The following is a 71,919-nucleotide window of genomic DNA, read 5'->3' on the forward strand; positions in this document are numbered from 1 at the left end:
CAGGTATAGGAATTTGAAGACCTTTTTTTTAGCTGCTACATTTTTGTAGCTTTTCTACCCTGTACAGAATAAACTTTTCAGCATTAAAGCACTAAAGACCTGGGAAACTTTAGACAACTGGAAAACAAACAAAAAAACCCCCAACCCAAAATGCAAACCCAAATCATCTAAAGCAGTAGAGCAATGCTGATTCACTTGGAATCCTGGGTAATACAACCCATCAAATCCAAGATCTTTTTTGGGGACCCAAACTAGGACCCAGTAGGGAAAAAAAGAAAAGTAAAAGAAAAACAAGGGAAAGAAGTAAGTTTTAATGCAGTGATAAAACATAGGCCTTTGTTAAATTCCCAGAAGTTCTCTGGGCTAGCTGTATTTTGAGGTACTATAGGTTCCTTGAGGATGGAAGAGGTGTAATCTCCAAGCCAGTGGGGCATTATGAAGTTTAATGCTGACTGTTCCATTGGTGTAAATGTACAAAGTGGGAACATGGAAGACTGGAACAAGAAGAAAACAAGCAAAACTGTTTAACATTCATACAATTTCTATAAGCTTTTGCTTGCCTAGGACTAGAGAGCAGCAGAGAGCAACTCTGTTCAGCCTGTTTTTGAACAGCAACTGGAGATGAGCTAGGATAGTCACAGCATTAAAGCATCCAGCTGACACTTGAACAACATGTCTAAAATGAGCATATCCAGAAGCACCTAGTGGCTGAGGAAAAAAATTCCCCACTTTTGCATTACAAGTCCTATTTTTAGATCACTGGTATTTTAAAATAAGGTTTTCAAGAAGAGTGTTTTTTAAAAAAACAGACAGAATTTACAGAACAAGACCAAAATGTGAAGTGCTGGATGACTGTGGGTGAAGGAAAAGACTTTGGCACAGGTTTCTCAGCAAGACAGCCTAGCCCAGAGTCCTGGCCAGGCTCCAGCTTTGGAAGCTGTCCTCAGACTCCTCCGAGATGACTATCGGCTCCTCTTCCTGCTCAAAGCTGTTGAGCAATAAAGCTCTGAGTTGTCAAACTGATACCGTTCTTTCAAGCAGAAGTGCTGTGATTCAGTCATCAGCGAAATAACCCTCCCCTGCTACAACTCCCAGAGCAGCTCTGGAATTAAGAACATAATTATAAATGCAATGGTTTTGTTTTGTTAGGCTTTTTGGTGAATACTGGTTTGTTATTGTGTTTACTTTTGTGATCTTTCATCAGTAATGACTGACCACGTAATGCCGGAAATCTTTCACTACAAACAGGAATAAGGTTGCTCACTTCACAGCTACATTTTAGGAGCATGAGAATATTTTGAAAAATGGCTTTATTCCTTCATTGTGTCATCTCAGTAAAGCAAAAGAAGAGAGGATGTCTGAGCTCAACAGAAGCACTTAAAATCATGATATTGGCAAAGCCAAACTTGAATAATCCCTCCTTGTCCCATGGAAGCACTGCTCCCATAATGCTAATATTTCTTCAGCATGCCCAAAAGTGAACCAGAATGGTCTTTGAGTACTGATATTAACTAACTCTATCTTGCCTATCAGCAAGATAGAGTATGTTTTTTGTTTGTTTTGGGATGTGTTTTTTTGGGGGTTTTGTTTTGTTTTTTTATTTAAAATCTTGGTTGGTTTGGTGTTGTTGGTGTATTTTTATTTGGTTGGTTTTTCGTTTGTGTGAGGTTTTGGTTTGTTTTTTTTTTTTTGTGTGTTTATTTTTCGGGAAGATCAAAACTTCACATATAAAATGTTTTGTTTTCCACACCAAATTCAAACTTCTGTTTACCAGCACTTGTATCTTAGCACGGACTTCTTCTGGCTGTCCTACAGATGATTCCATTTCCCCTACATAATAATTCTTGATTTGCTAAAGCATTTCCAAGCATTATTCCTTTCCATGTTCTCCAAGTGATGCTCTCAGGAATGTTCAAGCAGTGTGTTTGTGAATCAAAACTAGTGTTTTATGGAGAAAAAAAACAGGAAAGGTCAACTTTGCCTCTAACTTTCTTAAAACTACCATATTCATACAGCCAAGATGACTGTAACAGGACATGTGGCCCTATTCTCTTTTTCTCCTCACCACTGCCATGCTACAAGAATGAAAGCCACACTATCACATCTGCAGCAATATCAAAGTGCCCAAGGACACAGTTCCCCTGGTCCAGCAGTGCTGGAGGGAACCTGTGCTTTCAGAAAGATCTTTGAGGCACACAAGCTACCATGATAATTTCATTTTCTGCAAATAAATTATAGAAGGGAGAATGGAAACTGAACTAAGCATGCCTCAAAGCTGTGCCAAGGGATGTTTAGAATTAGTATCAGGAAAAGTTTCTTCCCCTGGAGGGCTGTCAAGCAGTGGAACGGGCTGCCCAGGGAAGTGGTGGAGGCACCATCCCTGGGGGTATAGAGGAGGCACTTAGAGACATGGTTTAGTGCTGGGCTTGGCAGGGTTGGGTTAGTGGTTAGACTCAGTCTTAAAACTCTTTCCCAACTTGAATGTTTCTAGGTATCTGTTATTGAATTAAACATCTATCTCTTAAGGATCCAAGCATCCTTCAGAAATGAGACAGAGAAAAACAATTAATCATCCAAACATCTAGAACAGATAAAAAACTAGCTTTTTATACAAAGGGTTTTCTGACTGAGGCCAAGTTGTTCTATGTAAAGAAAAGCAGATCAAAACTACCCAGTCTTTCTGATCTAAAGCACATTTCTGGTTGCATTACAAAAATTTCTTCTTTGGGATACACCCATTGGGAAGTTCCAGCTTTTTGGTCATGTTGGCTGTCAAAAATGCATGGAGCTTTGTTGGTGGGAAGGGCAATATTCTGTTTCCAGGCTCAGACTCTCATTATAGCTTAGATCAAACCCTGTAATAAAACACTTTAACAACCATCAGTTCTATCATATGCAAATACTTAAACTTCTACTGAATCCCCCAGCCTAATCGACCATCTACAGCCTTACTTACCCCAAGAACATTGCCAGAAGCACATTTGTTCCTCATCATTTCATATTCTAGGCATGGACACAATGTAAAGTTCAGTTGTATTCATCTCATAGCAGGAAAAGAAGTGCCTTAACATAACAAGCTCAGAAGAAACAAATTTGTTGATATTATATGAAAACTGGGTTTTATAATAGCAGATCCTCATGGGGTTTTTTTGATAACCCCTATGAAAGCTTGGAAGGAGTGTGGATTACTACTACATGCTTGTTTAAGAAACCCAAGGTATAACCCCCCAGACCAAGCTGCCTATGGTCCTTCCCTTTTCCCCCCTCCAATAAAAGCATGGATTCCTCCAGAGGGAAAGGGCACTGCTGGTTGTCCAGAGGTTACACCAGGCTAGCAGGGGCTGCTGCAGCTATGCTACTGCAAAATGCATGTCATTTCTCATTTTTGCCAGAGAAGAGAGCCCATGAACAGTGACAAGGCTGCCATTAAGAGTGTGATGTCTCTGCATTACAGACCAGCTCTCTAGTCTTCCATGAAAAGGAAGATATGGAAAAAAACCCCACCAAGCGAGATCTATTGCATGAAAACAAAATGCAAAATGGCACGTACGGAAAAATAAAACAAGAATGGCAGTATCTTTCATTTATAACACCACCTTTATACTTTATTTTAGCCTTATACTTTTTGGTTAAACAAGAAAGCTTACATGGACTCCAGGTGGAGCTGGGATGAGTGCATATTGATAGTAAGGGTTTTCTGTAGAGCCATGTCACTAACTAATGACAGATCACTGAGATCTTTTTTTAGCTAAGTGACTAGATAAGGAGGCAGCAGATAGTCTTCTAACCCTGATCTGTATCCACGGTGTGAGTACACACAGCAGCCTACAAATACCTACAAATCTGACAATTCTTAGCAGTGACTTGAGGCTGCTTCCCAGTCTCACACCCTTGGCAATTAGAACTCTTTTCCTCTAAAGAGCCACTTCCCTGCCTGCAGGAGACCAGGACACCAGCCCTCCCCACCAGGTTCTCACCCCAGCACCTCAAGGTGAACAGCAGAACAAATCTCATCCATAGCACTTTCCCCACCAGCAGTCAATCCTCCTTGCTCCTCACCCCTCCTTTCCATACTGCTCTCACTTTTTGACTTTCAAGCTTTTTGTATCCCACAGTCCCCCAGAATGACCAGCCACTTACAATCTGCTGCTCCCATTTCTCCTTGTTTTATGACTGCTCTTGCATGATCAGATGTAATGTTCATTAGCCTGCAGCTGGTGGAGGTAACCAGACCTCCTTCTTTGTCCTTTTGGCTTCCCCTCTGCAGGTGCTTGTATCCCAGCTCAGGAATCATCTAAGAAAGTGGCCAGCATCCAGGACAAACTCTTAAATAGATTAACTGGAATATTTTGATGGGGGCAGGGAAGGGCGAACTGCCCCCCCCCCCCAAAAAAAAATTATGGAAAAAGTACACCAGCAGCCTGTAGGAGCAAAAGACAGACATTTGCTTTCTGAACTCATTTGCTGTTGGGTAAATTATGAAATAAAATGAAATAAAATTATATTTCCAATTGCTGCCTCCAAGGGAGCAGAAGGGAATCAGAGAGGAAAGCAGAGCTCTGGAGAATCAGCAGATGTAGCTGCAGTTCTCAGTTCTGCTGGAGAAATCCTCTGTCAGAAGCGGTGTCTCAGGCAGGCTGTGGGCTCAGCATTACGTACCCACGCTTTGGTGGATTCACTCTGCTCAAAACCACTCTGCCATTTTCAGGTGAAAGTTGATGTAGTTGGAGGTTTATAATCAACCATGATCTACTTTATCCTTTCTACTTACATTCTTTTTATCATATACATCACCAAGAGACACAGAAAAACCAGAAAGAACGGTGCTAAGAACGGGAAATACAGACTTTTAATCTTGTAAATAGGTGCTAAGCCTTGCTAGGGACTGCAGCGTTCCCAGCGCAGATAAGCATCGCTCCCTCGTGTGGTTAAAACTCACTATTGCTAATTTAGCGGCACTGCAGATCTTTGCATGAAAATTCAGAGAAGAAAGGATTATTTGCCGGGATTTGCATCTCAATGCACAGTCACATACGCGTTCATGCATGCAAAAGTATGAGTACAATAATACACCTTGCACAGAGTTCACTCTGAACAGACAATTTCACCTTGTATCTGTGTTGAAAGGCTAAAAAAATCATCTCCCTCAAAAGGCTGATAAAAACAGCAAAGAAAACTGGGATCTGATATGGAGAAATCTACAGCTCCTCACAAAAGAGGCTGTAAGGAATATAGTTTTTCATATGCAAACACTGATTGAATTGTTGCCCTCTAGATAACCAATAGTTAAACCCACAGATTAGCTTGAAAATTGAAGATGTGACACTACTGGATCCCTACACAGGATTAACACACACCCTTGAATATCTTCTCAGACTGTGCAGAGTCCTAGATATGACTTTCTGTGAGCATTCAGAGAGTCCACAGACCTCATCAATTTACCTGTTAATTCAGACCTGAATGGCATTTATGAGTTCAACACACAGTGTAATGACAGAGTCCTTTATTGCATGTAAGTAGACAAGAGATGTGTTATTAATGCTGTTCAACAGAGCTGTACCAAGGCACCCTAATGCCTCAGAGCCCCCTCCCTTGCCCTGGTTTCCAGCTTCAGAGCACAACAGAGAATGCCTCTCATTTTGTCTCAATGCAGTGGACCCTTCTTATGCAGCTTAGCACAATATGCTTGCATAAACAGGTCCCTATAGAAAAAACCCCAAAAAGTCCAGTACTACTTCTAGCCAAGCTGCAATTTAATCAAGAGAACAATGAATAATTTTCTGTGCTTTCATTGCTAACAAATCACAATTTGTTTAAAAAGCCAAGTATATTAGAAGGTTTATATAAAATATAATTTTGCAATAAATTCCTCCCCAAAAACGCTGGGGAGTGAAAATGGGAATAAGAGACTGATATTGTGGAAATTTGTGTTCTCTTAACTCAATAGCAAGGTATTTGAATAAGAAAGCATTGTACAGTATGAGCAAATATGCTTATTTAGGAGTAACAGCCAACTCAGGTATTTCCAGCTGATACCAGGAAATGTTCAAATTTATCTAAAATACACAGCTACTGTTATGTGTTGCAAAGAATGGCTGGAGATCAAGAATTAAAATACCTTGAACACAGGACAACAATGTCATTTAATCCCAGTCAAAAAAAGGAAATGTTCTCTCTGAGACTTTTCCACCCCACCTTCTCATTCAAAATGTTTGTTGCATTCAAGGTGCAAATGTCCCTGAAAGACAAAAATAAAGAGAGCATAAAGATGATATTTTAGGAACAAACTGAATCTACATATGTCCGTGCTTTCCAGGAACTTGCAGCTGCTATTTTTCCCTCTGTAGTGACTGTGGCTGGTCTCTGCCTTAAAAGAAAACTAGACCCATCCCTGCAGGAGTTTCCCTTCAAGCAGCCTCCCCACCCTCCCCCATCCTTAAGGAACCATAATTCAAGCTTAAATACTTTGGAAAGAAATTCATTTTCCTACAGCATAGAAAGACTGATGCACAAACATTAGAGCAATCTAATTTTAGATCATTCAGACAATACGCTGGATCCTTGCGCGCATTTATTTAAGGCTATTTATAGTGCTCCAGACGCTGCTGGAAGTATAGTCATCCATTGTGCAGCTATTCTGCAGTGCTCCAGTTTGGGAGGGAGGAAGGGAGGGAGGGGTGGAGGATGCAATCAAGAGTCTGATTGTTCTGGGGAACACAGGTATAGAGGTGTTGGATGAAATGTTCATTTGCAGGCTGAACGGAGATCAGAAGTTCTGGCTGCTTAGCAGCACTGCTGCTGCCAAGAACTGTAGGGGCACTGGAGAACTTGCAAGTCCCAAACTGCACCAAATTACAGGCCCAGAGACAAGTGCTGCTCATAGCTGCAGGCATAGAAAAGGGAATGCGTGCCAGAGCGGGGGGAAAAAGCCTCAAAAAAGGTTTTAGTCCTCTGGGGACATATTTGGAGTAGAATAAATGGCTATACTGTACCTCAGAGCCTGAGTGTTGGAGTCAGCATCTCCCTCAAAGGCATGTGACTTCCAGAACAAAGTTCTTTTTGCAAGTTCATCTGAACACTGGCACTCCACAGTCTCTAGGTCTTGGTTATAAGAACACCTCTCAAGCACTTCTCAAACACCTCCTCGACTTCTTCAGTTCTTCTTTTTAGCTCATCTTTAAAAAAACAAAAAACACAATCAAGAAAACCAACGTATCTTCTAGGTTCCGATGAATTTTAACAACACATTAAGGCAACATTTCCAACGCCCATATCCAGTGGTTGAAGTGTAATTCATGCTCGATGGTGTCACAAAAGCCTTTGGACCATCAGCTCCTTGGATCAGAACATACTTCTTCTCCAGTTTGCCTTGTCTGATACACAGATCATCTTTTATCATATCTAGATGCAAGTCCTGGGGCCTCTAGCTATTCTAGAGCAGATGTGCTATTTTAACTCACAGTATCATCCAGATATCCAGGTCAAAAGACTCCCACGTGAAAATATGGACAATTCAAAGCACTACAGCACAACATCTTGTTTTCATCATGGTGTGTCTTGAGTAGCAAAATCTGCTATTGAAATTATTGGTGATTTTTGACAACCTTCCCTATGGATCTGGCAGTACAGAACCCAAGGTCTTACTGTTTTCCTATAGAGCAGCCACTGCAAGGCACAGCAAATAAAGTACATCTGTAGGTCACAGATCCTCAAGTCAGTGTCCTAGTATCTATGTGAGCTAAATACGATCCACTATTTAAAAAGAAGCAGGTAGTAAGTTTAAAATCACTATTCCAAGGCTCATAAAAAGACTGGGATCTTTGCTCTCAGATCTAAATCTGCTTTTGGAAATATTAGCCAGCTTCTCTTGGTGTGATCAGACTGTACTGCTTGGCACTCCGAAAGATAGTTCCTCACTCAAAGAAAACAACTTTGCAGTTTATGAAATTGCCATGGACAACAATAAGTGATTAGTGAAATGGGAAAAGGACAAAATAAACCAGTATGATAAGGTAGCTCTGTCTTGAAGATTTTTGTTTCTAAAAATTATGTTGTGTAGATTAGTTACGACCCTTTAAGAACTAGCTGATCACCAAAGAAATCCAAGCTACTCCCAGCAATGAAGGTGGGCCAGCAGTGCTCTTGCCAAAACGGGTTAATTGGTTATGCTGCCTTCTTTAAAGACCTCATGTCAAAACATCCAGTGCTTGCTACTGAAATATTGCAGAACTAAGGTATTAAAGCCAGCTTCACTCGCAAATAAATGGTACTGTCAAAGAGAATTTTCCCAAATCATATGAAAAATGTTTTGATAGAATCAACCAGAGCAGTAACAGAGAACAACCACTTCACAGGCTCTACACTACAAGCAAAGCCAACAGACCACAAAAGTGAGCATGTCCAAGGAAGACCAGGCTGCATTCGAAATAAAGTCTTTCACTTCTGTGTTGGCAAGTCACTGTTTATTTTCCTTGTGAGGAGCTATTGTTTCCCTAATCAATTGATATCCCAGCATTCTGGGAATAGAGTTATGCAGCTCAATTGACATGTAAACACCTGCAGCTAAGATTGGGTGCCATCCAGAGGCACCTGGACAAGTTTGAGAAGTGGGCCCACAGGAGTTTAGCAAGAGGTTTAACAAGATGAAGTGCAAAGTGCTGCACATGGGTGGGGGCAACAGCTGGTCTCAATACAGATCAAGAGCAGTCCTGCTGAGAAGAACTCGTAGGTGCTGGTGGATGAGAGGCTGGACATGACCCCGCAATGTGCACTTGAAGCCCAGAAAACCAAAAATGTCCTGGGCTGCATCCAAAGCAGCATGGCCAGCAGGTTGAGAGAGGGGATCCTGCCCCTCTGCTCTGCTCTGGTGAGATCCCACCTGCAGTGCCACGTCCAGCTCTGAGGGCCTCAGCACAGACAGGCTATCAACCTGTTGCAGTGAGTCCAGAGGAGGCCACCAAGATGATTAGAGGGAATCCCTAAGGGGGAAAGGCTGAGAGAATTGGGCTTGTTCAGCCTGGAAAACAGGCAGCTTAGGGGTGACCTAACTGGGGCTTTCCAGTACCTGAAAGGAGCCTATAAGAAAGCTGGAGAGGGATTTTTAACAAGAACATGTGGTGACAGGACAAGTAGAGATGGATTCAAACTGAAAGACAGTAGGTTTAAATTAGATATTAGAAACAATTTCTTTACTGTGAGGGTGGTGAGGCACCAGAACAAGTTACCCAGATAAGTTGTGGATGCCCCATCTCTGGAGGTGTTCAAGGGTAGGCTAGATGGGGCTCTGAGCAACCTGGTCTAGTAGAAGGTGTCTCTGCCCATGGCATGAGGGTCTGATCTTTAGGTCCCTTCCAGCCCAAACCAAACTAGGATGTGAAATATGTATCAGAAAAAAGTGGTTCAAGATAGAAAAAAATTAAATCTAGAGATGTATGAACTGTTAGGATATACTTTCCAATAAACTTAACATATAAGTTCAAAAATTAAGCATTTAGGTGAACTAGAGAAGGTACATAAAAGCACAGATAATCACATGTCCAGAACAATTTCTGCACAAGAAAATACTAAACAGAGAGGGAACCCTTAGGCTTTAAAAAGAGTGGTCTATAAAATCAAGCTTAATATGAGAGTGATGAAGAGGGAACAATTATTCACTATTTGAGACTCACACAAGGAAATCATCAGGTTTAAAGCACAAGCCGCAGGAAATATTTTTTCCAAACAAGGCATAGTTAAATTGTGTAACTTATTGAGTATTGTGGATGCCAAGTATTTAAATGGGTTCAAGAGGGATTACACAAATGCATGTAGAATACTTCTATTGGCGACTATAAAAAATTAAAAGAAAAAAAAAACCCTACAGTTTTGATGTACCAGATGCTTCAGAAGCCTGTGAAGTGATAACTGCCAGAAACTGGGGGGATGAAACATGAGGACATTTCTCACAGTTTTGCATCCCTTCCCTAAAGGGCTGTGAGTGCCAGACACTGGAGCACGTGGTCTTCTGGGTTTGTCCAGCATAGCAGCTCTTTGCAGAGAAGCCTTACAGCTGTGGAGACAAGAAGTCTGCCGGGCTTCCCTGTAAGAGGAACCTCCAGGGTTAATCCAGAGTTTCTCTGGCCTTCATATAGCTCATTCTCATGACTTCACTGACTTGTGGAGCATAGAAAGGGAAGTAGGAAGAGTGAGAGAGCAGAAGGAGAGTGTCAAGAGAACTATGGCACCATTTGTGTTGCCTCTAGAAACTATACCATTTCCTCTACCTTCTAAAAAATTTTCCTCCAGAAAGCTTCTGAGAGTTTTCTTGACAAAGCAGACAGTTTACAATGTCTGAATGTTTTTTTTTTTTGGCATGCAATGAACAAAATTTAAATACCAGTGCCAAGAATTAGAATGATTTACATCATTCTCTCCAGGGTGGGGCATACTCTATTCTCTACTCAGAGGCTCCTAATGTTCCCCATGCTGCTAAGCTCGGTTTGTCACTATAAATTAGAAGGTTTCCATTTAAAATCTCTGAAGCTTTTGAAGCAGAGCAGGCTTGGTGGTGGGGAACAGGGGGTTTGTATTCAAAGCCTGAGGGAATCAGCTGCTTCCAGCACAATCTCAGCTCCTGGCTCCTGCTGCATTCCTGCAGGTCTCAGTGCAGCCATTCATCTCCAAAGTGATAGCCAGGGTAAGAGGAGAATGCTTGATATTGTACCTTCTCAGTGTGAGCATTGCAAGTCTTTGGACCTGTTTTCAACTGCATTTCCAGAGATGTGGAGCCATACAAACTGAGGTTTCACACACTGTGGGGCTCTGCCAAGCCAATGATTGGGCCAGTCAGACGCTCAACCCATCGCCATCAGTTTAATGAATTACAAAACAAAGCACATTCAGAGATCATAACATGATTCAGATAGTTTGCCATTTCTTAACAGGGCTACCCAAATCCAGATGTTCAGGAAAATTTTACCCAGATTCCACCAAAGTCCCAGGAAATCCCTGAAGGAGAGCCATAGTTCTTAGTATTTTTCCAAAGATAGATTTCCCTGTGCTGCTTTCCAGCAGCAAAAGCAATCCTATCAGGACCCAAAACAGCTAGAGCTAATGCAGGATTTTTTTTTCTTTTTTTTCTGGGCAGAGAAAGGTAAAATTACCCCAAAGACAACTACAAAAATTAATGGACTACACTGTTTTCCAGTGTCACACCAAAACACTTTTTTCCTCTATATAAGAGGGAATGTGTTAAAGAACAAAAAACTTCCTTATTACCATAAAAAAAATTCTGTAGGATGCAACTTTTAACTTGTATTTTCTGAGAAGTTGTTTTAACTATTGCAGGCTAAGTTTTCATACAGCTCCCATAGCATCTAAAGGGAGATGTCCAAAAGTAAAGCTCCCACTGAACAAGCATCTCCCATTGGCAGATAAAAGCTGAAATTTCAGTGCAGGAAACAATTTCATAAGACTTTCTAACAAATAACTTCATTTTGAAAGCACTAAAATTTGATGGAAATAGAGAGAGCAGGTTTTCTGTATTTTCTCCCACCCCAAGTATTCAGCAAAGAAAGCAGCATCTGCCACAGCATTGTGTACTTGCCTACAAAACTGATCTCAGCAGAGGCAATCTGAGACTTACTTTGCACTCTCAATGCTGCTTTTCGTCTAAGGTGTTGCTCTTTTGGGCTAATATGAAAGTTTAAAGCTTTAATACTGGATGCCTACGTTCCATTCTCTCAACCAGAAGTGAGGAAGTAGATTCTTGCCAAATTAGGACACCTTCCAAGCCCTGCACAATATAACCCAGGTTTTATTACTATGTCAAAACTACAAGGAGATTGGTCATTGGTCAAAACAATGCTCTGTTTTCTGAGTTACAGCACAAATGCTTCTTAAAAGACAACAAGTAAATTTCGCTGAAAGAGCAGTAAAAAAGTGGGCTTTTGGAGATATTCTTGCTGGCTACCAGTCACCTCCAGTCAAACGCAGCTGTCGCAGACTTTGGTGGCCTCTAGTGGCTGTTTTGTCCACATCCCAAACTCATCACATGATTTGACTCCTAAGATTCCATCTGCTCCACCTCCCATCTGTATTTGCTGGATCACTCCAAACCTGGCATCAGAGCGAGACGATGATATTGAGAGGTGCAGTAGGGGAAAGATAGAGTAGCAGTTGTTACACTCATCTTAGATGCCATGTACCCAGCTAGACCTGTCCTCAACACTTACAGTAGGTTTCCTGTCACCTGACAGGTATAAACAGTGGCAAGTAGCTCTGCTTCTTTTAATTATGTGTTTTCTATTGATTTTCTGACACAATTTCTTTTTAAGCCACAGTTTAAGCTATGATGTCTAACAACAAAGTCAAGAACAAGACGTGTCTTCATGAAAGACTAATCTTCACTTAACAGTCTTTCAATTAGTTTGAGGATTTAAAAGTTACAAATTCAGGTTTTTAAGGATGAAATATTTAGGTAGTTCAACAGTTCTTCAAAAGCAACAATCTGATGTGTCTCGAACTGAAGTGAATACAGAGATCATGGGATCTGTAGACATCCCCTCTACAATGTACCAAATCAAACCTAATGGAAAGGAACATTCAGAGTCAAAGTTTTCTAAAAGCAGTCTAGCTTTCCCTAAGTTGGGTACAGTTCTCAGATCCCACCACATTGCCAAATCACCAACAGAGCAGTGTGGAGGCTCCGATTCAGATTGGATGAAATTTTGCTCTTCTGCATCAGGGAAGCTGAAGTCTACAAAGGTTTTAAAAGTTGTTCAGCTGAAAGGAGTGGACAGACCAGAATAGCAAGTTCCCAGGCAGCACCAGACACTGCCCAGCACAGCTCTTGGTGTTCTCCAAGTTCATGTTACTCTCTCAAGCTGGAAAGTTCTACTCAAAGGACACAAAATGCTGCACAAACATTACAGCAAACAAGCCCCTCCTTCCCAAGAGGGAGGGCCAGTGCAGTTTCTCAAGCTGACAAAAGGTTTGAAAGTCAGTCCTGAACTTGTGATAATTTTGTGCAAGTCCCAGCTCCAGCCCAAGTTACAAGCCATTCCTCTTTAGCCTAAGCAGATTTCCTGTCTCTGGTGCTCCCTGGTTCAAGTGAATATTCCCAAACAAAACACCATATTTGCCTTTGAGCAGTATCTCCCTGATGCTTCTGCACTGTAAGCAAGGCCAGGAGCAATTGACATGCTTCCATTTTTGTAACAGACTATTCAAGCACAGTTTTAATTCGATACTCTTTATTATGATATCCAGGAAAACAATAACAAGGTGATTGCTTATTACAGCTTCCAGGGACTGGGGCTCCAGACCTCCTTGTCCTGGGTACACACACGCGCACGCACACACACGCACGAAAGACAACCCTTGCCACAAGAACTTACAATCTACATAAACAAAACAAAGATAATGATTAATCGAGAAACAAAGAGGAGGAATCACCTGCGTGAGAACATGAGTTAAGTTTTGGCTTGGTTTCTAGTCCGGAGTTCAAGAGTTGAAATTCCTACCCTGTTACAGTATTCTTATTACCATGGGCTGAATACTTATCTGTTGATTACAGTGCAAGATACAGTCTTCAACATTTAAAAACAAATATAAGGAGACACAAAGCTCTAGACCATAATTTTTCATGTGGTATACAGCAAAACTGCAGTCTAGAGATTCAGAGATCTTAAGTGCCCGGTTTCCTAAATGAGAAAGGCAGTGAGAGTAAACTGCAATAAGCAAAGCAAAACCATCCAGGAATATCAACTTCTGTTAAACCAGACTGACTAACATATTCTTTTTTCAATTCAGTATATCAAATTGCCTAATGCTCTTGTGTGTGGCATGAAGAAGTAACAACTGTGTCGTGCTGAATGATAATGCCTGACCTTTAATGTTAACCACAATAAACACAGACGAAGAATGAATACTGAAACACTACTGAATTATAAAGCTACACTTTAGCTGCTCTGATTCTGCAAAAAGTTTCAAACACAAAAAGAAGAAAAAGGAGTTGTCATTTCTGGCACTCACATCATAGACTTGCCATCCTTGAGCTGGATAAAACTAAAGTATCTGCAGAAACCTAAAATAAAAGTGACAGGACACATAGAAAGAGATCAAGAGCAAGTGCATTGGATTCAAAACTAGGCCGTACGCTTTTTTTTTTAACCAGAAATAAAAGTTGTTGCCTTTTGAATTGGCAACATCAAAAGAGCTTCTCTAAAAAGCAGAAAGCAGTCAGCCTACTGCTGCTGCAGCCCAGCACTCCTTACACATTGCTCACCAAAGGGAATGGACAGGGGCAGATGCCAACAGCAGTCCCATTTCACTCACAACAGCACTTGCTATGTGGATGTGAGCTATATCCAAGTTGTATTGCAATTTATTCATCCTAAAGAGTTTCAGTTCCCATTAAGGAGGTTCTGATGACACTCAACATATTGATGTGCATGTTTCTTTTGCACGTCTGATCCAGAAACACACCAGCACTGATCCTATTTTAGCTCTGAAGAGCAAAATTCCTTATTGTGTACAGATTTAGGGTTATCAGATCCAAACTGAGTAGTTCAGGGAGCAGTGTGAAGGGGGGGTACTCACCAGACATCCACCACAACAACTTACAGTATATAAAACAACCCCACCGACAAACCTACAAGCATGGGCTAATCCAGTGCTCTAAAGATAATCCACAGCTCTCAATGTAAGAAATTCAAATATGATGAACAGATGATAATTGACGTCAGTCCTTTCAAGTCTTTTTCTTTTTAAAGGATTTTCTAAATATTCTCCAAGCTTTCATTTTGTAGGACATTCTTATACCCTGCACCAGAAATAACCTAAATATTTGCATAACAAGATTCAGGCATTAAACCACAGCCCCCCCTCCAGATACCATCTCTGTATGCAGGCTCCCACAGGCCTGTAAATGTTACAAACATCACCACTGTCTCTACTTTGTGTTCAAGTCCCTTCAATACTGACATTTTCCAGACAGAACAATTAGGACAGCGATGATCACCACTGCACAGGGAGCCTATTGAAACTGCCAATCTCCAACATTTACAACACAGGCCCAAAGGGCTGAGTCACAAATGGAACCAAACCCAAGTATGACCTAGGAATCAGCTGGTGAACTTCCTGAAAACAGGAAAACAAACTAAGAGAAACCAAACAGTCTTCCCCTCCCTGTACCAAGACTCGCATACAGTGCAATTCTTGCAAAGCTCTCTGGAAAACCTCCTCCAGTACATAAAGGGTTGATGTAGGAAAAAAAATCTCACACCAAAAAAGAAAAAAAACAACCCATAATTTCCTGGCTGTTAAGGAAAGCAATATTGTTTGTTTGATCCAGGACAATCTACAATTTCAAAATCCCTATTTCTACTCTGCCAGTATCCACTTGCACTGCTTGGAAACCCTGATGACAGATAAAAGGTATCTCAGTACAGTAAACCACAATGAGTATTTCCCCTTCCCCCACAAGATCTGAAAAAAATCCATTAATACTTCATGGATTTGGTATGTAGGAACTACCAGAGAGGCCAGGTCCCTTCTGTACTGGTGACTGGAAGCCTTTAAAAATCTCCTACACTGCAATCTAGTGCAATTTTTAAGCAACATGCTGTTGAAAGGGAGAGATGCTTTAGAACCTGATTGATCTTTACCCTGCAACTTTTCTTCTTGCTTATACATAATTACTTGTAGTACTCTGGGGTTACTATCAGGCAACTAACCAAATGGAAAAAACCCAAACATGCTTGTTTTCGGGTGCACCAGCTCCCTGGTCTAGCTCACCATGCAACCAGAAAGGCTTGTGCTAGCTAAGGCAAGGGACAGAACAACAATTCTGGTAGAACCTATATTACTTTCAGGCTAGCATGGTTATAGAAATTCTCCCTTCCATTTCATATCAAGTTTTGCCCCCAGTAAAATCAACTCAGGTGCAGTCAGTCAGAAATCTTCAAAGAACAAAGGACTGCAGATATGTATTGACCCTTTTTACAGAAGTCCAATTACCTATACCCAAGGACCACACTGCTTTTTATGATTCTGGGTACTATAACTCCATAAACACAACTAAAATTTTCAAAGAAAAAGAGTATTTAGAAAAAATACCAAATTCTTACAGATAACTGCTGATTTTCTAAATGCATTATCCCAACATACATAATTTACCTGTAGCATAACCTAAACTTAGAAGAAATAGCCTATGCATTTTCTCTGCTCAGCAAATTCCTTAACCATTCCTAAGTTTGGGCATGGGATCACCAGAAAAACAGTATTTCCAAAGAGTAATTTCACATTCATGAATGATTCACACAGGAGAAATAAGTCTTTGCAACCAGCAAAGGAGAAAGTGCCCAGATGAAAACTAAAACTCTGAAAATTAATTTCAGCTGCTCTGCATTCCTTGTTTGTACTTTGAAATTAAATATAACCACTTTAAAAGTAAAATGATGGTTTTGAGAGAATATTCTGGCACATAAAACAAACACACATTTGGAGCTCAAAAAAAGGCTTGAAATCATCTGTTGTTAAAATTTGAAAAGTTTTGACAAGATGGGGCAAAGAGAAGGAGGTTGAAGAAAAAAAACCAAACCAAACAAACCCTATCCACTGTCTGTGTAATTATTCACTTCAAATCCATCTAAATGGACAAAGCTTTCTCTTTGTGGGACCTGGTAATTGATGAGGATAAATTAACTACTGCCTATTTTATTTGGCGTAGGATATAATAATGAACTCCTCAGTCATTTCCATTTCTAATTTTCTTGATGCCATAATTAAGAAAACATGATTAGACAACTAATATTCTTCCATCTTACTGAAACCCAGATTACAAGCAAAGAGCCAAAACTGCAATAACATTTGAAAACCAATTTTAAGCAATTCAAAAGAAGTTATCCAGCCAAACAATACTCTAATGCTAAAACAAATAATAGCAAATTAGAAGTCTCAATATCTTCTAAGTTTGAGTGTTTCTATCCCAAGGCAGATAATTAAACACTACTGGTCTTGCCTCATCAAACATGATAAATATGTATTTTTAGTTATGAGAGAAGAGACAGAAAATACTGGCTTCCCATACTCTAACCAATTTCTAGAACACCTGTTGTTACTTTCTATTACTTGGCAGATACCAACAACTCCTATAAGGCAATGATGAATATTAAGCCATTGTGGAAACAAAAGTGCTTCTGTAAATGTCCAAAGGACAAGAATGTTCGTCCATAAGGCCAAAAGGAGACAAAAAGCAACGTCAGTATTAACAGTCAAGAATACTTCTGAAGTTTTTGGAAATTAACCTGAAGTTTACATTTCAAGACTACTGTGTCAAAGAATGAGGTTAACAAGAAATAGTTTGCCTTAGGGAAACAACTATTACAACCCTCAGACTCCTATAAGTCTTGAAGATCTCAAGAAGTACCTTAAATGACTGCTTCATAATTTGTTCCTCCACCCTTTATGATTCTTTCAGCCCCAGTACAACCAGATATCACAAGCAAACTGATGTAGAGTCCAAGCACCAGACTAGACACTTAAAATTTACCCCCTTTGGCTTAAGGTACAAGTTGAGAGCAAGGCACACAGAATCTTTGAAGGTTCTTCTGGGAACATCAGACACAAAACATGATTTTGAACAACAAGTATATAATGTACACGAGTCTCAAAATTTCCGAGTTCCAGTTTTCCAGTTTTGTGGTCAGGTTGGACAGATTCACAGTTCTACATGGGGTGTCCCAGGACATGGGATACCTACTTCTACTGAAGCAGACTGGGCATACTAGAGGGCACCCTGCCCCAGAGCTCTCAAGCTAAGCAAGTACAAGTCTGCCAAGTCCACTTCAGGAGCTGTGAACCAAATACTCGGGAATTGTGGCTGTAATCAGCTGAAACATGTAATAAATTATACTGGAATAACTCTAAACAGCACTAAATAACTAAGAATGGATAGTTGCTTGTCGTGAGGATTTTGTACTAGAATGTTTATTCTGAATAGTAAGCAATTGAACTGTAAAAATACAGAATGAGAATGCAGATTTATCATTTTCTTGGGTATAGACTCCATTATAATAACAGTTTTTAATTAAAATTATTTTATTTATCAGCTTGATTGCTCATAATTACTCCTTAATCAATAAGCAGTTCAATACTTGGGTTAACTTGATAGACTAATTTAGCAACTTCTTCTTAGGACTGCAATAACTGTCTCACTCATTCTCAAGTGAAACAGGCTGAATTGCACCCATTACAAATGTGTACAGAGGAAACATTATCTGCATAATAAACTGGAAAACTAACTGGACAAGGTTTCACATTGAATACAATTATGAAAGATAATGGAAAAATTCTCAAATTTAGATTTTTCCAGTTGCAGCAGAGGTCACAATAAATCAGTTTTAAGAAGCTGTAGCTTTTAAATATTTTTTCATAAAAATATATATAGGAGAAATCAAACTATTTCCTAACAGAGGTGAAACAAAGCAAAGCAGTTAGAATAAAGGAATGTTTCTCATCACTTGATCCATTTATCTAATTCCCTCTTCATGGAGCATTGATTGCCTCCCAAAACAAACACAGCACATTGTAATAACCTCCACCCGTAAAATCAGACAGACAAGTTTTCAAAGAAGGTCCAACGCACACCAATTCTCCAAGATACATACACCTCAAAAGCACAGACAGAAGTGGATAGTGCTACTCAAATCAGCTCTTTCTATGGCCATACACAGTCCCTTCTAATTTTCAGGTGCTAAAAGCTATATCTCAAAAAGGTGTTGTGTTCCTTGTAAGAGATTTCTAACCAACAAACAATAAGACTCTGCAACGTTTCCAATTAGTTCAGTTTTGTTTTAATGATATGGGGCAATTCTTAGAGCAGACATTGTGCAGCTATAGTAACTACTAAATAAAGAAGTCTATTGGTGTGGTCTTGGAATCCCAAATTGAAATGTAAATTTGAGTCAAGGTAATTAGCTGAAAACCCAGAGTATCTGAATATGCATACAATGTTTTTACTTCAATTTTGCAATACTTTTTGAGGAACTTGGAAAAAGTGAAGTTGGTAGAACAGTATCACCAAGATTACAAAAACTGGAAGGAAATAATACACTGCAACAGTGATCCTCATTAAGTAAGTTATTTCATCACAGTAAATATTTAAAAAAGCATCAATGTGTTTTAAAAAGTGTTGAATCCTCCCCCCAAGTATCTGAAGAGAGATAAACTTTTTCCTTAGTCAAAATGGTTTTTTAAAAAAAGTTTCTCAAAACAACAGCAATAATCAAAAAACATGAATTGTATTTTCTTTAATCCATAATATCTCTAGTGCTGAAGGGCCATCCATGTAAAAAGCAGATTCTTTGGGGACATTAGTCAATTAACTTAATAAAACCCAGTTTTACGAGGATTTATCCTTCCTGCTGCGAGGCGAGTCTGCTCCGTTTGAGGTCACTGTTCCATTTATTCCATTTTCTAGAAAAAAGGAAGAAAACACTTTTTAAATACAGTGGGACACTTTATATTTTATTACATTTTGTGGGTTCTACACACACAGCCTTTAACTTCTTTTCTGATGTACCTTCTTTGTTAAACCTCTTAATTATCATTCAGTGCGCAGCAGCATAATGAAGTTTTTACAAAGTGAAATATTTAAAGTTTACTACAATAAATTCCAGTTTCCTGATATGGCCAGACACTGAAATGTGTCCATTATATACATCTAGACTGAAAATCAACACCAGTTATGATATTTTAGAAGACATTCTGTGAAGAAGTAAAGTACACCTTGAAGATGAGATGAGATGGTTCTATGAAATTTTGGAGGCAGACTATATACAGAGTTCTCTGCCACAGGTCTTAGTTATTTACCTCACCTATGTCATAATTCTTGTTAAAATTACACTCCTTTGCTTACCTTTACAAGCATTTGATACATAGAGGAAATCTTCTATACACATATATTCTCACAATTTTTAAAGCACATTGACATATATAACTCATTTACATTATGATGAAGATATTTACATAGATAAGACAGAAGTAAAACACTAGTTCAGATTTGCAATGAGTATGTGTAGGTGGAAAGAGCTCAAGATCAGGCACCTAGGTACTTGAGATCATAGTTTGTGCTTACATTTAGGAGTTTACTATTTCTTATTTATGTTATAGTCTCATAGGTAGTGAGTTTTTAGTTTTTTACTAATAAGGTATAAAATGGTTAACAATTTTTTGTTATAAGGTTTTTTAAGGTTAAACTATTTCATTAAGAAATTATACAAATTATTTTTGCTTTTAATCTAATAGCTAATTACTTGAAGTCTGAAATGCAGACTTTTTTGTCTAATTACAAAATACTATTTAAAATTAAGAAGAAGAAGGAGGAGGAAGAAGAAGGTAAAGAAGGTGGACTAGTTTTTGCTTTAAAACTTCTATCTTGTTCTATACATATTATTATATTTTAAAACTTCAAATTCTCTGTTTTAAAACTTCAAAATATCACCTTGTGATATTACACACTTCTAATTAACTACACAGTAATCCTAGTGTTATCAATTAATTTTGGAAGCCTTCTCCACAGCTTCAGGTCAAATGTAGTGCTCTCCTGGGAGTTAAGAGTGTGCCAGCACAGAAAATCTAAAATCCTCAGCATTCACAACTCCAACAGCCCCTTAATTCAGTTTCACCTCAACCAAGGAAACAGACGTTACCTGACAGTAACTATATTTATAAAACAGATTTAAAGAGCACAGTGCATAGCCAGCTACAATGCCTGCAGCCTAACATCTCTGCTCTGATCCAGATAATTCTGACTTCAAGCAACAGCTGCTGTTTTTTTGGGTGCTTTTAAACAATTATTTAATATATATATTTATATATCTTTACAAAGGACTGGTTAAACTTGTTTTTTCCATCCACAGATGTGCTGAAGGTCACTAGAGTGTGGACAGTCTACAAAAAACAACTGTTGGCCTCCCTCTTTCTCCCATGACACCTAAATGCTCCCATTTATGCAAACAAGCAACAAAAAAACCCCAAAACAAGATGAGCAGGAGACCAGACACAGACCCAAAGAGTCAAAGTCTGTTTGAGCACATATCTGGCTGAAACGACACCACCATTTTAAGCCCACATAATGTGGTCTTTGGATATTTCTGAAAATGTTTGAATTGTTTTTAAATAAAGAAACTTACAAACAATTAATTAGACCCAAGCCAGCTAACTGAAATCATATTTTCTTAAACAGTTTAGGTAAAACAAAGAACATGAATCAGCACATGGCTATATATCCCACCTACATCACCAGCAGGATTTTTTATTGTCATTTCTTGCTTTTGGCATAGACTAAAAGTAACACATTTTATTGTGCCCTGGCTCTCAAAAAACATTCAACCATACACACACACATAAAAAAAAAAGTGTTTTAAAGAGTTCAATTGCATATATTACTCCTTCAAAATCACTGCTTTGCTGCATCCTATACAAGTGTTCTGAACAGACAACATAACAGGAGTATTCAAAACAAAAGAATTTGAATGAACTGAGTTCTTTTATGTTAATTTAAAATAAGGAATACAATCAAGACAGACATAGTTCAATTATTTTGTGAATCAACTGACTTTTTCATTATTTGTTTACCACTTGCAAGTCTCCATTGAAGTAGGGTAAAACGCAGCAGATTCACTAAACTACATGAATTAAATAGATTAGGAGATTTTAAAAAGCTTTTTTTTAAAAAGCTCCTAACCGAGGCATATATTTTAAATTTATTTGAAATAAAATACTTAAATAAAAAAAAATCTCCATATTGAGAAGGCCATGACCATAAAGCTCTGATTAAACAGGACACTTACATAGGAAACTACCTTCACTCAATTAAAAAAAAAATTCCAACTGAATTTTCAGATGAAAAAAAAGCCCTGACACCATGGAAAAGCCAAGTTGTGATAATTGCAAATCATTCTAAAGGGAATGCAGTAGTACTCTAAAACACATGATTTTAATAAAAATAGAAACTCGGGAGAAATAAAAAAAATTCTTTTCCCTCACTACAAATCTCAGTACTCACTGCAAATGGTCTTGACACACACTACTTTCAACATATCAAAAAGTGGAACAGGTTGGTAACACAAAGATTGGGAGCAAAGGAACATGCTGAAGAAAGCTTTTGAAACAACTTCTGCCATTTCAAAAGGGTGCAGAAGTTATTCAAACTAGCAGTTAAATACATAGGGAGGAGTTGAACTGTTGGTGCAACAGATATACTGAAGTACAGAGATTTACAATTTTTTTTTAAAAGAGCACATAATTTTTTCTTGGAGGAAAGAGCATTCTCTTCATCTTTCATACCCTTTCCACAAAAAAGGTGTGACATAATAAAGGTCAAGCCTGGACTCTTTAGTTCATTTTCAAATGCTTCGACACAGGTTTAGAGTAGTAAGGTGTTATTATCTTTCCTTAAAAAATTACCAATTTCTCTTTTTTGTAAAAACAGTTCAACACAAGACTTTTTACTGGGTGGATCATCAAACTCTCTCTTTGCTCTAAACCTTCAGAATTTTGGGGCAATGAAAAAGAAGCTTGAAATCCACAGCAAGAAAATTTTACAAATGAATGTCTAAGAGAAGAGATCTAAAATTGCATCTGTCCCCTTTATGTAAGAGAACAAAACACAAGCACGACACATTTTGTTCAAATCATGAAATTAAAGAGAAGAAAAAATATCATGCTGCATTAACGAAAAACACCCCAGTAATTCCTTTATTTGGGCAGTTAGAAAACCCAACAATATATAGTGTTTTTTCTTAAAAAAAAAGATTTATTCTTCCCACAGTACTATTCCCCAGTACTGCTTCTCTAGGTGAGTCATTTCATTCACAAGTTAAACACAAAATGCTTCTTTAGCGACCTAAAGTTGGTTTGGAGAAGTCAAGGGAACAGAAAAATTGAAACTACAAACCTCTTTCTTTTCTGGAGGTCTTTCCTTTAGCTGATACAAACTTCTTTTTCACTGACTGAGGCTGAGAAGAAGAATGCTCTCTCCACCTCCGAAGCTGGAAATTAATGAACTTCCACATCATAAATGCTTGGGTCATGCAGATGGAGGCCAGCACACTGATTCTAGAAACAAATAATAGGTAAAGTTTCATCTGTAAGTTTGCCTCATTATTCAAAGAGAAAAGCAAAGTAGAACACCTCAGGATTTTGGGCAGCTTCCACCCCCTCCTCCTGGTAACCTCCATTTTCTAAGGCAAGAGTTGAGTTCACTTGCATAGGATGACACTGGGCTTAAGCACAGATGAGCAAAACTAGATATAGAGTGGTGGTGAAATCTTTGCCCATCAAAACTGGCAAGTACTGGGTTTCTTTCCTGCTTTCTTTCTCAGAATTACTCTCAGGGCACCAGGTAGTAACAGCTGAAAATGGCTCAAGAGTGTCTTGCAGCTCAGAGTATCAATTTTGCAAGGTAATACTGACATTGTCAAAGTTTCAATAAATTCTTTTTCTGCATTTATAAGAAGGCCAGGCAGTTGGATCATGCAGCAGCAATAGGGGCCATAAAAAAGGCAGAGAAAGAGGCAGTAATCTTCAAATGAGACCAAAGCTGCTCTGGGCACAAACACCTTGACCTCTAAGATATACTGACAGGAATTGTATTTAGAATTCAACTTACTAACTTTAAAACATTTGAAAGTAATGTCTGTAATTGGATATTCCTATTAATTCTGCTGGTTTGATTTTTTTTTTGGTTGCTTGGGGATTTTTTAACAAAGACAAGAAGAGTAACCAGTTACAGATTTCTTAGCTATAGACTAAATACTAAATTCAGTCAATTCATTTCACTGTGCCTTACAAGTTTCTTACATGAGCTATTCCTACTGATCCCATTGGCTGCATGAAAACACTCAATCATTCAGAATTACTGGCATTAGTACCATACCACTTACACTGTGTATTTAACACGGTTTACAGCACATGCTTAAGAACTGTTGCCGGTTTACTGTACCTAACAGCCAGGATATTAAAGTTCCCAGTACTGAAATTCAGCTGCTGATCTTCTGCTCTTGCCAGTCCAAAGCCAAAAGTGAGGACTGAGAGAATCAAGGTGAGAAGCCTTCCCAAAACAAAAAGAACTGCCCACAGTGAAAATCTAGAAATAAAAACACCACAAACACTAAATCAATTTTCCATTCAAAACACATGCACTAAAAATCCAAATGCTTACCTTTCACCATGCAAATTTGTTTGAAATCTAAGAACTTACCTAAATACATTATTTTGCACCTATCTTAAATGCATCTTGTATTATGTTATGAGAACTGATTTCAACTCAATGGAAAGTGCTTTCCAGCACAATTAGAACAAAAGCACATTTTTAGTTCTTACAGAGCTGGCTATATTAGCAATCTATCCTGTTTCTTTCTCTACAAAACTTAAAAAAACCCCCACATTAGTATACATTGAGAGATTTTTATTTCATTTAGTACTGCTACTAATATTTACTTAAATAGGCTAAAACAAGGTAGAAATTATAGTGATGGTTTAGAAATATAAGTACTAGCACTAGTCTGGACAACTGTTGTTGCTTAAGAAACAGTTTGAACTCCCTTTTGGTTTCTGGTTAGTTAAATGCAAAAGGCTCTAAGACAGAAATCACAAGCATTTTAAAGATAAAGACTATTTACCCTTTCTGGTATTTTTCATCACTGAAGTAGAAAAGACGGGATATGTGGAAAAGAAATTCAACGAAGTAATGCAATACCAGAAGAACAAGTCCAAGGTGGGTCAGACTATCAAAACAAATAAAACAAACATTCAGACCTTTTGTTAGATATTTAAGGCAAAGAATGGAGTCAGCAAAAGTTTACAATTGACTTACTTCAGGAGATAGGCTCCAGCAATATGAAAGAGGTAAAGTCCAATGTAGACAATCTGGCGAAAGATATCTTCCTATTTGGAAGAAAAAAGTGACCAGGTGTTATACACAATGTTACACAGTACTGAACTGTGTTATCTGTTATTACAAACTATTCCCTAGTCTTGTATCAGGTGTATCAGCTACCTTAACATGGCCTGGTTTGGCACTGCATCACTCAGCCTGGATCATCTAATTCCACACATAACTTAGTGCTCACTTACCAGTCATATTCAGTGTCCTACATATGCTACTGTGAGAAAAGGCATCAAACATGGAAAGATGCTTTTAAAAAGGATCCACTTTTATTTGTTGTGACCACTGTGAATATATACAAGTTATTACATTTCTTATTTTGCATGTATTACTGTACATGAGATCCTACAGTTCCACATGTTTGCTGCCCAGCAAATTGTCGGATTGCTACAGAATAAAATAACAGTCTACAATTCAAAATAAAAGGTTTTCCAAGTGTTGACATCAATTTTAAAAATTCAAGGCCATCCAAAATTCTGGCACACTGTTTCTGGCAAATACAGAGAATATTGTTATTAACCAGTCATGCTAAAGCACATGGTCCCACTTAAAGTCAGGCTTTAGTGAGCCCTCTTGAACTGAACACTTCATGGAGATGAAATAATAAAGAGGAAGGCACAGAGCACATGGAAAGCAGATTGTGCCATCTATGAACAGAGGGACCACTGAACTATGCCAGATCACAATAAAAAATCTCTTTTGGAGTGGTAGCAGAGTACATTCAGTTGTGCTTAAGAAAGTCCTATTTGGAGAGATTCTCTAAATTTCAAGCAAGGATCTTTAGCTTTATCTTGTAAAAAGGGCCTAAAATTTTAATCTTACAAGACCTATACTATGTTATTCAATACTCAGTATCACATCCAACAAACCCACAGAATCAAACAATTATGACAACCGCAAACATCACACTCATAATACACAGAGAGCAAGAAAACAGGTGGAGAAAGACCTACCCTAAATTATCTCAAAGAAAGTGAAAAATTGGTTATTTCAGATAAAGACACAGTAAGTACAAATGGTCAGTTTCTCCAAGCACAACCAGGACCAGCCTACAACACTTTAACTTTAGAACTGAGATAACATTTAAACAGCCCATGCTGCCTGCTTAGACAAACTGTCAGAGACTGCAGGCCTTGTGGAAGAATGCACAAGGTATACATGACTATAGAGGAACCAGAGCTGATAAGTTATTTTCTTGTTTATGTCAGCAAGACAGATAACTAGACCTGAGTAAAAGCAGCCAGTTTTTTCAAGAGAAGGAATAAGGTAAGTAAGCCAAGATAGCAGAGGTTAAGATATGGTTGAAGAAATACCAACTATGCTAAAGCAAATGAACTATCACTCTTTAAACTTAATGCAAAAGTCAGAGGACACAATTTCAAGCAGTGACCAAGTAAAACACTACTATTCAACACACAGCACTTAGGCCACTTATGACAGCTTTCTTGAAGTTATTTTAAGAAAGATCTCCACACTTGGCTGTGAAGTCAAATTTGGAAGGTATCACTATCACAATAAGAGAACATCAGCTGCAGTGCATCTGCAAAACAGTACTCATACTGCATATGAGCAGCCTAAAACCAGTGCATTTTGTTACTGTTTTACTTAGCCTCTTCTAGGCTCCTGTACAAAAAGATCTGTAGTTATGTAACACCTATGTTCCATTTTCTTGAATGAAGCAGAACTGGCAACAGAGATGCAGCCTGCTCACAGGGCAACAACAGTCAGAGAATGGCTTGGGCTCAAAGATACCTTTGTAGATCACCTAGACCAACCTCTTACCATGGACAGGGGCATCTGTCACTTGACCAGGCTGATCAAAGCCCCATCCAGTCTGACCTTGAACACTTCAAATGAAAGCAAATTCACAACTTCTCTGCATTGTTGAGAAGTGTCATTGTTGGGCATTGTGTTCCAGTGTCTCACCATCTTCATCACAAGGAATTTCTTCAAATCTACTCTAAACCTACTCTTTCAAAATGATTGTTCCTTGTCATTACAGACCCCAATAAAAAGTCTCTCTCCATCTTTCTTATAAGCCCCTATCAAAGAGTGAGAGGCCACAATAACTTCTCCCTGGAGCCTTCTCTTCTCCAGGTTGAACAACCCCAGCTCTCTCAGCCTGCCTTCATAGAAGGGGTGCTCCAGCCCTCTGCTCATCTTCATGGCCCTCCTCTGGACCTGCTCAAACTGATCCATACCTTTCTTGGGCTGGGGACCCCAGAGCTGGATGCAGCACTCCAGGGGGAGTCTCACCTTCCCTCAACCAGCTGGCTGCTGCTTGTTATGCAGCCCAGGTGTTTTTATGGGGTGCAAAGTACATTGCCGGCTCATGTCCCATTTTCATCCACCCATTTAAATGCTATTTAAATAAAATCCCAGACTTTCATACTCCTTTGATGTATAGAATTATTCACAGTTTATATTCTACACCTATATCATGATTCATGAAGCAGCTGTGATTTCAGCGAGCCTATTCAGACTATCAATTCTGAGAAACAAAGGGAAAAAAACCCCAAGAGTTGAAAAGAAAATAACACAATATCACTTGCTTGAGGGAAAACTCTTTCAGTGGATGAGAAACACCAGTAATTTTTATTTACACAACAGATATTTAGCAATTTTACTGCAATTAGAATTTAACTGTAAAGAAAAAAAGCCACCTTGCTCTGGAGTTCCTCCCATTTACGTTTTGAACTTACTTTTTTAGTTTTCTGAAAGTAGAGTTCTGGAAAAGCATGAAACCAGTATGCTAACTGTAAGATGTAGAAAAACTTCATTTGAAACCTGTACAATACAGCAAGAATTGAAGAATATTATTTATTATGAATGAACTTAAAAACATTTCAGAAGCTTCTAATGAACTCATTTTATCAGTCTCTTAAAAAGAGAAAAAATAGAGATCCTTCATGCCAGCCAAGTCTAAATATCTTTAATAATAAAACCACTCAGATGAAGCTTGCAAAAATGAATTCTTTAAGTAACAGCCTACATAAAAAGAACTTTGTATGCTACAAGTTGTCAAAGAATTGAGCCCACATACCTACAACCAAAACCACATTAGTGACTAATATAATTTTACAAACTACTTATCCTACACAGATTGTACATGACACACCCTGGGCTTAAAACAGTCCCTCCTCTCCCCCAGCAATCCTTGAAGGAAGAGGCCTTACGGAATCAGAGTGTGCGGATAGTCCCTCCACAGAGAGGTTGGATCTGATATATAGTTCTCCTACAAAAAGAAAAGAACAAACAAAAAACCCCAATAAACACTCTAAGGTGTTACTTTCTACTCAGAAATAATCAAAAAATGCAAATCAAAGTTTGCATTTATGTATAAGCACAAGTGTACACACAAAAAAATACTCATATATACTCATATATACAAGTAAAAGCTGCAGATCCATAAATTTTCTTTTTAAAAAAATCCCCAAGAAATCACAAATAAACAAAACCCAACCAACCCAGAAAACAAATCCCCAAAACAAAAGACAGCTGCACTGGCTTAAGAAAGTAAAAAGCAACCAAACAAATCAAGTGATTATTCAAGACAGATTGTCCTTATGAGATGGAAGTTATTCCAGGATTACTAAAGCCACAAGTCTCAAGTCTTCTCTTGTAAACTGCTGACAAACTTTGAACTTAGGACTAAGACAAAGAAAGGTTTTCCAGGAGTTTTTATGTTAAAATAAAGAAAATAATATAAAAAGGCACAGCCTTCCCTTTCTATGAGCTAAGCTCATACACATCCAGCCACTAGCAAAGAGTATGTCACCTAAAAGCACACAGTGACCTGAGGTTACAACAATCTGTCATATACCCATTCTCTAGGCTCCAGAATGATATGTATGGTTCCTAAACATTTATTTTATATTAATAAAACAACATAAAAAGCTACAGAGAATTAAATAGCATAATAAAGTTAAATGGCTTTATCTTATTCAGTTTGACAGTAAATCTACTCAAGACTGAGCAACAGTAACACTACTGACTTTATACTCAGTTATGACTAAACTCACACAGAATCCTTAAACTTGTCCCACTTTTAAAACCAGCTAAAACTAGAAAAAGAAACCAAAATCATATTTATCATCAACATAAGTGAATTTTTTGAAATCTCATAATGAAACAGAAGAGAAAGCATACTTACAGAGACAAGAATACTCGTTCCCCAAACACAGGAGAAAAGGTAGAATGCACTAAGTTGCCCAGACTCATTGAACTTGCTATGCTTTGTTTTTGAAAAGTGCATTTTCCTGTTAATTTTCTGAAATGAAAGTCCACTGTTATTTATATGCTGCAGCACTTCATATTTATTTAGTAACTACATTAGAGTACCTTGAAGATTTAATGCATGTTTTTGCAGTTAAATTTTTTAATGCAGAAATTTACTTTAAAGTGAATAGTCTTAAAGTCTAATTAAAACCCAACAATTATCTTGATGAAAGGAATGAATATTTTGTACTTACATCCAGTACATACTCCTGAATTATAGCATGTATGATTATTGCTACAAGCATGTAAAAGAAAATTGTAGCCAAGTCTTTGATGCCATAGTAATAGAGAGAGATTGTTTCTGCAGATTGTTCTTCTAAAAGACAAAGAGAATTAACTGTTAGGCACCATACAGTTTAATGGTTCATAAGTTTATTTGTCAGAGTGAAGCCTTTCAGACAGAAGTAGCTTGTCATCAGCTGAACAAATAAAAGTCAAATTAAACTGCCACCATGAGCTAGGTCACTAAACTGTTTATAGTTATCTTCACCATCACATCACAAACTCAAGTTGACTCTGGAAAGATGCTATAAAACTAAAAACTTAAGTGCACTTAGGAAACTTAACCAAATATACTGAAAGTGGACAATAAAAATATGCTAAACCACCACCCCCTTTGACTATTAAAAATTATCACCTGCAAAGCAAGAGTAAAAATTCATGTGAACTTATCTACTAGTCAGATGGTGTTTCAGCACTAATGACAAATCCAGCAGAACAGAAACATTGTCTCTAACTTAATTAGTTAAAACAGTGTTTTAATACAAATAAAGTGAAACCCTTGAAAGCTGCTAATTATCTTTTGATATTGACAAGTTCCCTTCCTGACAAGTCTAGGAAGCAGGGCACACTGATAGTGTCTGATACACTGTCTCCTAACCAACCTCCTGCAAGATACATACCTGTGGCAGGAATGGTAACATTATACTGAAGTGTAACAAAAATGACGGCTGCTTTCGCTGTAATCTAAAAGAGAAAAAAACAAAAGTGCTGTAAATTTTTATGGAAATAAACTACATTAAACTGAAAACATTTGCCCATAGTTTTGGCACCCTTGCCCAGCACGTTTGTCTCCTCCCAAAAACCTGACTGACCTCCCATTATCTCACCACTGCACCTGACTTTCCAAGGGCAGCACACATGGCGTGGTCTCTATGGGTTTGTTTACAGAATGCTCAACCTGCCAAATGTAAGAGCCTTGAAAATGTTACTTACATACAGCCTCTCCTACAACACTAAAGCGAAAACACATGCTACAATTCTGTCTTTAGTCCATACTGTATTATTACATTAACAGAATGTACAATATCATGGAGTTCCCTAGACCAAGATGCACTCAGCAGTGGCTGAGAATAAACTTTATTTAAAAGTACTTTTCTTATTTGACAAAATTCAGAAGTCAGTTATCATATTCATAAATCTCTGGGTGATCTGAAAAATGTGGACAGGGAAGGAAAAAAGGCATAAACAACAGAAAACAATTTCAGGCCAGTGGGATACCAACTCAGTACAATTACCATTCTTTTGACCCTGGGGATCCTTTGGCAAGAAGCATAAAACAAATTAAATTAAATTTTGCAGTAGTGGTACTACCCCTTTATGATGAGCTGTAAGAAAAACCAGAATGAATAAAAACAGTTTGAAGAGAAGATGTCCTAATGGCTTTCTTTGAGAAGTGGGGTGAGGATATTCTAAAATCCCCAATATATAAGATGGAGTATAAGTTCTTTTTTGACAAAAAGCAGAAACTTATTTTTTACTATAACACACCTTCATTGAATCCCAACATTAATCAACATGCTCTAAATGAGAGGGAAAAGTAACTGTGCTTCACCATAGTTCAGATAGATACCTTTGCAGATCACCTAGTAGATCTGATCTATCACACAGATCAGAGAGTTTCTCATTGCTGTAAAAACCCAGCATCTATGCGGTAATTAATAGGGCTGACAAAAAACCCAAGCTCCTTGAGTAATCCTGGAAGGATATACTGAGCTTCTGAAGATAATGACTAGGTTACTACTACTATTAATTATTCATAGGAAGTGAGATTTTCAAAACCATTGCTTTGTCAACAAGCCCTAGATTTTCTATGAAACCCTGAATACGTGGCAGACTGTTCAGACCATGTAACTTCAGGGAACCCAACTAGTTTGCTCAAATTAGTGAAGTTGCTTCGGGCTCCCTATTCATCAAGGGAGCCCTCAGAGGACAATTTGAAGCAGTACTCAATTCTGAACTGCCCTTTGAAGGCTCTATCAGCTATTCTCAATACTAGAATTGTACAAGTCAGGCAGTGTAAACACCTTACCATACCAACATTAACCACAGCAAGTGTTTTCCTGTACTGTATCAAAGCATTTAAAAAATTGCAACATACCACATCTGTACCAACAGTGACACATGGCCTTTTTACACTGGGTTAGAAAACACAGTGGGTTAAAAAATCCGGAAACAAAAGAATTCAGCACATTCAATCCCTCAAAACCTCTAACCCTACCAGTAATACTGTTAATACAGTAAGCCTGATGTAGGCATGAAAAGAAACAGTTTAGGTTTACCTCTTTAACTTCATTCCCCAGGAAATCACCATATAACAGTTGTCTTGGTGATTTTTGATAGCAAACCCAAAACCAACAGTGTAGCTGGTCTGCCTTGTTCTATCTATCTATCTATCTATCTATCTATCTATCTATCTATCTATCTATCTATCTATCTATCTATCTATCTTCTTCCTAAATCCACTGGTTTTTAGTGCTGAGCTGTACCAACAGCTGGATTAAACCATCCTGAAAACCATGACAGAAAGGTCTACGACCCTTAACAAATGTCTGAAATGTCTGAACAAATACCTAGAATACCAGAGACATTTAGTCAACACCATCTTAATTTGATGATCAGGGATCTGAGATCACTGATAACGTTTTGGCGGCCACACAGGTGAGTTACCTTTCCAGCGCCAAAAAGGCGCGGTTTGAAGCATCTGCATTCAACATGGGGGCCCGGAGAGCGGAGGGCCTGCAGCAGGGCCGGCTCTCAGGCCGGAGGGAGCGCTCCCCTCCGCCGCTGCCAAACCTCGGCGCATCTCCGAGGCGGGAGAACGGCGGGGGTGCCCAGCCCAGCCGCACGGCGCCCGGAGCGGCCTGGAGCCCCGGGATGCTCCGCGGGCAGGGGGACCGGAGCGGCGGCCCTAAGGACACGTCACCGCTGCTGTCCCTTCCCTCCCCGCCGCGCCGCCCGCCGGGAGCCGTAGTGCCGGCGGGGCCGCGCACACAAAGAGCGGGGGATCGGCTGTGGCGGCCGGGCCTCGCCCCCCGCCCCCTCCCCGCCGTGCCGCGCACTCCTCCCTCCCTCCCCGGCTGCCACGTAACCCCGCCGCCCGCAGGAACTCCGCCGCCGCGGCGGGCAGCGCGCCGCCCGCTCCCGGCCCCGCACGGCCTCCCGCCCGCGGCAGCGGGGGAGCGGGACCCGGGTCCTGGCGGTAGCCACGGCTGCGCCTGCCCAAGCCGAGGCGGGGAGAAGGGCGTTCCGCCCGGGGAAGCGGGGATGCGCCGCGGGGAGGGCGGGCGCCCGCGGTGGCTCTCGGGCGGTGCGGCGGGGCGGGGGTCGGCTCCTGTCCCCGCGTACAGCGGCTCGGGCGTGGGCCGGCGGGCAGGTGCGCCGGGGGCGGCGGCGCTGACCCGGAGCAGCCGCAGGGTTCCGCCGCAGCCCGCACAGCCTCGCCCGCTCCCGCGGCGCTCCCGCGCCCTCCCTCCCCTCCAGCACCGAGAGCCTCCGGTGGAGTGGGAGGAAGCGGGAAGAGGACCCCCGGCGGGGGCGTCGGTGCCGCCTCACCTCGAACATAAGCCCCAGCAGGAAGATCATGGCCATGCAGGACACGATGTCCGCATGGTTCTGCACGATGAATTCGTGGCTCAGCACAGGCGGGTTCTTGTTGCTCTTCTTGCGGATCGCCATGGCGGGCCGGGAGCTGGGCGCCGCCGCCGCCGCCTCCCCGCTGCCAGCACAGCTCCTCTGGCCGCGGCCAGGAAGAGGCGGAGGGGAGGAGGCGGCCGCGCAGCCGGGGAACGGCAGCGCCGCCGCTCCGCTTCCCCCGCCCCGCCGCCAGCAGCGCCCCTGCCGGCCGGCGGCGCCTCCGCCCGCGCTCCGCCCCCGGGGCGGCGGGGCCGGCGCCCGCCAATTCAAACCCGCCAACCCGCGGCGCGGCCGGGCCGGCGCTCGGCAGCACGGGCGAGCCGAGCCGAGCCGAGCCGTGTCGTAGCACCCGGGCAGCAGTGCTGGCAGATCTACTTTTCTATTTTAAGGCTGGCAGTGACGGCCGATACTTGCTGGCGGTAGCCCGAAGCCCGCGCTGTGCACCGGCCCAGCAAAAAAACCCAACCCAGTAAAAGAAGGGTCTTGTCAGGTCAAAACGATGAAGGAAGAGGTCTGAGAAATGAACGGTGATCCAGGCTGAATCAGAGGTCCTTCAACCCTCGCAACTTCGTGCTGTCTTTATTTTTTAAAGCTTCTGTTAGGCAGATAGTCCCAGCGGATCTATGGAAAAGAAATATAAAGAAACTGACTAATGTATAGCTGAAATTTAGTGTTGTCAGAATGGCTTTTGCTGCCGGCAGCTTATGAATGAATACAGGGCAAGAAATTAAGGCATAGCTATTTGGTATTGCTTTGCTTTGCCAGAATTGAGAGTGTGCACCAAATTAATTGTGTGACCCTTTTTAAAAAGGTTGATTTCTTCCCGTTGTATGGAGCAGTGACTCATGGAACAGATTCATCAGTGTAAGACCAGGTTTTCAACAATGAAACACCTTCATCAGCTGTGTAGATTAGATGCTCACAGATTTTCTATGAATTTATAATGAGACAGCTATATTTGGTGTCTGGAGATGATCTAGGACACTTAAAATACAGAAAAAGCTATAGAAAAATTTCCTTTCACAGCTGGATTTTTTTAAAGTTTAAACAGAAGGAGCATTCATATTTTAGTCTCAAGTTGTTTTGTATTCTAGAAATGCCTTAATCCCAAGTGTAAGAGTATTGTGCAAATGCAAAGTAAGTAGGACATGATTTCAACAATATCAATGTGAAAGTATATCCCTGACTGCATACAGTATAGTCATGGATCAGACATACTGTACCTGTGAAATACACTGGATTGGAATAAAAATTGGACTCCATTTTGCAATGGAAGTTTGCATCTATTTCCCACCTCAGGCTTAAAAGAAATCAGGTCATCTCATCTGCAAAGAACATAACAAACAGGACTTAAGTGGGACAAGACATGCTTTCCTCAAGCTTTAATCAGCAAGTGCCTGGCTAGATATCCAGTCATACAGGCCCTCAGTTTCAGCTTTGCTCTGTGTTTGTCCTGATGGTACACTCTAAATAGAAAACAAGGCAACCTGTTGCCTCACCTGAGGTTTCCACACCTTCCTTTTATCAGGAGTCTCCTTTTCTGCCACATGAAGTTTTGTATGGCACTTCAGGCAAAGTGGGATGGTCAGCCCTCAGTCTGCTGCTTGCCATGGATAGCTGGTCTGTTTGCCATGTTTCTTTCCAGACATCCATATTTTCCAACACTAGGCTCCAAACTAATCACATTATTTAGGAAGGAAGCCCTATACAATCTGAGTCAGAGGGAGTTTCTAGCATCTCATCACAGAAGCCACCATCATGTGCATATGTGTCCCAAAACCTTCCCAACCAAATCAAATACAGCGTTTCAGGTGGCAAGACTGTGGAGACTTCAGCAGTAAGCATATTATGACCTGCAATAACAAGATACAAACAGCTCCCTATTTGGGAACCCTTCCTGAATTTAACCATGCTTGGAGAGAGAACCAAGAACAATATTTTAAAACAAATATAAATAAGCAAATCAGCAAGGAACAGAATGGAAAACTTCAAAAAGATGATACCCACCGCCAACTGTCTAGGCCTTAAATGTAATAAATGATGTTGCTTCCCAGGACAGGATCTTGAAATTAGCTGGCAGGAAGGCTGGAAACATAGTTTGTGCTTCCTTCTGTCCCCAGCTGTTTAGAAAGTTATCCCAGCAACTGGTATTAGCCCTTCTAACCTGTTAAGACAGAGATAGCCCCCTTCCCTCTTTTCATTTGTAACTTTTAATGCATTCTCAACAGATGAACACATTTTTGTGAGAAAGCTAATCCTCCTTTTTATACATACATGGCCAATCTTACATTGTTACCTTTTATGAATAAACATTCCATTTGACATAACAAGGAGCCTTGAGACTTTTTCAAGATCCCACAGCCAAGTATCCTTTATTATACATACATCTTAGTAACAGTGCAATTTCTGCTATTAATATTCCAAAGACACCATATACAATCATTAATGACTTGTCTGGTTAAACAGCCTTTTTCCTTGTTTTGTTTTTGAAGATGTCAGGCATTTGCTGCAGCACAGCACAGAACATGGAGTTTTCTGTTTGTGTCCTCTTGCTTTCTTCACTGCCTGCAAGTCCCAACAATTCTTCAAGTGCATTCTAAAGCCATTTCCATGTATTTCAAAATTTATAGTAAAACAGAAGAAAATCATTAAGTGACATTAGATTTGTTCTTTAGCTCAGAAAGGTAATGAGATACCCCCTCTTCATACCAGTTTCCTGCTGTCTTAGGTTCTCAGACCTCATGACAGGAAACTGTCATTTCACTTGAACCACAATAACGTCATCCAGAGCATGTGAATTATCATTTTATCTTTGTCAAAAAAGCAGTGATAATTATGTTTTTATGCCTAACAATGGAAAAGGTAACTATAAATTCATGGAATAGCTACAGGAAAACTAATTATTAATGGAAAGAAGTCCATTTGAAAATTGAGTAATTTTTTCAAAAGGAATTGAAGAAAAAAAATTGTGGGAGGGACAGATAAAAAGTGTCTGGAAAAATATAAGTAAATAGAAAATACAATAGGAAGGAAACCTAGCAGACCTCAGGAAGACCTCAAAATGACACTGCAGAAAAAGTTAAAAGTGAGCATGTGTCATGATCTGGCCAAATTTCAGATCAATAACGTTTGCAAGAAGCATCATTTTTACAGAAAGTAATTATTTCTCTTCTTCAGGGGTCTACCTACTACCTCAGAATATGATTTCAATTTTGGGTTGCTATTCCTGTGAGTATTTTTGCTTTGGATTTGTCTCAGCTGATCAGAACAAATGCCATCAGCTTCATAAAATAATGTAAATTCTTAAGACATGCCTTCAGTACCCAAACACCTATGCGTGTTTCACAAACGAAGGTACAGGATTGAATGGTCAAAGGTTTTCAAGGACATATTTGTCCTTGTTATTTTCAAACATCTCAGATCTGCTTTTGTTTTTTAAGGCTGAGTAATCCTATAAGAAATGTATATATCATCAAATGTCACACACTTTGAATAGACAAAGTAATGCAAATATTTAGGTACTATTCTGCAAGTGGAAGGTTCACAGAGAACTGAACTTGCAGTTTAAATTAATCTCCAAACATATTTTAATATACTGTACAGTATTTTTCAACCAAATACAACCTTTTAGTTAAAATATTTCTACTTTAAGTAGATTAACAGCAAAACTTCATATGGCATGTAATACATATCTCAATTTATACAGCTTTTTAATCACATTCTTGCAGAATCTTACAAAGAATTTAAGAGTCTGCTCCAACTCTGTGCATTCTTGACACTCGTTAGTTAAAATTAATGAATCCTTTGAATGAATTCCATAGAAATGGTGTTTCCACCAAAAAAACCCAAAAGTCTATAATTACTTTCAGTGTTTGTTAAAACTTCTGCACTGAGCAACCAGCAAAGACAAGCACAGTCAGCTGAATTAGAAAAGGAACATAAATCCTGGTATTACAGCTGTTAGCAAAAATAACTTTTTTTAGAATGTACAGGTAACTTATTAGAAAATCACTTTTTGAGAAGCACAAGCAGGTGAAACCAGGTTTAGAATAACATATTTTCTGTTTTTTTTACTAGAGATTTCTTTTATAGATGTGATCTGTTTGGTTTATAATATTGCTTTAAGATACTATAATATTAAGTTTATAAGACCTTGCTATTTGTCTTTTGCCACCAATGATAAAACTCAGCACTTCATAACAAAGGTAGGATTCAATTCTTCACACTCGTTCAATTTTACTAACTCAGTACCCCCCAGGGTATTTTAAAATTCTAATGAAGTAGAATGTGAAAAACATCAGTTAGTTTACTGCAACATTGCTTTAAAATTGTTACCACTTTTTAAAAAAACAAATAAAATTAGTTTTTATTTTACATACAGTTGCAGCTCACTGTTATGATTTTTCATACAGCAACCATGCAGATTAAATATATTCCTGGGCAATCTTGCCTAACTTATAAATTGTTTTTCCATCTGAAGCTGGGAGTTTCATCACGTACTGTTAAGAAAAAGAAACCAAATTAGTTAGAAACCAATACTTAGATTTTATTTATAAACATCAAATTATCATGTGTAGACATATATGATGCAGAATATCATGTGTAGACATACATGAATATGTATGTCTACACATGATATTTATTATTAAAACTAATGAAATACTTTCCTTCATGCCAGTGTTCAGTTTTAATTGAAGGTGATAAACATTAACTATGTCACAATGTAACCTAGCAGCATAAAGAGTGATTAATAAAAAGGTCTTAATAATCCTCTAGTTATTTAAAGTTTGGTATATTAAACTTTCTAGGTATTAAAAAATCTGAGCTAGTAGAGTGCTTGTTGCATTTTCTGAAATTTATAACCTTTGGATGGAAAAAATCTGTGCTCTTAAATTAAGGATAAATCAATTATTTTTATCTCTTCATCAGCTATGATGTGAAACAATGACCAAATTATTTATATCCAACCATGGGATAAAGCTTACACATGTGTATTGTGCCACACTCCTGCTTACAGGACATTATTTTTGTTTTAAGTAAGAAGAGCAACATTTTTGTTTGAATTAAGAGGCAGTGTTGCTCCCAATTGCAGTTATAAAAGTTATGTACCCACAAAATCCACAATCCCTAGTACTGAGTGGGTAATTAATGACTGCAGCAGGCAGCATATGGCCATCATTTACAGTGAGTAACTCACTTGTAAGGTTGTAATATGCCTGTCACATTCATTATTGATACTGACAAGATGTTCCTTTGGAAAAACGTTTGGAGAAAATTAAGCAAGACAGTGTTATGTCTACAGCTCAAGTCCTCCATAATGAGAACAAAACTTGAGATGCTGCAAGGTCTTGGAATATGTGGAAAGGGCATCAAAGGATATTAAAATCAAATGAGCAATACCGTGAGTACACAAGCATTTGTATGCTACATGCTCAGACTCAACAGAATCAGTCTTCCTTAACAGATGCCCTTAATTTGAACTGAAAAATGGGTAAAGGTCACGTGATGTTAAGCATTTACCATAGGTCTGGGCCTAAGCTTGTATTTAAAAATTCAGCAACCCCAAGTGTTCTGATGAGATTGATTCTCACTTTCTCTGTGCCCCAAAATTCAAGTTTAAAAAACAAAACAAATGTCAAAGAGCACATCTCGTGCTTCTAGGAAAGCAAGACACATCTGAATCAAGGGCCTCCAACTGGAGTAGGAGAGTCCCAATAATTATTCTGATGAACATCTCCTCTAGTTATTTAAGCTTTCTAATAATTTCAAGTGGTTGATACTTTGTGAACAGATGGATGACTGTATCTACTATCTTTTCAAAACTGAAATGTGATTTCTGAGAAAAACTGAGTTATTTTTGTTTGGTAAACATGAAGAGAGTGGTTTTGAGAAAACAAACCCTTAAGTCAGTAGCTCACTGAACGAAATTATTTCCTGGGCATTCAAAATGAAGACATTGTTATAGGGAAGACTACCTTTAAAGAAAAAGTTAATTTATCCACTATTTGATCTCAACAGAAAATGCTGTTGCTTGAACTACTTTGAGAGTGAAAAGAAGGGATAAACAGCCAACAGCATCCCATGCCCTTGATGAATCTGGTGGTACAAAACTGGAGAAATGTACAGATCAATGGTGTATGTTAATAACCAAGAATTGAGACAATATTTAAAAGCTGGTGCAGTAAGTACCATGCTGGTAAAGTTTCTATGGCATTCTGCACAAAATAAGCCCAAAGAGAACATTTTCTGAACTTCTGTGATGACTGTATTCACTTAACTCTAGTCTATTTTCCTTGAATAGAAAACAGGTTGTTATTATTATTACAAAAATTCAGTCTCAATTATTCAGTTAGTACCTAGTAGACATTCTATCAGTAAGACAAACAGAGGCTCTAAGCTGAAGAAAATACACTAATTTCATGTTGTTATTCAGGTTGGTAAATGGTGAAAATCTGCAACAGCTGTAAATTCATGTAATTATTTACTTATAAATAGACAGTCCTGAGTGCAGTTATGTATTGTACATAAGAAAGAAGAAATATTATGTATTGTATTGTGCAGTTATGTATTGTACATACAGGAAGAAATATTTTCCTAAGCTTTGGCTGAGTAATGTTTCCACATGCACATGCCATTACAGAAACAATATGCTCACTAAGAGTAAAGGCACAATGTAAAAACACTAAATACAGCAGCTCTACTTAGGTACTGCACTAATCAGAAATTATAAAAATTTACACTGCATGATTTTAACCATCTCTGTAACACATATGCACAAAAATACACAAAATATTTAGTATGGGGAAAACCATAAACCCATAAAATGCTATGTACATGCATATTTAGGTATGAATTTCAGAAAATACAGGAAGGTATAAATGCTAGCATTAGGAATGCATTCTATGGTATGTCTAATTTAAAGGTATATGCATTGCAGTAATCTGAGCTCTAAGCAGTCAAATACTTAGTTAAATATTTTCTAAAAGTTTGTTAACACTGTACAACCATTCTGTGCATCACTCTACTTCAATTTGTCTAATGGACAGCTGCTGCAAAAAATTGAATTTTTTTCCCCTAAAAAATAACACACTAAAATAACATGAGAAATAATGCATAGAACATCAAAATAAAAATGACCCTCCTTCCACCCTTCATCCACAACTTACACACTTTCCCTTCTTTTTCCAGCTTCTTCAAGTGGACTAGGAGGTTATGTTCTGCTGCTGGAAGTAAATTTTCAGGGATTTCCTAATGGGAACAAAAAATATGCATTTTATATTTATTTAAATAATCATCAACTATTTTTTCGATATATGGAACCAATGGTTTATTACCACAGATTTTCTTTTTCTGAATCAGTATGGGAACATTCAGTTAGTTATGTAACAACAGGAAACTAAGATGAGTAAATCAATTTTACACCACTTAAATGGGCAATCTAACAACACATTTTTGTTTACTTTGCTCGGTTTTTTGCATTATACATTTGTGTGATGAAAACTTTGGCTAGGACACCTCTTCTGAGCTTGGTTTGCCCTGGGTTGTTGGTGTAGGTGAGTATTTTTAAAGACCAATTTATAATGCATTTCTCCTCAGATAACTATCCCTTCTATTCCATGACAACATTTGCATAGCTTTAAATATCCTGTAGCAATTAGTATCTGTGAGTAAATAATAAAAAAATGTAACAGCTTCAGGAGGACAAAATATCTCTTACAATTCTTCAATGCTCATTATGTAAAAAGCAGTAACACCTGTTGCCCAGAAAAGCTGTGGATGCCCCATCCCTCTGTGGATGCCCCATGCCTAGAAGGGTTCAAGGACAAGGTGGATGGGGCTTTAGGCAACCTGGTCTTGTGGAAGGTGTCTCTGCCCATGGCAGGGGGGATGGACCTTTAAAGTCCCTTCAATCCCAAACTTTTCTATGACTGCATGACGACTGCTCAAAATCCTCCACTCCAGCTCCACCATCATAAAGTAAAGCTCTTTTTTTCCTTTTTGAAAATTAAAAAGTTCTTCAAATAATAGGTATGGGCAGGAAAAGTCACTAGAAAACTAATTAAAAAAATTGTAAACCTTGAGAATACTTTGAAAGCATATACATTTTTTTGTACTATAAAGCTGTAATAGTACTGAAAAAAGATCTTATATAGGCAGAACAAGTGGTTTGTGATTTACACAAACAGAAATATGGCTCTATATTTAAAACCTAGTTCATCAGGCAGGAGAACTGCAGAAGCTGAATGGCCATAGGTAATGGTACATCAGCACTGCAAAATGTTCACAGTGATGTAGGCATTCTTTTGGAAACTGGGTATCAGCAGAATCATAAAAATGAGCTGTGACGCTGTTACAGACCTGTTGCCAAGCCACAGCAATTGGCAACTTTGACATCTTCCTCCAAAGCAGAAATACTGTATCTCTTATTTCTGCTGGTTAGGAGGGTAACCTCACACCAAGGGAAAAATTGCAGAGGTTACATGAAGGATGATGAAGTAGCAACAAAGTACTGTTACACCAGTCTAAAGACACATACAAGATATCCAACATCTGAGCTGCAATAACCTTCTCTGTGCTGTGGAACTGCAGTTCACCTGTAATCGCCTGCAGACTGATAAATCAAGAACACCAAGTTTTCAACCATTCTTCAGGAGACCCCAAACACACTTTGGGAAATCCACAACTAACGGTCACTTTTCACTTTGAACCAAGCACTACAATTTAATTTTTACTTAGTCTTATGAAACTGTGCCTAAGACCTGGATAGTTAAACAAGTTTCTAAGAATCATGTGGGCCTCACTCCAATTAAGTGCTTAAACAAGTGCTTAAAGGCACAGTCATAATTGAACCCTGAACAGGCAGAAATATTTTTTATCCCTTTCAAAGAGCCACCATGATTTTCACTCAAAGACCATTACTGTTACATACAAGTTTTATGAACCTAACCTCAATTTTCTTTAGTTTGATCTAAAAACTTTTGATCAACAATTACCTTGTATACCATCTTTACAAGCTCTGAGGATGTATATGATTTCCCAGTATTCTTCTGGAAAACATTCAGAATTTGCTGTTCACGTGCAAGGCGGTGAGAAATGTAGTTTTGGATTCTAGTATTTGCATCACGTACTACTGGGCCATGACCTAAAAATCAAAACATATGTACCAGAGCACTATTACTTACATTTGTAATTAAGTATGCTATTGAATAATTGAAACATTCTTATGTAAACTCTAGTAGATTTAAAAGCCATGAGAAAAAGATCTGAATGTCTGCATTGCAGGCTGCATCTGCAAAGAATTAAGATGGCAAGGAAAAATTAGGATATTAGAAGTCTGAACGGGGAAAAGGGAATACTTCAGATGGAATAAAGAAAGCAAGGGAAGACTACTTTAGGCCATTAGAAAAAAGGAGAGGAGTTCACTGCTGAACAGATTTAAAAGATGAGATTTAGATACTGTATTATCTCTGTTTGTCTGTCTTCCTCTCCCCAAAGGATATTGACACTAATGATTTACACTGATACTGGCCTTTGAACAATAATGGCTGATGCAAAGGACTCAGTTACTACTGTACCTCAGGTCCTGTTGGGGCAAACACCAAGGTAACATCTTTAATTGTGACAGGTACTTTTCCCAAACAAATCTTCAAAACTGATTCACACACTGTATTTTATGTCTTTAAAAACACTGTTGTGAGTTTGATTAGAAAATGAATAGAAAATAGAAATAAGTGAGGCAGTTGAAATGTGTCAGGGCAAGAAAAATGGAAAGCACAGGGTAAGTTATAGGCGGATCATTTTATGTTTGGCTGGTTAATAAGCAAAACATATTTTTCTTGGACTGACTGTGACAGATCAGAAATGTTCAACTGACTTAAAGGTCTTTGAATCACATTATGAAAAGGCTTAATTGGTAAATAACTAACATTTATGAAAAATCAAATGCTGTCTCACAGTACATTAAAATGACAGAGAAAATATTGTTCAGCCATGAGAGCTACATGCATAGGAATTAAAAGTTATTGTGTTACTTATAGAGGAATTGACGTGCTCAAACATTCATCACATGCTTTTTATAGCAAGGTTTCCTATTTCTTTGCCTGTACAACTCACCTGAAGTAGCAGCAGCAACTTTCAGCTCTGCCCTCTGAGTGCAAACTCAAAGTATTTTATAAAATGAGCAGAAAAGAAACTACTGTAAAAAACCATTATTTTAGAAGTTACTTGGTATCATCAAAATCAGTTTCTTTTGAGGTTCTCTAACTATTAAAAAAAATCACTGTATTCTTTACTTGTAGTTTTGTGTTTACTGATTAAATGGGCTTTTAATTTTTAAGCTTTTAAAATCAAAGCTTTATTTTGCCTGATGACAGGCAACTTATAGAAAAAGAGCAACTGATTTTTCATGTTTTGAACTAAAGTGTCAAAGGAATCTATCCTTCTGTCAGTCAAAATATTTACACATTTCAACTTACTCACTTCAGCATGTTTGAAATTATTAAGTATACATTGAAACTTATCTTGTTTAAGTATTATAAATACAAGATATGTAATGTGTAAACATAAAGCTATACTGGCATATGCGTTTATATTTAATGATTTCAAACATATTTAATATGAAGCTATTTTTCCTTACAAAATAAATTACAAATATAACAGTATCTCTACTGTTATATTTATACATCCAAAACTTAAAATTTCTTTTAGAAAAAAACATAGTAAGATATACAAAGCAGAGACTGTAATGTTAACTGTCCCTTCTCCTGCATTCTCTAATGACAGAAGTCTCACTGGAGTAATTAAAATTGAGGGTTGCACATGGAATCACAAGGCATTCTTAAAACCTGGTCCTACTCTTCCAAGTGATTTAATTGACCTAGACTACAAGACCAATGCCAGAACCTGAAATGGAACCCACATTTTGCAAAGTTAAAGGGACTTCATCTCCATTACATCATCTGATCTGTAGCTGTTGTGTATGCATATCTGTACATGCAAATGATCTCAGAAAGCTTGGAACTAAAACCAGATATGGGACTTTCCCATCCATCATTTTTCAGGGACAGCAGTACAGTTATTTATTTATTTATTAACAAATAAATGGATTAATAGCTGAATAAAAGTAAAATGTTTCTGAGCATATGAAAAGCACTCTCAAAATATGACTGTCTTTCCATGAATTCAGCTTTAATTTCAGACAGATTCATATTATTTCCTCATAACATTGTGAAGTGTGAGATTCTCGTACTTTAAATTACAGCACAAAGGACAGAAATGAAGAAAACAATTGGCTCATTACATCTTCCAAAAATTCCTAATTCTGGCACCATTTTTTTTCTGTATTACCAAGGAAAATTGTTTATTATTACAGGATGGGGAGTCCTCTGCTGACTAAAATGACCTTTTCTTGTTCCACGGATTCTCATCAAATATTATCTGTAATTAGATATCATGAGCGTTGTGTCTAAGTCATTCCCACATTAAATTAAAAAAGAAACATAGAAGGGGAAGGATTGACAAAATTCACCTACTCTCAGGTAGCCAGCAGTCAGTTTGTTACAAAAATTCGTGCAGTTCTGAGGCTACCACGTGAGTGCTGAAGCATTGGTGGAGGAAACAGTCCAAGAAGTATGAAGACCTAATACTGCAGCACAGAGTGATAGACTTATATAGAATATATTGATAAAGGAGACTACTTCTGCTGTAGTTATACCCAACAGTATCACCAATTGTTCTGATTGTGCAATAGCACTTTTTGCACAACTGCACGTACATTTTGTGGTGCATGGATGAAAAAAGAAAGTTAGTTCCAAACCATCCCAATATTTAGCTATCATCACTGAAAATGCATGATGTCAGACTGGCTTCCTAACTGCAAGTCCAGTAAGAACACAGATAAAACAGTAGCAAAAACAAATAAAGAGCACCGATGTTCAGCCGTGGTGAATGTGTAATCTAGATAGGAAACCATTATGAACAGAGTGAAATACAACAGATAAAATTGATAAACCAAATAGAATTTGACATATATGGGGTTTTGGAGGGCAGAAATTCAGTTAGAGGAACAGACTGCATTTTGCAGGTATTAAGAAAGAAAAAAAGTAAAACATTTGGTTGAGATTCTGGAGGCTAAAAAATTGTTAGTTAAATCAGTTAAGTTGGTTAGTTAAGTTAATAAATATGACCAAGACACTATTCTGTCTACATCAACCTCCACATCTATGGAATATGTAAGAATGCTTTCCTTAAACAGCATTTTTTTCTGAGATCTTAAAGGACACATACTTCAAAAGAAGGCTATTTTAAGAGTGAACACAAGAGAGTAGGCTAAACGTAGATGGGTAATGGAAAAAGGCACAACTGAGAACATAGATACAGTGGCTTGGAATGACAAGTTGAAGATGAAACAGAAAAAGTCAGAAAAAAATCCTGAGATGTAGCTCTGAAAAAGCAAATGAGGAGCTTAAAGTGTAGTTACATAATGAATTCTTAAAATGTAGTCTTGTCAAACAGACATGTGGTATATATGAAAAGTAAATGCATTCCCAATGTCTGAGGGAGAGAGAGGAAAAGAATTAAATGAAATCCATAGACTGAATGAACAGGCAACTTATTTCTAGAACATTTTTGGCCTCCTGGTTCTTGTTCAAATTGAACCTAAATCATTTACTAAGATTACCATTTTACAGTTCTGCAGCTTTCCAATGAATTTGTGATTAATCTGTACTGCAAGGAACACACAACTCTCAAAAAACATTAGTAGGTTACTCACATCGACAGTGTATGTAGGGAATAAAACAACTATTATTTTTTCCTCCAGGATAACATTCAAGCACAGGGATAGAGCAATATAAGAAAATTAAATCTGCTGTACAATTCCAACAGAGAAAAATTACGGCTCCTGGAGTCTTTGGGCACAGAAAGACAAGACCCACCCTGAAATAGAGAAATTTAAGAAATTTCCTATCACTGAAAATTTTCAAGTTTTGCAAACCACCATGACAAAGTCAGCTTAGCTTACTGCTTCTTAAATTGAATTGTTACATCAGGAGTGATGTTTGATTGTAATAACAGTTCTCAAATCTTAGAGGAGATATTTAAAAATTACACAGTAAAAGAGAGCAGTTAAAACCAAAACCACTCACCTGGATAAATCAAATCTGGTTTCATTTCTAACAACTTTTTCAAAGTTTTCATGTAATCAGACAGATCTTCTATTACTGTTGTTCCTTCCCCTAAAATACAGTCACCCGAAAATACAGCATTTTCTTCTTCTAGATGTAAAACCATATGATCATCAGTGTGTCCTGGTGTATATAAAACTCTGTTCAAAGAACCAAAAAAGCATATGTTTTTCATACAGCATATATATTTCATTTTTGAAGCCAGAACAAATTATGGTAAAATAATACACTAAAGCAGCCCATAACAAGAACAAGAAAAAACTGACCAAAAAAAGGCTGAAAAGTTGATGTAAACAAGTATCACTTTGCCTAATGCCAATCAATTTTCTTATACCATCTGAAGAACACCAGTCATCTCTAGCATGCTTTTACTTACATGACACACCATAATACAAGTGCATTAAAGGAGCTGACTAGACATGCATTATTTCTGTTATAGAGGGCATTATTCTGAAGCTTTAAAAAAATCAAATTGACTTTTTTTTCCAGATTGAAACACTTGAAGTTCTTGACATACACGTTGTACTTTGGAAGGAGGGTAAGGATGATATCTTTCCTTTAGGAATTAACCACAAACTTCTGAACCCGACCCAGATAAAGTTCAGCCTCCAAAAATGTATTTTTCCTTGAAAGCCCCATAGCACAGTGGAGCACAGCTGTCAAATACAGAGAACCATGGTCTCTCAGCTGTTCTATGTGCAGGTCATTAAACACCTGCATGGTAAGGATTAAGGACCCACAGCTTGGACAAGCAGTGTATAGCATGCAGCAAAGGGACAGTGGGTATGTATATAGTATATGGTAACCTGAGCTGCCAACGAGCTGCACCGGGGTGGCCTTTCACGATGATTTCTGAAAAGCAGAAGGGCCTTATGCTGAGGCTGATGAAGACTGAAAATAACACAACTCCAATCAGCATCACTGCTGATATTCATTAGAACCTTCTCGTTAATGGCAGATGCATCAAAGCAGCGATCAGGAACTGACAGAGCTGGTGCCAAGTGTGGTGTACAGGGCAAGGCTAAACAGCTCCCAGCCAAGCTGATGCAGGGCTGGGAGACCACAAGTGCAGCATCATCTGCTGCAATGACTTCCAGCTCCTACTGAATACTGAGCTCAGGAGAAAGCAGGTGAGCCATCGCCCTGTGGAGGCAACACCAAAATCAAGTTGATGGGCTCACCTTTGGGACATGGTATCCTTCAGTTCTTGATGAAATTTCACCAGGAAGCCAAACCACTAACATAAAAAAATAGCAGAAAGAGAACACCAGACAGTGTGTGGAGAGGTGCTGCCAGCATGTCTTGCCCCCTTGCTGTGACACACCTTGAAAACCTGACAGTTGTTAACTAAAATTTAACATGCAGATACTGCAGTTTTGGAACCAGTGGTGGGTCTAGGAGTATCCTTGAAGTGGTTACTGGATTAGTCCAGGTGAGAATACCTGCTTTAATCAACCAGAAAGTTTGGCTGCATTAGCCCTGTTACAACCCACTCACAGGGGCTGTGATGATATAAATTCTCTTCAGGATCAACAAGAACACCAGCCTATGTGTGTGGGAACTCCCATGCTTTCTGGTATACACTAGCCCACTATTTGGTCTCAGAAGTGTTGGCTAAGAAGCCCTTCACTTCGAGGACACACTTCAACAAGCTCCCAAATGTCGCAACCTGTGAGACTTCTCACAGGTGCTGGCTACAAGCCCTGTATTTTACAACACCCCTCAACAAGCTCCCAACTCCCACACCAGCACAGCCAGCCTGTTTGAGCCCTCCAGGCTCCAAGCTGGGGTGAGGGACTCGTGGAGGCACTGTGAATCTGAAGGCAGAAAAGGCAGCTGGCTCAGGACCATGCTGTTCCCCCTCCAGGGGACTCTCTCTGCCAATCACAACTTCCCTGTCACATGTCAGAATGTCTGAGACAAAACATGCCTATGCCTGGTCCTCCACAATCCCAAACTTCAAAATTTGCTAATCCTTGACTCACTTGGATTGAAATTAAAAAAAATTATTTTCCATCTCCAAATTTTTGTCCAAACATGGGCCACTTAGGGCAGTGAAAGGTCTTCAGTATGCAATGTAAAATGTTTTTACTTCTATTTTTACACTTATAAAATAAAATGCTTTTGCACAAAACATACTCCTTTTCTTTTTAAATGTTTTTTTCCTTGCAATCAACCAAGTGACATAGTCTACAAGTGGGATATAGTTCCCATCTAAAATGAGGAAAACAAGCAAACTTTGTTCTTATAAGAATAATGCCTTGTTAGTGAAAGGAGTCTGAAAACAGAATGGTCAGACCTTTTTATTGTGTGTGTGCTTCCATGAGGCACAGTAGCTTTCTGTTTCACACTCATTCAGACTAACATTACAGACAGTACACGCCATGCAAAGAAGTCCTCCAAAACTGGCACCCTACAAGAACCTCACAGGTTTAAGGTCTAAAATGTAACATTTTAAGTATTAAATGTTTTAGAGTCTCCTAGAGATGTATTTTTAAAGTAAAAAGAAAGGCATGCTAAATAATCCAGCCAGACTACTACAGACTTCCACAATTTTAAAAGCAGCTAATTATGTAAGAGTGATGAGAAAATATGTAAAATCCTATTCGATTTTCCTGCAGAAAGTGTTTTGCTAGGGAAATATTTTTAATTTCTCTGCTGAGTCTAAAGGCAAAATTCAAAGGCTAATTTCTGATAATTCTCATTCATAAAAACAATGTCTTTGTATTAACATATCCTGCTGGATCATGATAGGAAGTCTACATGCATAAGTCCTGAAAAGATTAGATGTATAGATTGGCAATCATTAGAAATTAAGATACATGTATGTGTCAGAATTCTGAAGAAAAAAGAACTTGAAGAAATTCATGGTTACCTGAGTGTGGCTCCCTCTGTCTCTACCACATCTCCATCTTTAAGATAAGAATATTTATGTCCTCCTTCTATTGTTTCTTCACAGTGAGGGACACGAGGGAGCTTACATATGCGGTATTCCGAGTCTAATATTTAAGGAAAGCAAGAAAAATGATGTTGAGTTTGTCACTAACAAAGGTAATTCCACAGACAGGTTACTTTTTGAATAAGTACTATTAATTATCATAGAGTATGATTACAAAACTAAAAAAAACCAAATCCCATAAAGTAACTTTATATTTGTAGAGCAGCCTTATTCCAGAGCCAAAACCACTAAACAGTGAAAGCCACTGATCCTGAATACAGCACTCTGTACCAGTTACAGATTTGAAGTTGGAAAAAAATCACAAATGAAATTAATAAAGATCAGTAATTATTATATTTCACAAATATTCCTTCTTGACCCATGAGCCAATTCTCCTAAGTTTTTACAATGCCACTAAGATTTTGGCCCTCATATTTTGCTTTAGGAGTCACAGAAGCATCACTCAACATTTGTCTAAAATTGGATGAAGACTTTTTGACCTGCAACTTCTCTCAGCTTTTATAATTCCAAACAGTGCATAAAATGGAAACACCTTGGCTGGAACAGCTACAGACAGCAACACAGAAAGGCATTCATATCCTTTGCTAGTCTTCACAACCACACTGATAGGCTGGCAAGTCCAAAAATCCTCACCAAGACACCAACTGTTTTCAGTAGTGCCCAGGCTTCACTGCAGATAAGCACCTGGCAATTTTACAAAATTAAGCCTGTGACAAAGCTCGTGACAAAGTCCAACAATGTTAAGAATTACCACATTATCCCTACTGCTTGTTCTCTTCTCAGATAACAACACAGAAATGTCTCTTACTGTTTATCAACATGGAATACAAATTTTTAGGTCAGACTTTACTTGCACACTGCCCGGCTGCTTTCCCCTCATGCTCTGAGGCCTATGAATTTGTCAGCAACTACTAACGGGCTCCTCTAAGGAATCCCAAAGTTATGTATGCTTCTTTTAACAATTCAAGCTATTTGTTTTTACAAAAGTGAAAATAACAATAAATTTATCATTGCTGTCCAAGTAAAACAGAAGCAGTATCAAGTTTTTCTCACATCTCTTAGTACCATGCTGATAGTAATCTAGGTTTTCATTATTTGCACATAAGAAAAATTCACTATGAATGTATGCTCAAGTATTGAAGGAAACCTGTAGTACTACAACTATTACATTCAGATTATTCATTGCTCTCAATCTACACACTGCAGCAGAATCATGAAATTGCATATAGTTTATACAGCAATTCCAGAATAATAATCTAGTTGATTTGCACAAAAGCATTCGGTTAATGTTTTCGGCCATGTATTAAACATTTTCAGCAATATCTGAAACCTCTGGCCTACCACTTGGAATGTTTTTGCAGATATCAGGTATTCCACCAGTATGATCACGATGCCAGTGTGTCACTAAAATTTCTTGAATGGTGATGTTGAACTCTGACAGTGCTTGCTTTAAACAGCTGATATATTCAGGAATAGCTGGCTCTCCAGTGTCAATAAGGACTCTTCTACACATGGATCACAAAAAAGGGAGGGAGAGACACACCAGAGAATAAAGAGTATTCATGTAACAGCCAAGTAACATTAATAAAATAAGCCAACAGATAGAAATTTAGCAATAATGGATGTCTCCATATCCAGACAACACCTTTTGCCTCCTGGCATTCCACCCTCGCAGCATAACAACTTAAAAAGTAGAATAAGTAATAAATGTAGGCCACACCTTTCCAACTCCGCGACAAGTGGCAGAAGCCACCGTTTAGTACCTGAGGTACACACCCGCTTCCCTCACCGAATGCCCGGCCTCGGCCCAAGGGCCGCCCGGACCAGACTCCATATCCCACCCGCCCAAGCCGCCTCCCAGCGCTAGCTCCTCCACTGTAACGCTGTACGGTTTCTTTCCTCTTTTTAGCGCTGACTAAGGGATTTGGGAACAGGCCGCTAGCGGCCTCTCGAGCTGGAGGCAGCACAGGGCCCCGGGGCAGCGCAGGTACCTAGCCGGCTCGGTACCTGTGCCCGGAGCCCACGAGGTAGGTGTTGGTGCCCTGCAGGGTCATGGGCCCCGGGTTGCAGCCCAGCACCCGCACCACCCGCGACGAGAGCCGCTCGATGCGCGGCAGCAGCGACACCATCTCTGCAGGGAACAGCTCCGAACCCCCGGCTCCGCTTCCCTCACGACGCCGCAGGACGGAAGCCTGTACGGCAGGGCGGAAGCCTCTGAGGCCGTGCTCCGCCTCCCGGGGCCCGGCCGCGGCGCCTCCCGCCCGCCTGTGGGCGGCTCCTTCCGTTCCCCGGCGGGGCGGGACGGGTGTGCGCTGGAACCCGGCTGCTAACGGTAGACGCTGTGGTGATGCCGTCGGATAAAGTTCTCCCGTGTGGAGGAGGCCATTTCTCGGTGGAATTCAGTTCTCGGTGCCGGCTCGGCGCCTCTCTGCTCCCCAGTGAGAGGCCTGTCCGTGCCCTGCCGGGTTTTTCCGGAGAAATTAGTCGTAAGAGACAGATGCACCTTCTCTGTATCTGTAGGAACTGCGTATGCTCCCGCACGGCACATAGGAGTTATCTAGGATTCAGCATTTTTAATAAAATTGGAGAGCTGCTGGAGAGTGTCCAGTAAAGGACCTCTAAGTGACTGGAGCATCTTTTTTGTGAGGAAAAGCTGAGAGAGCTGGGGCTGTCCAGCCTGGAGAAGAACAGGCTCAGGAAAATCTCATTAAAAAAAAAAACCAAAAAAACCCAAACAAACCAAAAAACCAAAAACCACCAAAATAAAACCCCCAAAACAAACAAACAAACAAAAAAAAACCCCAAACAACCCCCCCCAAAACAAAACAATAGCAACAAAAAACCAAAAATCCCCCCAAAAAACCCCCATCTCTCAAACCTAAAAACCATCTCTAAAAGCTAAAAACCCAATCTCTAAATTCCTGAAGAGAGGGTGTGTAGTAGGCAGAACCAGGCTCTGTCACAGGGCAATTGCCTCGGGTCCTGTCATGGTGCCCAGTGCCAGCACCAGAGGCAATGGGCACAAACGGGAACACAGGATGTTCACTCAGTGATGGGCACAAACGGGAACACAGGATGTTCACTCTGAGTGATGGGCACAAATGGGAACACAGGATGTTCACTTTTCACTGTATGGGTGACCAAGAGCTGGTACAGGGGCCCTAGGGAGGTTGTGGAGTTTGCATCCTTGGTGATGCTCAAAACTCATCTGGACATGGTCCTGGACATTTGGCTGTAGGTGGCCCTGCTTGAGCTGGGGGCTTCAAACATGAACTTCAACCTTCAAACATGAGGGAGTAGTGGTCCCTCCCCGGCTCAGCCTTTCTGTGATGTTATGAAATTGTGTCACTGTCATCCAAGTAGAAATCCAAGTGTTTGTAAGCAGCATTCATTGTAGATCCTGCAAGGTGCTGAGATTTACCTGCTTGACTTTGCAGGGTGTCCTCTGAAAGCCCTTTTTAATTGCCTTTCAAGTGACATTGTTAAAGAAAATAGGGCAGACTTGTTCTCTCCTTAAACCACATATAAATGAAGAATAAACCTGAAATAAAACCAGGTGATATTACTGCAGGTGACATAAGTTTGCTAATATTAGAATTTCAAATATTATCTGATGGTTTTATACTTACATAGAATCTCATATGGTACCTGTTATAAGGTGATCATAGCAATATAAAACCACAGTTAGGAACTGTACCACTGATGCTGATAATCAGTATATTTAGGCCTCCAAGCAATTTCCTTGATTTATCTGAAAAATCTTTACTTATTTGAGATACCATTTACTTATTTGAGATATAAACCCATTACATTTAGTTTTTTATTTTCATGCTTATTAAAGCATGAACTACAGACAACAGAAGGGATGTTTCAGGTCGAAGGAAAGATGCTTCTATGCATGCACAGATGTTGTTGAAATAATCAAGAAAACTCTACACACAATATTCTAGTCTCTCCCCATATAATTTGCCTGTATGCTCTTTTGTAAGACACTGTGACTAGACCTGAATTTACCTAATCCTGAGGTACCCTCTTATGCTATTTTTGTAGCATATTTGTATGGCTATTAGTACATTCAACCTATTTTCAGTCTTCAGGTAAAGTTTAGTTTGGTCATTAGAAAAAGCTACTACCTAAGCCAATTTGTATATTTAAATGGTTTTCTATTTTTAAGAAAATTTTGAATGTTTAGAGAGGGTTTCCAAAATTATATTATTTTATATGTCATTGATAATTCAGTTAGGTAGCATTATTTTTAACATGACAAGACCTTTTTTGTTTCCCCCCCCTTAAATTAAGAAATGTTTGGGGAGCTGTAGACTTGTTCTCCAGGGAATACTTGTTACTAATCTTGCTGTCCTGTAGTAAAGCATTTTCTGGTGTCATGCAGGAGCTGTGAATTTGTTTTATCTGTAGGTGGCAGCAATGGTACCTTTGGAGAACGAAGTACAGGTTCTTTGATCATCTCCATTTCCTGCACAAGCCCATTGTTTAAAAAATCTGTTGTTTCTCTTATAATACGGAGGTTAATAGGCATGTAGTGAAAGTCCTGCTATTATGCTCTGATGTGGTACAGGAAAGATGAATGTATACCCCCAAGTTCCTTTGGTTCTCTGACTGTTTTGCATTGTTAAATTTTTGAGGGGAAAAATGTTCTGAAGCAGGTAAGCTACCAGTAAAAAAACCAAAACCAGCTGAGTTTCCTAAATAATAATAAATAAACCTAAAATTAGATTGTTGGTGTTATACAATGATTAATTTTGTAACAACTATGAGATACACAAGACCCAGACTGTTATTTCTGAAAATCTAGCAAGCTTCAAATTTGTAGCACTCAAGGAGTCTTTGAGTATTGGCACTTGGCTTTTTTTCCATATTTTAAGTGTAAATGTTGAGGATAAATGCCTCTCCACTGTGGCTGTGTAATAGCTTAATAGAATAGCACAATCATGTAATTCTGCAATAATTAGTCATAATTAATTGAATAGCAGATAGAAAATGTCTTGAGAGACTTATCTTCATAGCCATTGGTGCATGAATATCTAGAGATGATTTTTTACTTGCAGAATTTTCCTTTCTGTTTCATTATATTTTTATTCTTTTTATCTGGTACAGAGATAAGTAAAAAGACCTTAAACTAAAAAGAAGTGAAGCAGATTTTGCAGAGAGAAAGGCCATGGGCTGCAAGATTCCTGCATGGAGGGGCAACACTGTGTAGAGAATGTAAAATAGTCACATCAGCAGGTTTGTGGGATATGATTTGGGGGTATGATGAAGGGCCTGGGACATTTCCATAATAAGGAAAGGCTGAAAGAGCTGGTACTGTCCAGTCTGGAGAAAAGAAGCCTCATCAATGCCTATAAATACTTTAAGGGTCCTTCCTACTACATTTGGAAGCAAATAAAAGGATATATACCAAATACACTGGAGATTTGTCACGATTTAGAATTGTGCTTGCTTTGATGCCAAGTCTAACCAGAAAACAAATAAATCATCCAGCCAGTAATTTATCTTGTAGGTTGCTTGATTTACACTCCAAGAGTCCAGCACGCAAACTTTGCCCCTCCCTCTGTGCCATAGAGTTTTGTAATTTTTTTATTATAACACAGGTCGTAGCAGTGAGTTTGAGATTTGGCTGACTTAATGGTCTTTCAAGCAGTGCAAGGACTGTTTAGGACTAGGATATTTCTAAAGTGTAAGAAGGGAGAAGCAGGAAGGCACACAAAAATGACAAAGGTTGATATCATGTTTCTTATGAAGACACTGAGGATTGTACCTCCTGTCCTAAGAGGTAGAAAAGCTACACACTGAAGGTAAGCATCATCCTATGCAGCACAGTCACAGAGGCAGGATCACACCTGTGCCTTGTACTCTGCAGCTGTTTTAAACCTGCATAAAAAAATTTCACGTTGAGTAACAACAGTTCAGCTGGAGCAGACTCTTGCAAACACTTGTAGTTTTACAGAGGAAAATAATTTTAATCACCTGTCCTTATTCACATTCAGTCTCTTCATGCATCATTGCATGGAAGGGATTTTTTTTTTAAGTACATTGTACAACAGCTTTTAATTATAGCCAAAAAAATTGTACTTTTTGTATAGATCTTTGGGATATATGCATGTGTGTACAAATAAATGAATGAATATATATATATAAGCAAACATATGCATAAGATAATCACAAAGTAATCACACACACATACATTTGTGTTTCTAGAAATATCTATTGACTTTTGCTCAACAGGTCCAATGAACTAAAGTCTAAATTTGAAAATGAATACACACATACAGAAACATACAGGGGCAAAGTGGTACTTTTATTTTTCACTTTGAGGAAGTAAATTGTTAAATTATTTTATTGAAGAGAAATTTATAATCTGTTAAAGTTAGTATTTATTATTAACAGGGACTTCTATATAAAACTTTTAGAATACAATTTTTATAACACAATCATTAGAAGGACAGATAGCAAATCATTAACTGTGTCACGTGGTTTCCATATGATTTGAGTTTCACTTTGTGTTATATCAGCAAGCCTTTTCATTTCCTTAGATTGCAAGTCTTGTAAAGGTATGGATGGGAAAGCCATGAATATGGAAATCTACAGTTTTTGAAGTGAAAAAGTCCTCTATCCATGGCCATTATTAAGGTAACTGCATTTTAAAATAGAATTTTAAATATGTAGTGAGACCTGAAGCCTTTCTAATCCAATTTTATTGTTTCTGTTTTATCACAAAAATATTCTGTATCACAAATTGATTCAGTATGTTAGTTTTTAGAGGGGACTTATATTTATGTTGACTGACAGTTTACTCTTCCTGACCCTGTCATGTTAGATATCATGTGTTTAATAACACTGGGGACAATTTGATTCTGATTGATACAAGACACTCTCTCCTGTGGCACTTAATTGAACCCCACCTGGTACTGAGACCATGGTGCTCTTTGGAGTACTATCATGCATAAAATGTAGGGCTATTAAAGGCTGGGATCTTTAACAGTGATTTCATGTGCACCTGTGAGCAGGTGTTGGTGCTTGGATTTGGAATTAAGACAATGGACATTTGTGATTTGTGAGTCACATACAGATTTGTGAGTCTTGGGTAGAATTATTTTTTAGGTTGCCATGAGCAAAATATAAGCCTTCTGTCTTCTCAGCTGTTCCAAGGCTCTTTAAGGACTGGAATCCTTATTCAAAATAATTGTGAGACAGTGAGCAAGCTGACATGCTTGATAATGTGTGGCTCTTCATTTATCTCAGTTAACCTGATGGCTTCAAATAGCACCAAGATGACCAGACAGGTCTGCAGACTGCTGACATGACAGTAGTTTGGACAGTAGGCTTGTCAGGAGTAGAAATCCCCTGGCTCACAGCTTCTCTTCATGCTGTTATTTCAGAGGAGTCTGCCTGTAAAACTTCCTTTCTCATATTCCTCTTTGTGAAGTGCTTATATAAAAAAGGATAGGGAGGCTGCAATTAGAGGGAGGAATCCTGTTATCTTTCTTACTCATTTCAGGTGCAAGAGCAGAGGCTACTCCTTGCCACTTGAATGTCTCATACAGTATTAGTCATTAAATGTGAACCTTGGTATCTTGCCTGATTTGGCCATAAATTGTCTTCCAAAGAACTTTCTGTTTGAATCCAGGTATTGACTAACCTGTTACTGTTGTGCTTCCTGTAACAGTCAAACAGGGAACTTGTTTTGTTTTGTTTAATGTTTGGTTTTGTTTTTAATCTGTTCTAAAAACCATAGATACAGCTTGACAAAGGTGGTACTCAAGTTGCAGAATGACTTGTTGTCATATAGAGTAAATACTGTTTCCTTTGGAATTTTCTTGAATGAACCCTAGTAATAAACTTTTAAGTTGGTTCATACACAAATTTTCAGACATAAGAAATTCAGTCACAAACCAGCTGGAGTTGGAAGGGACCTCTGAAGATTGTCTAATCTAAACCCCTTGCTAAAGCAGGTGCACCTGTAACAGGTTGCACAGGATTGCATCCAGGCAGGTTTTGAATATCTCCAGAGAAGGAGACTCCACAACTGGGCAGCCTGTTCCAGTGCTGTGTCACCCTCAAAGTGAAGTTTTTTCTCATGTTCAGATGCAGCTCCCTGTGTTAAGGTTTGTGCCCATTGCCCAGTGTCCCGTTGCTGGGCATCACTGCAATGAGTCTGGCCCCATCTTCTTGACACCTGGCCTTAAGATTTTGTGTTCATTGATATGATCTCCTCTCAGCAGTCTCTTCTCCATCTTGAGCAGAACCAGCTCCCTCAGCCTGTCCTCACGAGAGAGATGTTCCAGTCTCCCAAATATCTTTGTAACCCTCTGCTGGACCCTCTCCAGTAATTCCTTGTCTTTGTTGAACTGGGGATCTCAGAACTGGACACAGTATCCCAGATGCAGCCTGACCAGGGCAGAGTAGAGGGAGAGAATAGCCACTCTTGACCTGCTGGCCACACTGGTCATAGTGCACTCCCCAATGCCATTTGCCTTCTTGGCCATACAGAGACATTGCTGGCTCGTGGTTACTTGTTTTTTTATGTTTGTAAACACAGAGTTCAATTTATAATGGACTTTGTACTGAAGTCCACTTCCCAGAATCTAACTGTGAATTGGATATAAATTGCATTAGTGATTTGCAGGAGATTAGTGGTATTTTACTGGAGAGAATAGGAAAGAACAGTGAAAGGATTCCAGCTATCCCAGCTGCAAGATCGCCTGAGCTTTCTGACCTCTTCTGGACCAGGACATGAAACCTAAGTAGGAGATAGAATGAGAGGCTAGAAATAGCTAAGGCCTAGATCCAAGAAAGTAATCCATACACTCATCACCTTTTCAGGCTGTTATGTTCCCACTTGTCTTCATTAGGAAATGAAGAACTTAAGTTCTCTTTTTTAGGTTTGTACCTAGGTCACAGTGAAGATGAGCCCTGTCAACCCAAGGAAAGAACAGTCATTACCTCTGTTTATGAGTTATTAACCAATTATCTCATTTCATTCCTCTGTGGCAGTGTGCCTGAATTCACAAAATCCAAAGGGACCTGCCTCCACATGCCCTTTCCCTGCTCCAAGTTCCCTGGTGCAGCTGTTCCCCATGTATTGTCTGCAGCTGTTTGGCACTGGCACCAGCCCAGCCTTGGCATGTCCTGCATCCCATCCTTTGCATTTGCTGCCAGCAGCTTTTTCCTAAGATATGTAAATGAAGTAAAGGGACTTTGTAACTTTAAGTTCATAGCTTTGCAGCGGTGAATGAGAAAAAGAATGTATGGCCTTGTAGCTTTTCTGTTTCACCTGTCAAATACCACAGATCTACAGAAGAAAGACATATAGGGACTACCCAAGAGGTCACAAGAACCCTTTCAGTGTTGAGCAATGTAAAATGTAGTTCTGACTACAAATTAATTATATTTGCAGTGAGCTGTGTGGTTAAATCATCTATATGTGGCTACACGCAGCTCAGAAGACATTTTTCAAAGAGGTATACACTGGTCCAGGTCTGGCTCCTTACAAGCCTCTTTACAGGAGAGCTGCAATCTTATTTAGCACTTTCCTACTGCATGTAGAAAACCAAGCAGGAATGATAAAAGCACTGGACATATGTGCACAAATGCAGTGACACAGTTGGAAGCTGCCAAATGATGTTTATTCTGATACCATGGTGTGTGCTCAAGACAAAGTTTTCTCAACACTTTGTGCTGTGCACAATAAAGGAGAAGAGTTCAGAAATTTAGAAAGTTCTGGGAAGGAATCAATCTTTTTTCCATAAGCTGCTTTTAAACACTTGTTTCTTAGTGTTTTACAACTCTTAGGAATTATCTCAACAGCTGTTTGAGTGGAGAGTCACTGTTTGGGAGAATGGGTGACCTCAGCAGGTTCAGAAATGCAGCTCTCTTGGGCTGATTGTTCACCAGTATCTCAGCACATTCTCCATTTTGTACTTGTCTGTTCAAATGGTCATGAGAATTACTGTAGGATACTTTAAATGATGAAGATATTGTTACTGCTAATCTTCTTTTTTTTCTTCTTCTTTTTAGGAATCAGTAATTGAAGAATGACTCCATCAATTAAAAAGACAATTTACATTTATCTTTTCCAGAATAGATGTGTATTTTAGAAGTTAAATTAATATTTAAATCAAGAGCATGGAAAAATGCAAGTCTCTTTGCTATAATAAAAATGGATAACCCAGCTTTCCTTTGTATGAAGCAATATGAGAAGGTGGTATTGTCAGGAAAAAGACTCCATTGAAGGAAAGCATTTAGATTCCTTTACATTAAGTGAGGAGAGAATGACAACAGTGGCAGTTTCACATATGATGAAATTTACTAAGCAGAATTTCTTTTTTTTAGTTGGCGGAATGATAATTTATGTAGTTGATATTGTAGTGGATTTCTGGGTAGCTAGTAGATATTTCTGTCAAGGACAGTATTCCTGGAGTATATTGATTATGTGTTTTAGAGGTCTTTCATCAATAATAACTCAGGTATTTAGTTATAAGTGGTTTAAAAACGACTGGGAAGGTACTGATACTGGGAAGCTGAAACTGGTTTTTCTACTTCATCTCTTTCATTGTGGAATTTTTATAAGGTAAGCACATTTAAACATTTATTTTAAATTGAGAAATCATGGTGCTTTAGGACAGTTATTAAGAAGTGCTTAGTATGGCTTCAGGGACAAGAGTAATTCTGGCCTTAACAATTACTGCTCCATGAGAACAAATGGCTTTTTGTGGTAAATTTTATCAGGTTTTGATGGACATGTAGTTCTTCTTCCATATACCTGTAAGTAATGATTTTTATCAGTCACAACCCTACTTGGTTTGATTAATCAGACATTTGATGAGCAATAATAAAAATTATTGCTTTGAAATGTACTACTGTCATAACTGATAAATACGAGTTTTCAAAGTGATGTTATGCACAGTAAGCATCTGAGACAGCTGAAGAAGTAATGTTTCAACCTGAGTGTCTAACCATATGTGGAAAACTCACCAAGATTCAGAAGAGAAATGAATAGCTGAATAGTTAGTAAGGATATTTGCAGCAGTATTCCCTCAGGGACTGACTTAATGGTGATAGGAAACTTTGTTTGCTTAGTGGATTATCTTGACTCTAATGCAATCCACAAAACTCTTGGATTTACCTGAACTCATACCCTTTCCAATGAATATCTCTTACCATGAATTTCTATAATTCTGAATCTTCTTTCCCAGAATTAGCTCCATATTTTCTGAGTGCCTTATTATCTAGTAAACATTATTTTGTCCTTTGACAGTGTTGTCAACTTGGTTGCTTGTTCTCTATTGCACAAATGATATTTTCTGCAGTGCTGCTACTTATGCTTGGAAAATTTCCAAGATGTTATGCATAAGTTACAAAGTTCTTTCAGCCACCCCTCACAATTCAGCAGTGTGGTAATGCATACTGTAAAGTATAAGCTGGTAATAGCAAGCTGGCATCTGGGCTTGTACCTTTGTGATTAACTATTACATACTTTTATTATATGTATTTTCCTTAGGTGTATCAAGGTACAATTTCGTCCTGTCCTCCCTCTTAGTCATCTAATTTATGTAGTTAATTTAGACAATGATTCTCTCAGGTTTATCTGTGCAGTAAATGGATAAAAATAGATTCTGTCAAGTCAGGTCACACTTGTTAAGGTGAGATTCTCCAGAAGGTCCTTTGGGGCAGAAACCCATATTCTTCATTCAAAGAGGAAAATGAGGGCTTAGCCTTTAAATAAGATTTGGTCAGTGAACTCTGCAGGCTTGAAATTATAAGATGTGAATAAACCTTATCAAATTATCTTTTTTCCTTTCTTTCTTTCTTTCTTTCTTTCTTTCTTTCTTTCTTTCTTTCTTTCTTTCTTTCTTTCTTTCTTTCTTTCTTTCTTTCTTTCTTTCTTTCTTTCTTTCTTTCTTTCTTTCTTTCTTTCCTTCTTTCCTTCTTTCCTTCTTTCCTTCTTTCCTTCTTTCCTTCTTCCTCCTTTCATCTCCTTTTACACTTCCTGCTCCATCTTTGACCTTAGATTCCTAGAATGGTTTGGTTTGGAAGGGACCTTAAAAATCAACTCATTCCAACCCCCCTGCCATGGGGGGGGTTGAAGATCAAGAAGGTATCTCTTCTTGAGATACCTTCTACTTGACCAGGTTGATCAAAGCCCCATTCAACATGGCCTTGAGCACTTCCAGGGATGGGGCATCCACAGCTTTTCTGGGAAACCTGTGCATCACCACCCTAACAGGAGAGAGTTTCATCCTGATAGCTTGTCTTAGGCTACTGTCCTTCAGTTTGAAGCCATTCCCTCTTGTATCACTCCATGCTCTTGTACAAAGTCCTTCTTCAGCTTTTTTCTAGGCTCCCTTTAGATACTGGAACTGGTGACTTACAAACTAGTACCCTTTGGAAACTGGAGCTTTGTACTGTGCAAAGAACAATGGGAATCAATTTGGTTTTGCTAACACACTGACAATGCTAAGTAATAAATATGAAAATAATATTGCTATATATAGATGTAAATACATATATACAATATATATAAAATCAGAGGCAAACAAAATTAAAAATATTTCTTTTCTAAGAAGGCTTTAGTTTCTTTTGTTGGAAAGAGTGCATACCTGCAATTATATTTCATATGAAAGAGTATGCTTTGCAAGGAGACAAAATTAAGTTAAAAATGTAGACTTTAACTATGTTGATTAAAATTATATTCAGGCTGACCCATTTAAATGGCTCACACAGATGTTTGTAGAATTGAGAACAGTTGTGACATAGCAGACAACATTAAGACAATAACACTGCCATGGAATGTGGGGAAATGGGACATTTCCTTAGGGCACCATGTGAATTCTGGAGCTGTCTGATGTGTAGCAGTGTGCTTTGTCAGCCTAGGACACACCTGTGGGAGACTAAACATCAGCAATTCATAACCTTTGCTGTCAGAATAGGTTACATAGGCAGCAGCCACTCTGATACTGGCATCTGCTGTTGCACTTCTTGATGCTTAAATGCCCAGCTCAGAATGCCCTGCAACTTTGAATAGAAGCAGAAGAAAAAGATTTTTTTGCTTATTTGTAAAAATTAATTCTAGATCCATGTGACATCTTTGTAAATGCAAGTGCTTTGCTGAACCTGGGGTTATTTCATTACTATTTCTAAAATGCAGTGAGATGGGCTGCAGGGTGGGCCCTGTTCTGAAGCAGTACCAGCTGGCAGCAGTGAGCACACCTGTGGGAGATGCACTCTGGAAAAGGAACCCCTCTGCTTAGTGACAGAGCTCTAGGAGGAGGTGAGTAGGCTGAGGAGAGAGACACCCATGCAGACTGCTAGAATGACACTTTGCCTTTCCTCAGACTGCCCCACAGGCAGGCAGGCAGGCAGGCAGGCAGGATGCATGAGATGGATGATTCCCTATCCACTCTTTACCTGGCTGAGCACAGTGACTTAAGGCTAGGGGGCAATGGCAACAAGTTCCTACTCAGTGCAGCAGTGGGGTCTCCTCTGTGACTACCCCACCTTCACAGGAGCCCTGGCATAACTGGTATGAGGCTCTGCAGGTGGAGCTGAACAATAACAAGGATGTTGAGTCATCTGGCTAGGAGATGTCACTGAGGTTAAGTTACCCAACACCTTGTGTCAAACTCTTACTGCTCTCTACAAGTGAAAGCAGGCTGTCGTCAGGTGGGGGTGAGTCATTCCTTTTAAAGAACAAGTGACAGGATGAGAGGAAATGGCCCCAACTTGCACTGGGAAAGTTTGGATTGGATATTAGGAAAATTTTCTTCATTGCATTGGGACAGGTGCCCAAGGAAGTGGGTGAGTCTTCATCTCTGAAGATATTTAAAAGGCAGGTAGATGTGGCACTTAGGCACATGGTTTAGTGGTGGACTTGATAGTGCTAGAGCAGTAGTTGTTCTCAATGATATTAAAGATCTTTTCCAAACTAAAGGATTCTGTGATTCTGCTCTGTGTTTGATCACATTTTCTTGATATAAATTTACTGACCTAAGTATTGACTTAGTTGCATTAATTTCATGGGTTTAATCCAAGTATTTTGATACTTAGAAGGTGAAATTTAACATGCAGCAGAGAGTAATTTTCCTTTGATAAGGATTTGTACAATGCTGAAAGCTGTGACTACATGACCAGAATTTTGACAGGACAATCATTATTGCCAGGCCACTCACACCCTGCCTATACGAATTTCTAAATGGTACCCAAATATTTATCAGTGGAGTTTGATGAGATGGGATGTGTAGCATAATGCTGGGATTGTGTTACAAAGTCAGTGGAAATTGGAGGGGAAGCATGTGATATGGAAACATTGGCAGGGTCACTTGCTTGTCACATGTGAAGGCTGTGAAGCAACAAACAAAATAGCTGTCACCCCTGTGAATTCCCAGCCAGAGACAAAGCCTTCCTAATTTTACAGCATCAAACTTCATCACTTGTGAAATTATGTTGAATATCTAGGAACATCTCAAGAACAGAGAGACAGTGGAGCTGTGTTTCCATGAGTGTTAATAACAAGTAGGAGCCCTGTCATTTGTGTTCTCTACAAAGCAACACTACAAAGGCAGAAACCCTTTTTTTTCCTCCTTTCAAAGTGAATGATATTTAGAAACACTGTTAATTCTTTACCATTGTCTTTACTATATGACAATTCCAGTTGTAAAGAAATGGTAGGTTTTTTACTCTGTTGGCTTCTAAGTAGCTTATATACCTTGAAATAACAAAAAACATATTCTCTTTGATGAATTTATAGGGAGAAAAAGTAAATGGTAAACCTGCATTTGTTTGTATTATTGACATAACCATTTCACATTCCATTTAGGATGTACCTCTATCTAAAATACATGACTAATCCAATACTTTTTATTAATGTATTTTTGTTACAGTTGTAGTACCTTTTTGAAAGACTTTTTGCTTCAATGAATATTGAAGCCCAGAACTTCTATAGCAATAGATATATTATAGGAAAATAGATTAGAGGAACTATAGCTATAATAGTTTCAGAGCAGGCACAGGGTTTAGCTGTGATCATGATAAAGGAGAAAATTTAAACTTGACCTATCCTTTAGTATGGACTGAACTTTGCCCTAGGCTAGGAAAGTACTTCAACACCAGGTCTAAAAGCTGGCTATGAGCCCTTCCTAAAAGGTCATATTACATGCCAAAGGGACAGATGAGAATGACAGTATAAGTACAAAATACTCTTAAAATATGAAAAGTTGTTGCCGTGAACTTACAGTAAGTGACATGTGGAGCTCAGAGAAGGCCACCCTGCTTAATACATAATCAAAGAGCAGTAGAGGTATTTGGAGTTTACTAGGAAAAAAAAAGTATTCTATAAAGTGTTCAAAGTCAGGAGTGGCCTAACCAAAACTGCTACAACTAGTGACAAATACATAGCATACCATCTTGTAACAATATAAACCTAATATACAGTGCTCAGAAGGAATGTACTTTGAAATCTGACAAGTGATTTCAGGTATGCATCCAGCTGAAATATTCCTTTTAGGATATTTCTCGCCTTGCACATCACCTGCCATCTTGGCTATGAGCTTTGCAGCTCAAAATTTGTGCAGCTGGTTTCCATTTCCTGCTGCTCTGGTGGGTGAGTCCATGGACAACTAGCAGCAGTAGACTAGCAGTCTACCCAATTGTTTTTTCTTGAAAACATTGCAAACCTTCCAGATTTTTACATTTCAGATGCAAGAACCAGATGGTTTAGAATACTAATTGTTTTACAAACAGAAAAAAAGGTTTAGATGCCTTGCAAAACAGTTCAGTTCTTTGCTTATGAGTGATTATTCAGGGAACAGTAAGGTAAATACACAAAACCATGAAAATAAAAATTAGTTTCCTTTGGGAGTAAATAATGGATCCAGAGCCAGCTCATGGACTGAGTGGCAGGAGTGCAGTCTATGAATCTCTGCAAGGAGAAAAGGAAAGGCTCTTGAGTAGTAACAAAGCTGTTCCACACCTACTCCTATTGTTGCAATTCTCACTTGTATGGTCAATATGCCTTAACATACCAGGGAATAAGTCATGAATCCTCTAGCATGCCCTTAACCCAGGAACTGACAATCCTGGCTGTCTTGCTTGTGGTTGTGGAAGAGGGCCCTACACTGCCTTCCCTGTGGTCAAAGGATTTGGTCTTTAAAGGTGATAAAGGTGTCAAACTTTTAACCTCTGAAAGAGCCAGGGTTTCTTTCTAGCTCCCTTAGTAAGGAGACGAGTCCTGGGCTCCAGTGTTACATTGCGAGGAGACGATCCTGTGAGATCTGGCTGGCTGGTGATCTGCTGCCCTCTGTGCTCTGTGTACGGTAAATGCAAGGCACGGCTTTCATCAGGCTCGTGGTGTGTGCGATCCTGTTGATGGCCAGGGAATTAGAAAGCTGCACTTCAGCAGGAATCCTTAAGTTATCTCAGATGCTGTCTTAGGGGATGTAAGTAGGAGGCAAGTTAAGGCACAGGACCTTGCCTTCCTCAGCTTGTGTATTAGCGGTCTTGTATAACTGTCTAAGATAAGCAGGTGTTGGCCTGTGGTGTTCTGCTTAGTTTCTCAAGAAAATAGATCCAAATGAACGATGCAGCTGTCATAATTTATTTACTGAATAAGCTTCTCTTTTGATGAGGAAAGACTCTAGTAGTCTTTGCAAGGTGTGGTGGTTTGACAGGAAATGTGTTTTTTGAGATGCTGTGTTTTTGGCTAATGGATATTCAGACTTTAATATTGGCATTTAACCTGACTATTGAGACATGGACACGCTTCTGAGAATACGGAGTTAAAAGCAGAGCTCTCTCCTGGGAGGGTCTTCTTGGGTTTCCGGCGGGAAAGAGTTCGGGTCTCTCCCCCGGCCCAGCTGCTGGCTGGGCAGGGGGAGGGGAAAGCCATGTGGCCGAGAGAGGTAGGCCTGAGCCCGGGGGTAGAAGGGTGGAAGAGAGACACAGAGAGAGAGAGAGACACCGGGAGCCATCGGGCAGCCCCCCCTGAGAGACACAGAGGGAGAGAAAGAAAGAGAGCCGCTGCCTAGGACTGTAACCTTGAGACTTGATAAACATGGGCCTGTGCCGGCAGCACGGCTGGGACGGAGAAGAGGGGGGGGTTCAGCCGGCCGCTTGTAGGAGCTTTTAACCCCTTTTTAGAGAATGAGAACTTTACAGAACATTGACCTTTTCTAGAAGATAGAGTGGAAGATGAGGAAGGAAATAGGCCAGTGTGAGAGAGGTCTGGGCGAGTGAGAGATAGTAGAAGAATAGAGAAGAATCCTAGTGAAAAGAGATGATGGAGTGGCTTTTGCTAGACTCTTTTTGTATAGCCATGGACAGAACCATGTTCCTTGTAATACAGAGACTGCATTCTAGGGGGAGGCAAGGGCCTCAGAACCAAGAGGGTTCAGTGTTGATGCCCCTCAGCCCCAGGGGGTGAAAATATGGGGGGGACAGGTGTCCCAAAGGAGAGATTGTGGAGACAGGTGTCCCAAAAGAAAAACTGTGCCTTTTTTAGATCAGGACAGAGCATCCTTAAAAGACAACCCTAGAAGCAGTTCTGGCCCGTGTTCAGTGGTGAGAGCACTGGACATGAAAAAGAAGAAGTCACGACGGCAGATGTACTCCGGGCGGTGCCACGAGTGACACAGAAACACACGAAGCTTCAGCTGTGTTTCCAAGAGAAGCCCATAGTACAAGAAAGACTCCTCTCCTCTTGATGAACTGAAGATTGATTGTCTAAAAAGTAGTGCTGGACCGAGAGTTAGTGATTTGAAGAACCAAATGTATTGTGTTAGAAATTTGGTGGGGGGGAGGAGGAAATGCACTTGTGAAGTTTTCATTTTCCCTGTGTGTGTGTTCCTTTTTATCTGTAGTTGTAGAGTAGTTAATAAAGTTCTGGTTCTTTTTCCCTAAGTAAGAGCCTGCTTTGCTTATTCCTGGTCACATCTCACAGCAGAAACCAGAGAGAAAATATCTTCATGGGGGCACTGGCATTGTGCCAGTGTCAAACCATGACATTTTTTGGTTCCCTGACCGGGAATCGAATTTTAAGAGAATGATAAGATAAAGTTGTGAGTAAAGCTGTGAGATGGGACCAAAGAAGAATAAGAACAAAGCATGTATTGAGTTAAAATCTGGAGATGAAAGTTTTCTTGTTTTGTAGAAGTGTTGAAGTGTTTTGTAATTTTGTTAATAATTTTAGAAAGTGTGTTCTCAGAGGCGAAAGGTAGAATGTGGTGGTTTGACAGGAAATGTGTTTTTTGAGATGCTGTGTTTTTGGCCAATGGATATTCAGACTTTAATATTGGCATTTAACCTGACCATTGAGACATGGACACGCCTCTGAGAACACGGAGTTAAAAGCAGAGCTCTCCCCTGGGAGGGTCCTCTTGGGTTTCCGGCGGGAAAGAGTTCGGGTCTCTCCCCCGGCCCAGCTGCTGGCTGGGCAGGGGGAGGGGAAAGCCATGTGGCCGAGAGAGGTAGGCCTGAGCCCGGGGGTAGAAGGGTGGAAGAGAGACACAGAGAGAGAGAGAGACACCGGGAGCCATCGGGCAGCCCCCCCTGAGAGACACAGAGAGAGAGAGAGAGAGAGAGCCGCTGCCTAGGACTGTAACCTTGAGACTTGATAAACATGGGCCTGTGCCGGCAGCACGGCTGGGACGGAGAAGAGGGGGGGGTTCAGCCGGCCGCTTGTAGGAGCTTTTAACCCCTTTTTAGAGAATGAGAACTTTACAGAACATTGACCTTTTCTAGAAGATAGAGTGGAAGATGAGGAAGGAAATAGGCCAGTGTGAGAGAGGTCTGGGCGAGTGAGAGATAGTAGAAGAATAGAGAAGAATCCTAGTGAAAAGAGATGATGGAGTGGCTTTTGCTAGACTCTTTTTGTATAGCCATGGACAGAACCATGTTCCTTGTAATACAGAGACTGCATTCTAGGGGGAGGCAAGGGCCTCAGAACCAAGAGGGTTCAGTGTAGATGCCCCTCGGCCCCAGGGGGTGAAAATATGGGGGGGACAAGTGTCCCAAAGGAGAGATTGTGGAGACAAGTGTCCCAAAAGAAAAACTGTGCCTTTTTTAGATCAGGACAGAGCATCCTTAAAAGACAACCCTAGAAGCAGTTCTGGCCCGTGTTCAGTAGTGAGAGCACTAGACATGAAAAAGAAGAAGTCACGACGGCAGATGTACTCCGGGCGGTGCCACGAGTGACACAGAAACACACGAAGCTTCAGCTGTGTTTCCAAGAGAAGCCCATAGTACAAGAAAGACTCCTCTCCTCTTGATGAACTGAAGATTGATTGTCTAAAAAGTAGTGCTGGACCGAGAGTTAGTGATTTGAAGAACCAAATGTATTGTGTTAGAAATTTGGTGGGGGGGAGGAGGAAATGCACTTGTGAAGTTTTCATTTTCCCTGTGTGTGTGTTCCTTTTTATCTGTAGTTGTAGAGTAGTTAATAAAGTTCTGATTCTTTTTCCCTAAGTAAGAGCCTGCTTTGCTTATTCCTAGTCACATCTCACAGCAGAAACCAGAGAGAAAATATCTTCATGGGGGCACTGGCATTGTGCCAGTGTCAAACCATGACACAAGGCTAGAAAAATTGTCTGAATAACAGTGAGTTTTCTTCAAAAGGGACTCCTTAGGCTGTCCTTGCCTGCTGGTTATAGTCAAAATGAGTTCATTGGAGAAGAATCTTAGAAGCTGAAAACATCTGGGAACTAAATAGACAGAAATAGGCTTGGAAGTGATGTCTGAAGGCTGCTATGATAAAAATCCTGTTTATGGACAAACACATAGATTTATATACCTATAAAGCCAAGAACTTAGTATAAATGGAATTCTAACAGTTGATTCCAAGAATCATTAATAGTCTAGATCTATTTATTACAGAAAAAGAAAGAATTCTTCTGTACATAAAAAATCTTCTGTAATAATAATAGTAATAATGATAATAATAATGATACAGTTAAAATTGTTACACACATATTTTTTCATTCTTATCCCTTTTTTCAAGCCATCCCTTATCATCCTAGGCATGTGCTTTTCTACACTGTATCCTATCTCTCCACATCTCAGGACCTCTGCTGTCATAGCAAGACTAGATTTCTCTATCCTACATCATCATGTATGTAATAAATATCTCATTTGATAGTGTATCAACAGGCAGTGTATCTGCCTGTTACTGTTACCTATATAAAACTATGACTATGACACAAAGATAAAAAAAAAAAAAAGGTAAAACTTGATTTCAGTGTTTACCGAAATAGAAGTCTTCCTGGTTATTTAGAAAGTAACAATGTAGTAGATTTTCTTAAAAGTCTGTTTTATGTTTGCAATTCATCAGGTATTATCCTTGGGGCTTTGGATCTATATTCTACTTACATAAATGTGGAAGTTCACAGCTGGATATTCATTAATACCCTGAAAAGAATATAAAGAAAGTGAATGAGTATCTCAAAGAGAGACTGAGGAGAGGTGCCAAGTGAATTTTCAGAAAGGCAGTAATTTAAAGAAATAAGAACCTAACAAAATTGAGCTTGTATTCTTTATTTAGAAAAGTCTCATTCTGTTTTATTAGTTTTCTTATTGCATGATATTGCTGGGCTTAAATGATTCTCTGATATCCCTGAGACCAGACAGATATCAGACAAAATTTTATCTGAGTAGAAGATGGAAAAAGCTGTCAGGCTGTAAAATTTTGTTGAGTTGGTCTTCTAAAAAGTGCTGTCTAATCAAGTGTCCTTTTTAAAATAGGTATTGGTTTGCTTTGAAATATGGCTGTCAAGCTGCATTTAAACAAACAAGTAGCAGAGGTGCATCAGAAACAGACCCTTCCAACTTCATTCAAAAACAAGCTATTGATGCAGTGACTGATATTAACATGCTCAGGGTGTTCAAGGCTTTTCTTGAGACCACACCACAACTTTTTCTTCAGATTTACATTCTCATGGAACATGGCAAAACTCATTTCTATCAATGTAAGTCTGTCTTTTTACTTCTGTTACAAGTTGAGTATCTTACCTAAAAATATAACTCATGACTGGATAACATTTTTAACATACCTTGGAAAACATGTATTCCACTGTATTATTACTCTGCATTTAATTAGAATTTCTGTCTAGTAGATGGTCTATTCTGCTGAATCAATGAGAAGGAAGATTTCACTATAAAAATGAAAAGTCATATATAAATACTATGCATCATAAATATAAAAGTCATAATATCTAATAAAACCATAATGATGCATCTCTTGAAAATAAGCTCTCAAATGCAATTAGCATGTAATTTGCAGAGCAGTTTGATATGTGTGATTTTAATTACAGATTCTTTTAAAACTGCTACCTAGGCATTTGAAAGTCAGTAATGTAATTAAAGCAGCCCTGCAAGCTGTCACTACCATCACCCATGTTACACGTGAGGGACAGAGTCAAAATTAAATCTGAGGATATGTCAGTATTGTAGAAGGCAACATGGTGAAGAGATACTGGTTCAGCTCTCAGAAGCAAGACAGCAGCTGTACCATTTCCAGCTCTAAGACTAGCAGAATTATTGGCAGGACATTGACTTTTTCAGGGTTGGAACTGATCTAATCAAATGGGATACTTGCATTAATGTCTAGTGATCCTTCAAAGTCCATGGAGTCAAAATTTACTCATGGAAAAGGATCAGGCAAATCTCATCTTGGATATGAACATGTGAAGGATCAAGTCTTAGTTATAGATTTCTACATTTTAGACACAGCAGACTCACATATATTGGTTGCTGAAACTTAAATTGTTAGGGTCTATTTGCAATACTTTGGGAATTTCTAAGTCACTGTGTATGGAGATGGCAGATATGACATGCAACTTAGACAAGGCCATTAAGGACCAGGGGCTGGCAGGATAACATAAGTGTACCAAACAGCATCAGATACCTAGATTTAAGTAACTAAAGTGAGCCTTAAAATTAGGGTGACTTGCTTTTGAGCAGAGAGTAAATATAAAACTGGGTTAAAGATAGTGTTAGGAAAGCATGACATTTTCTAAAACTTCATCCAGCAATCATAGTGTAAAATAGCGTACCTTTTTCTCTGATGTAACATTTTTCCTTGTGTTTTGTTTAGATGCTGCCATTATGATGTCTTTTTGTGGTATCTCCTTATCAATGGTTGATTATCAGATATCACTACGAAAATCTCTGCCTGACAAAGATGAATTTCGTGTGCTTTCCAAGTTTGTGTATCTCTTCTATAAATTGCTTACCATCACTTCTTGGATACTCAGTATTTCATTGATTACTCTACTCAGTGTCAGAATTTCAGTAATTTTGCTGATATTTCTTTGGATCTGTGGCTTCACTTGGACTTTGAAACAGCATACAACATTTTGCAAGTCTAAGAAGATGGAATATCTGTACAGAACTGTAGTTGGAATCATCCTAATTTTTTCATTTTTTAACATAAAGGGGAGAAGAACAAAAGTTTGCCTTTATATTTATTATGCTACTCACACTGTAGTGACTCTATGTATTTTGTTTGTATACATGTTCTGGAAACCTTCCATTATCAAAGAAATATGTTTTACAATTGTAAGCATATTAACTATTTTGTGTCTGGTGTTAGGTATTATTTTTCTTGTTGTTTATTACAGCCATTTTCATCCCACTTCTTATTGCAC

General features: G+C 39.1%; 3 protein-coding genes across 5 annotated transcripts in view; 1 reads left to right on the forward strand and 2 right to left on the reverse strand.

The window, feature by feature from the left end:
- Window positions 1-13,215: 13,215 nt before the first annotated feature.
- TRAM1 (translocation associated membrane protein 1) lies at window positions 13,216-33,248 on the reverse strand. 2 transcript variants are annotated; one of them, XM_066563853.1, is made up of 11 exons: window positions 33,047-33,248; window positions 30,115-30,178; window positions 29,407-29,528; window positions 29,088-29,204; window positions 28,111-28,169; window positions 27,637-27,721; window positions 24,863-24,933; window positions 24,669-24,773; window positions 23,990-24,133; window positions 22,943-23,103; window positions 13,216-19,458 (listed from the first exon to the last, which is right to left on the reverse strand). In XM_066563853.1, the coding sequence occupies exons 1-11, from the start codon at window positions 33,167-33,169 to the stop codon at window positions 19,385-19,387; spliced, it is 1,125 nt and encodes a 374-aa protein (XP_066419950.1). In that variant the 5' UTR covers window positions 33,170-33,248; the 3' UTR covers window positions 13,216-19,384. The 2 variants fall into 2 exon arrangements, with proteins under 2 accessions (XP_066419950.1, XP_066419959.1); XM_066563862.1 differs by lacking the exon at window positions 33,047-33,248 and adding an exon at window positions 32,162-32,392.
- Window positions 33,249-35,470: 2,222 nt separating this feature from the next.
- LACTB2 (lactamase beta 2) lies at window positions 35,471-51,459 on the reverse strand. 2 transcript variants are annotated; one of them, XM_066563883.1, is made up of 7 exons: window positions 51,278-51,459; window positions 50,612-50,775; window positions 49,187-49,310; window positions 46,273-46,451; window positions 42,121-42,269; window positions 40,298-40,375; window positions 35,471-37,626 (listed from the first exon to the last, which is right to left on the reverse strand). In XM_066563883.1, the coding sequence occupies exons 1-7, from the start codon at window positions 51,397-51,399 to the stop codon at window positions 37,552-37,554; spliced, it is 891 nt and encodes a 296-aa protein (XP_066419980.1). In that variant the 5' UTR covers window positions 51,400-51,459; the 3' UTR covers window positions 35,471-37,551. The 2 variants fall into 2 exon arrangements, with proteins under 2 accessions (XP_066419980.1, XP_066419972.1); XM_066563875.1 differs by having other exon boundaries at window positions 40,294-40,375.
- An 8,124-nt stretch (window positions 51,460-59,583) lies between these two features.
- XKR9 (XK related 9) overlaps window positions 59,584-71,919 on the forward strand; it is a 12,427-nt gene continuing 91 nt past the window's right edge. The window contains exons 1-3 of the mRNA XM_066547121.1: window positions 59,584-59,858; window positions 70,016-70,239; window positions 71,367-71,919. The exon at window positions 71,367-71,919 is cut by the window's right edge and continues 91 nt beyond it. Of these exons, the coding sequence (XP_066403218.1) occupies window positions 59,584-59,858; window positions 70,016-70,239; window positions 71,367-71,919 (1,052 nt within the window). The remainder of the gene's footprint in view (window positions 59,859-70,015; window positions 70,240-71,366) is intronic.

Source organism: Molothrus aeneus, chromosome 1 (assembly GCF_037042795.1).
Source record: "Molothrus aeneus isolate 106 chromosome 1, BPBGC_Maene_1.0, whole genome shotgun sequence".
NCBI classification, from domain to species: domain Eukaryota; kingdom Metazoa; phylum Chordata; class Aves; order Passeriformes; family Icteridae; genus Molothrus; species Molothrus aeneus.

Excerpts from the sequence above, each read along its gene's own strand:
- LACTB2 (XM_066563883.1), bottom strand. The coding sequence starts at position 51,399 with ATGGTGTCGCTGCTGCCGCGCATCGAGCGGCTCTCGTCGCGGGTGGTG. Across the intron at positions 49,311-50,611 it reads CTGCAAAAACATTCCAAGTG|ACTCGGAATACCGCATATGT; the intron begins GTAGGCCAGAGG and ends CTTAAATATTAG. Across the intron at positions 37,627-40,297 it reads AGCTGGAAAAAGAAGGGAAA|TACGTGATGAAACTCCCAGC; the intron begins GTGTGTAAGTTG and ends TTTTCTTAACAG.
- TRAM1 (XM_066563853.1), bottom strand. The coding sequence starts at position 33,169 with ATGGCGATCCGCAAGAAGAGCAACAAGAACCCGCCTGTGCTGAGCCAC. Across the intron at positions 24,134-24,668 it reads GATGAAAAATACCAGAAAGG|ATTTTCACTGTGGGCAGTTC; the intron begins GTAAATAGTCTT and ends TTTTATTTCTAG. Across the intron at positions 23,104-23,989 it reads TTTAATATCCTGGCTGTTAG|AATCAGTGTGCTGGCCTCCA; the intron begins GTACAGTAAACC and ends ATTTGTTTCTAG.